Source organism: Rhinopithecus roxellana, chromosome 11 (genome assembly GCF_007565055.1).
Source record: "Rhinopithecus roxellana isolate Shanxi Qingling chromosome 11, ASM756505v1, whole genome shotgun sequence".
Lineage (NCBI taxonomy): Eukaryota > Metazoa > Chordata > Mammalia > Primates > Cercopithecidae > Rhinopithecus > Rhinopithecus roxellana.
Window position 1 is genome coordinate 104,843,528 of NC_044559.1, and position 62,816 is coordinate 104,906,343.

A 62,816-nucleotide genomic window follows, 5' to 3' on the forward strand; every position below is an offset into this window, starting at 1 on the left:
AAAAATGATGAGGAGCCCGGATCACGGGGTCAGGAGATCGAGACCATCCTGGCTAACACAGTGAAACCCCATCTCTACTAAAATTACAAAAATTAGCCAGGTGTGGTGGTGGGCGCTTGTCGTCCCAGCTACTCGGGAGGCTGAGGCAGGAGAATGGCATGAACCTGGGAGGCGGAGCTTGCAGTAAGCCGAGATGGCACCACTGCACTCCAGCCTGGGCAACAGAGCAAGACTCCATCTCAAAAAAAAAAAAAAAAATAGCTGAGCATGATGGCAGGCTACGCTGTAGCCTGTAATCCCAGCTACGCTGGAGGCTGAAGCAAGAGAATTGCTTCAGCCAGGAGGCAGAGGTTGCAGTGAACAGAGATCACGCCACTGCACTCCAGCCTGGGTGACAGAAAGAAAAGAAAATCAAGATTACTCAGGTATGCACACTACATAAAGACTTCTTGAAAATTGTTAAAACTGTCCAGGCATGGTGCCTCATGCCTGTAATTCCAACACTTTGGGAGACTGAGGCAGGAGGATCACTTGAGGCCAGAAGTCCAAGACCAGCCTGGGCAATACAGCAAGACCCCATCTCTACCAAAAAAATAAATAAATAAACAAAATAATTATCCAGTGTGGTGGGGTGTACATCTACATAGTCCTAGCTACTCAGGAAGCTGAGGCAGGAGGATTGCTTGAGCCCAGGAGTTCGAGGCTACAGTGAGCTGTGATTGCACCACTGCACTCCAGCCTGGGCGATAGAGCCGGACCCTGTCTCCACACACAAAAAAGAAAAAACTTGTTAAAACTTTCTTCCGGCCGGGCGCGGTGGCTCAAGCCTGTAATCCCAGCACTTTGGGAGGCCGAGACGGGCAGATCATGAGGTCAGGAGATCGAGACCATCCTGGCTAACACGGTGAAACCCTGTCTCTACTAAAAATACAAAAAAAAAAACTAGCCAGGTGAGGTGGTCTGCGCCTGTAGTCCCAGCTACTCGGGAGGCTGAGGCAGGAGAATGGCCTAAACCCGAGAGGCGGAGCTTGCAGTGAGCTGAGATCCGGCCACTGTACTCCAGCCTGGGCGCAGAGTGAGACTCCGTCTCAAAAAAAAAAAAAAAAAAAAAAAAAACTTTCTTCCAATACCCTGCCCAGGGCACCTTTTAATGTGTTGAAATAACCAATCCAGAATTATTTTTCCCTCCCTCTCTCCCTCTTGCTCTCTCTCATACATTTCATTTAAGCAAAACTTGGAAAAGGTAAACGTTGACCTTTGATACGCTCGTTATTCTGAAGTAACTTGAAGTCTTAATTTTCTTATTCTACCATTTTATCAGTGTCTGACAAGTTCCATTAAGCTGCTTACTTTAGTTCTGAAATATCAAATATTCACTGCTCAGTGAGAAGCTGAATGTCTCTGGGCTGGCTGATTATTTTGGAAATAGAACTCTGCTCTTCCATGAATTCAATCAAGGAGAAAATTCCCCCTGACTTGCGCTCATTGACTGTTTTCTGAAAGGAAATTCTTTTAAGATAGTGTTATGGATAAAGTGAATGAGCTGTCAAAGCATGGTTTTGAAAGACGTTGTTTGAGTCTTGTTTTGTGAGTAAGACACTGTCAGGATATAATTACAGTGTCTGAGTGCTGCTGAGGATTTAGAAATACAATTTACATGGAGTTTGACATTTTGCGACTTTACAAACTATATGCTGATGCTAGTCACTGAAATTGCACCAGGGATCTCCTGTTCTTAGTGAGGAATTAAAAATCAAGACTATTGAAAGAGTAAATTCAATACATCATTTTTTTCCGCTTATAGGTAATTCTATATGTTTCCAAGGGAAAAATTACTTACTTTAAAAAAAAAAAAAGTATTTCAGAATGGTTCACTAATACAAACCACAAAAAAGAATCACAATCGATTGATTTCTGCTTCTTTTGGTCTCGAGGGTGGTTTGTAAGGAAATAGGCAACAAGAAGTAAGTGAAAGGATGAGATTGTGTTTTTTCCCACATCTTTCATCCCCAGTAAAAGGGGGGGAAAGTTAGTTGACAGTAGTCTCTCCTTATCTCTAGAGTAAGTAGGTCATGAAAGAGGAGAATAAAAATTTGTTTCTCAGGCAGGCACAGTGGCTCACACGTGTAATCCCAGCACTTTGGGAGGCCGAGATGGGGAGATCACTTGAGGTCAGAAGCTGGAGACCAGCCTGGCCAACATGATGAAACTCCATCTCTATTAAAAATACAAAAATTAGCCAGGCCTGGTGGTGTGCACCTGTAGTCCCAGCTACTCGGGAGACTGAGGTAGGAGAATCATCTGAACCCGGGAGGCAGAGGTTGCAGTGAGCCGAGATCGCACCACTGTACTCCAGCCTAAGCGACAGAACGAGACACTGTCACAAAAAAAAATTGTTCCTCATAGATTCCAGAATGTTCCAGAATGACACATAACACGTGAAATCTTCCCTCAAGGAGTCAAACCTGGAGAGAAGAGGAGAAATTTCTTCTGATCCCCCAAACTGCATCCCAGAAATAACTACACCAAGAATTCCTTCCCAGTTCCATAGGTAGAATGGGGTGTGTCTCGGCAGATATAGTGCAATCGAGGCAGGGCACGGTAGCTCACGCCTGTAATCCCAGCACTTTGGGAGGCCGAGACGGGGACAGATCACCTGAGGCTGGGAGTTCAAGATTAGCCTGACCAACGTGGAGAAACCCCATCTCTACTAAAGACATAAAAAATCAGCCAGGCGTTATGGCACATGCCTGTAATCCCAGCTACTCAGGAGGCTGAGGCAGGAGAATTGCTTAAACCCGGGAGGCAGAGGTTGCAGTGAGCCGAGATCACGCCATTGCACTCCAGCCTGGGCAACAAGAGCGAAACTCCATCTAAAAAAAAAAAGAAGAAGAAGAAATAGTGTGATTGGGGGTTTAGCATGACTTTGCCTCCTGAAAAGCAGAGAAGACCCTGTATGAGACAAAGTGTCATTGTATGGTTTCCATTCGGATATAAAACCTTGAAAATTTAATATTATTGTTCTCACACGTTTTCAGTATCCTTTGCGGTGAATGTGTCTCAGTGATTTAATCCCGGCAAGAAATCCCAGGTCTGAGTCCCTGTTCACAGCATGTCCTTGAGTGAGTCACTTTGCCAGTGTTTTCCAACTAGGAGGCAGGGAGAACACCCAAATTTGCAATATTTTTGCACCATTTAAGTATTAAACATTTAGGCCAATAAGAAACACAATTATCTGGCCAGACACAGTGGCTCACACCTGCAATCTCAGCACTTTGGGAGGCCAAGGCAGGAAGATCACTTGAGGCCAAGGATTCAAGACCAGCCTGGCCAACAAGGTGAAATTCCATCTCTATTAAAATAATAACAAAAATAAATAAAAAGAAGCATAAATATTCCTTCTTGCTGTTTCTTTTGTTTATTTATTTTGGGTTTGTTTTCGTTTTTCAGAGACAGGGTCTTGCCTTGTTAGTCAGGCTGGAGTGCAGTGGCGCCATCACGACCCATTGCAGCCCTGAATTCCTGGGCTCCAGTGATCCTCCCACCTCAGCCTCCCAAGTAGCTGGGACCACAGGCACACACCACCATGTCTGACTAATTTTTTATTTTTTGTAGAGACAGAGTCTCACGATTTTGCCCAGGCTGGTCTTGAACTCCTGGGCTCAAGCCATCCATCTGCCTTGGCCTCCCAAAGTGCTGGAACTACAGACATGAGCCACCACGTCAAGTCCTTTGTGATGTTTCTAACTAAGACACAGGGTACTCATCTTAACATTTCAACTTATTGTAGAAAAATTTCAAAAACAAAGGGCAGTTTCATTGCTGTGTAATATTCCTCTTAAGTAGGAAGAAAAACACAAGGTTATTTTTAAACTTATTTTTAAGCAGGATTGTCTCTAAGGTTCTTTGTTTTCAGGGTTTTTGGTTGAACTTTGTTTTGTTTCATTTCATCTTTATTCCGGAGACTGAAAAAAATTAATGTGTTTGTTTTAAGCTGTATACAATAATGTTGCCACTGCTTTTGTTAATTACAACGTTTGGACTTGTCTTTCTCTCCCTTCATTCTTTAGCTCTAAGTCTGAGGCTTATTGTAAAGTAAATTCAGTTACGAACAATGTTCCAAATAGGTAGTGGTTTTATTGGTTGAAAAAGGAAAGATGGCCTCAAGCATGTAACTGTGTATATGCCATTTTCCATCTTCTTAAAGCAAACTTTATTGGTTATAAACATGAGAGAAAGCAGACACGATTCAAACCTGTATTTACAAAGGAATGAGAACGAAAAGTATGAAAGAAATAACAATATATAAATACATGAGAAAAAGCTTATCTTTATTTCAAAATAGCATTTTAATAATAATTCCCATTTTATAATGCCTTCCCCAAGGAGATCAAAGGGACTTCAGGGCACTGTAGAATTTTCATAACACGCATTTGAGGTTGAAGGAAAGCATTGTGATCCTCTAACTCTCACTTTACAAACGAAGAAGATGAAACTGAAAGATGACTTGGTTCACTAAATCTCACTACTCAGTATAGAATCTTAGGATAAATTGCTTTTTAAAAAAATTAGCCGGGTGTGGTGGCATGTGCCTGTGGTCCCAGCTACTCAGGAGGCTGAGGCAGGAGGATGGATTGAGCCTGGGAAGTCAAGGCCGTAGTGAGCTGTGATGGTGTCATTGCACTCCAGCCTGGGTGACAGAGAGATCCTGTTTCAAAAACAGCAATAACAATTTATTTTTTTTAAAAGAAAGAGGACGAGTGTGGTGGCTCACGTCTGTAATCTCAGCACGTTGGGAGGCCGAAGTGGGCAGATCACTTGAGGTCAGGAGTTCAAGACCAACCTGGCCAACATGGTGAAACTCCATCTCTACTGAAATACAAAAATTAGCCGAGTGTGGTGGCATGCACCTGTAATCCCAGCTACTAGGGAGCATGAGGCAGGAGAACTGCTGAACCTGGGAAGTGGAGGTTACAGTGAGCTGAGATGGTACCACTGCACTTCAGCCTGGGCAACAGAGCAAGACTCTGTCTCAAAAAATAATAATAACAATAAATAACAGAAAGAGAAGAAAGACATGAAGTCAGAGCAAAAGGAAGCAGAGTAAGCCAGAGGTGGAACCCCAGAGACGGCCTGAGCTATGGAGACTTGCAGATGGGCAGGAAATATCAAGTCAACAGGCAGAGTTGAGGGTAAAACATTATCATCAGCAACAAAGGTCATTTCGAGGGAGCAGAAGCAATGGGGTTAAGAGCAAAACCCAGGATGGAAGGAAAGGTTCACAAGCTGGTCTACTAATGCGAAATGTGCTGGAACTGTCTTCTGGGTCTCACGCTGCAAGTGCATGCAGGAAGGGGCTGGTGGCTCCTTAAAGGTGCTGGACAGATGTGGGACACACAGATCAATTCCTGGACGTGGGGAAGCCCCATGGATTTGTCAATATCTTAAGTAACATACACATTAGCCTGATACATGAACACTAAATCACAGAAGCATTTATGTCCCAGCAATTTTTTTTTTTTTTTTTTTTTTTGAGCGTCTTGCTTTGTCACCCAGGCTGGAGTGCAGTGGCACAATCATAGCTCACTGCAGCCTCAAACTCCTGGGCTCAAGCAATCCTCCTGTCTCAGCCTCCTGAGTAACTGAAATTACAGGTACATGCTGCCACACCTGGCTAATTTTTTAATTTTTGTTTTTTGTAGGGACAGGGTCTTACTATGTTGCCCAGGCTGATCTTAAACTCCCAGCTTCAAGTGATCCTCCTGCCTCGGCCTCCCAAAGTGTTGGGATTATAGGTGTGAACCACTGTGCCCAGCTCCAGCATTTCTTAGTAAGGAACAATAAATGACTAGGTGTTGGGTTTATGATTTATACTACGATTGTTAAAGCTGTATTGTGGTTTTAGTCCAGCAATTTTTTTTTTTTTTTTTTTTGAGACAGCATCTTGCTCTGTTGCCCAGGCTGGAGTGCAGTGGCACGGTCTTGGCTCAATGCAGACTCCACCTCCCGGGTTCAAGCAATTATCCCACCTCAGCCTCCCAAGTAGCTAGGATTATAGGCACATGCCACAACACCCAGCTAATTTCTATACTTTTTACTAGAGACAGGATTTCACCATGTTGGCCAGGCTGGTCTCAAACTCCTGACCTCAGGTGATCCACCTGCCTCAGCCTCCCAAAGTGCTAGGATTACAGGCATGAGCCACCATGCCCGGCTAGTCCGGCAAGTTTCTTACAAGCCCAGATTCTCATGAAAACAGACCTCACTCGGTTTATGAATTACAAGCATGCTCTAGAAAAACAACAACAACAACAAATTTAAGACAAGATCTCGCTCTGTTGCTCAGGAGGGAGAGCAGTGGCACCATCATATCTCACTGCAGCCTCCATCTCTCAGGTCCAAGCAATCCTCCTACCTCAGCCTCCTGAGCAACTGAGACCACAGGCATGCACCACCATGCCTAGCTAATTTTTAATTTTTTTTTGTATAGATGGGGTTTCACCATGTTGCCTAGGCTGGTCTCCAACTCCTGGGCTCAAGCAATCCACTTGCCTCAGCCTCCCAAAGTGCTGGGATTACAGGCGTGAGCCACCACTCCCGGCCTGGGACAAAATTTTAATTTGCCTCTTTCCTCCCTGTGAGACAAACTTTGCCAGCCCTTCACCTGGACCCCCAAGCAGAAAGACAGTGGCAATGCCAGGAGCGCATACCACCTGTGCTCCAGGCACAGCTGTCGCTTGGAACCGTGACTTGGCCCCATCAGCAGAGCAAACAAGCACACTCAACAGCTGTGTATTCATTAATAGGATGTGCAAAAACAGGTATCTGTTGTAACATGGAGCAGATAGCATGTCCTTCCTGAAGAGTGTTAAACTGTTCTGTGCTGATACCGCACGTCGTAACTGTTCCTAATACGTAACATTTTCCTGCAAGGGATATGGTAGTTTCAATATGTTTAAATAAAAATTAAGTACTTTCCTACTGTCTTCAGCAAAATATAATTGTGGAAAGTTGAAGTGAATTCAAGACACTCACATTCACAAATGAAAAAGCTTAAACATCACTGGATCTTTTTTTTTTTTTTTTTTTTTGAGACAGAATCTCGCTCTGTCGCCCAGGCTACAGTGCAGTGGCATTATCTCGGCTCACTGCAACCTCCACCTCTCCAGTTCAAGCGATTCTCCAGCCTCAGCCTCCCAAGTAGCTGGGATTACAGGCACGTGTCACCACGCCTAGCTAATCTTTTTGTTGTGCTTAGTAGAGACGGGGTTTCACCATGTTGGCCAGGCTGGTCTCGAACTCCTGACCTCAGGTGATCCACCCACCTCGGCCTCCCAAAAATGCTGAGATGACAGGTGAGCCATTGCGCCCGGCCTGGATCTTTGGGTCTACCTGAAGTCCAGCTCTTCCATTTGTAGAGTCAGCGTGGTGACCTCTATCATCTGTGTGTGTTTCCTAGGCATTGTGAGGGCTCGTGAAGGAATGACACTTAATAGGAATGGCTAACTTTCATAGTGTTTTTAGGAACTGTGCTAAATCTTTATTTGTATTATATCATTTAATCCTCACAACAACCCAAAACACTAATAAAGCCCAGGGTGGTGGCACAAACCTGCAGTTCCAGCTACTTGGGAGGCTGTGGTGGGAGGATCAATTGAGCCGGGAGTTCGAGGCTGTAGTGAGCCATGATTGCACTAGTGCACTCCAGCCTGGGCAACAGAGCAAGACTCTTTCTCTAAAAATAAATAAATAAAAACTTTAAAAAATAAAGTGCTGATAGTATTATTACCTTCATTATGTAAGTGAGGAAGTTGAGAGGTTAATTAGCCCAAGATCACACCACTAGTAACAGGCTAAGTCTGAACTTGAACCCAGGTCTCTCAGAGGCCGGAACCATGCATATCCATAGCAGCTTGTTTTAGTTCATTCTCACACTGCTGTAAAGAACTACTTGAGACTGGGGATTTATGAAGAAAAGAGGTTTAATTGACTCAGTTCCACAGGCTTAAAAGGAAGCATGGCTTGGAGGCCTCAGGAAACTTATGTAAAATCAAGGCAGACAGTGAAGGGGAAGCAAGCACTTTCTTCTCATGGTGGCGAGAGAGAGAGAGAGAGACAGAGAGAGAGAAAGAGAGAGAGACAGAGACAGAGAGAAAGAGAGAGAGACAGAGACAGAGAGAAAGAGAGAGAGACAGAGACAGAGAGAAAGAGAGAGAGAGAGACACAGAGACAGAGACAGAGACAGAGGGAGGGAGAGAGGGAGGGAGAGGGAGAGAGGGGGTGGAGAGAGAGGAGGATGGAGAGGGGGAGAGAGGGGAAGAGGGAAAGAGAGAGGGAGGGGGAGGAAGGGAGAGAGGGAGGGAGAGAGAGGTGCCACACACTTTTAGATAGGGAATGGGAGGGAGGAGGAGGTAGGGAGAGGGAGAGAGAGGGAGGGAGAGAGAGGGAGAGGTGCCACACACTTTTAAATAACCAGATCTCGTGAGAACTCACTCACTATCATGAGAACAGCAAGGGGGAAATCCACCCCCATGATACAATCACCTTCTACCAGGTCCCTCGCTGACAGGTGGGGATTACAATTTGACATGAGAAATGGGTGGGGACATAGAGCCAAACCATATCACAGCTATGAAGGCTTATAAAAACATCAGGATGTGGGCTAGGTGTGGTAGCACACACCTATAATCCCAGCACATTGGGAGGCCAAGGTGGAAGGATCACTTGAGCCCAGGAATTTGAGATCAACCTGGGCAACATAGTGAGACTCCCCATCTCTACAAAAAATTGTTTAAAATTAGCTGAGTGTGGTGGTGCACACCTGTAGTCCCAGCTACTCATAAGAGTGAGGTGTGAGGATGGCTTCAGCCTAGAAGGTTGAGGCTGCAGTGAGCCAAGATCGCATCACTGCACTCCAGCCTGGGCAATAGAGGGAGATCCTGTCTCAAAAAGAAAAAAATAAGAAAGAAATTAGGATAAGCACTTTCAGAAAAAGCTTCAGAAAAAAGGGCAGGTTCTTCTTTAGGCCAGGTGCAAAGGTGTGACTTTCCAGAAGAAACGGGAAGACCAAAAAAAATGATCAATGTATTTTTCTCCAGATGAGGTATTTGTGTATGAATATTCTGAAGAAAGGGTTTTCTTTTTCCCCCTGTCACATGCTCAGGACTAGCCAGCAGAGCCCTAGAGGAACTGCAGGACGTGGTGAGTGGCTTCGCAATCGGTCACCACTGTCTGTGTCAGTCCAGGGAACCAGCAGAGCTCTTCTGCTTCTGAAGCCTACTTGAGTTAATGAAAATCCTGGCGACCCTGTTGAACCCAATTCATTGCTGAGAGCCATGAAAAATAGCTCCATAAATCTGCCTCTGAAGAAAAGGTCAGACTTCCCAGGTTGGGATAAACAAATTGAGATTTCAAAGCAACCTGTTAGTTACTCATGCCAATTTGCATACAAATGCCAACAAACAACCTCCCATTGTTAAAGGAGATGGTGAAGGATGTTCGGGTTTTATTGTCCAACTATGGTGATTGTCACAACCCAGTGCCTTGAAAGAACTACCTCACAACCTGCTTCACAATCAAGTGTCAGGACAGGGAAATGACCCTTGACATTTACCAAGCCCAGATGGACAGACGATCCTGATCACCCCCGCAGGCCGCCTCCTAAACCAGCCGCACCTTCTTGCTCTGTCCAGGCTGTGAAATTGGTGACCAGATGCCTCCACTTCAAGCGTGATAAATGCTACACCAGGTTTAGCAGAGAGAATGAGATTTCTGACTTCCAGCCAAAACGTTTGCATTTTAAAATGTCCACAACAGTGTTGCTTTTAAAGAGGGAGATTTTCTCTTTCCCACATTTATTCAATTTTTAGTAAGCACCACTGGAGAGGGATGAAGAGAGCTTGATTAGTAGGTACCAATAGATAGTTTGATAAAAAAAAAAAATAAGATTTAGTGTTTGACAGATCAGTGGGGTGACTATAGTTTACAGTAATCTATTATATATTTCAAAATAACTAGAAGAGAATAATTCAGATGTTTCTAGTATACAACAAAGACAAATATTTAAAGTGATAGATACCCAATTATACTGCTTTGATCTGTATAAATTATATGAATGTATTATCACATATGCTCCCCAAAATATGTACATCTATTGTGTATCAATTTTTTAAAATCTACAACGTTAAAAAAAAAGCAGGAAGCAGGTTGATACCGGTTTGAGCCAGGACTCAGAAAATATAAAGATATGTATAATATTTTTAAATAAATAAATAAATGGAACACAGGAAACTAGAAAAAATACTGTAAAAGGATTTTGAAGTCAAGAATGACCTTCCCTTCCCTCCCGCTCCTGCCACCCCTGCCCAACATATACATTCTTTTTTCAAAATTTATCTTTGCACTTTGGGAGGCTATGGAGGGAGGTTCACTTGAGGCCAGGAGTTTGAGACCAGGGCGGACATCAGAGTGAGAGCCTCATCTCTACAAAAAATTGTTTTAATTAGCTGCGCATGGTGGTGCACAGCTGTACTCCCAGTTGCTCAGGAAGCTGAGGCGGGAGGATTGCTGGAGCCCAGGAGTTTGAGACCAACCTGGAGACTCCACTTCTACCAAAAAAATGACAAAAGGCCAGGCGTAGTGGCATATGCCTGTAGTCCCAGCTACTTGGAGGCTGAAGCAGGAGGATCACTGAGTCCAGGAGTTCAAGGCTACAGTGAGCTATGATCCCACCAGTGCACTACAGCCTGACCTACAGGCTGGGCTTACGAAAATAAGTAATTTTTGTAAAAGAACACTGTATAATAATGTGATAAAATAAATATAGGCTGGATGTGGTGGTTCATGCCTGTAATCTCAGCGCTTTGAGAGGCCGAGGCGGGGGGATCACCTGAGATCAGGAGTTCGGGACCAGCCTGACCAACATGGAGAAACCCTGTCTCTACTAACAATATAAAATTAGCCGGGCGTGGTGGCACATGCCTGTCATCCCAGCTCCTCGGGAGTTTGAGGCAGGATAATCGCTCAAACCTGGGAGGCGGAGGTTGCGGTGAGCCGAGATCGTGCCATTGCATTCCAGCCTGGGCAACAAGAATGAAACTCTGTCTCAAAAAAAAAAAAAAGAAACATATAAAAGCCTAAATTATGAAACCGCAATGGATTCACAAGAGCTATTTGGATTTTGAAGTTAAAGGTAAACTCTTCATGAAGATGCTAAGTGTTTGTGAAGGGAAGGGAATCCATAACTTGGTGTGTCCTTGAATGAAAGACACAGCGAGCTATTTTTTGCTTTTATTACAGCCTCTGGGCAGAGGTTCATTTCCATGAGAAGAAAAGAGAATTTGCTAGAGTTGCCCTGGTGTAGCAGGGCCTATCAAGCCACTGAGGATGAAATACTAAATCAGGTAGCGCATTCCAGGTTCTCAACCTTTTTGAGCAACAAAACTCTCAGTGGCTTGTTCTTAACTCCTTGGAGAGACAATGGTGAAAACTTGGGCTTATCTTTAAATACTAAAATGAAAGTACAACTCTTAGTTCAAAAGAGAATAGTGATAAAATTCTGGGTGAGAATTAGTGTCCTTAAATGAGCTTAGAGCCTGCACCAAATATAAAAAGTAGACTCAGATATTTGACCTTAGCAATGTTTCGTTAATGTTTAGGCCCGTGCCGGGCGCGGTGGCTCAAGCCTGTAATCCCAGCACTTTGGGAGGCCGAGACTGGCGGATCACGAGGTCAGGAGATCGAGACCATCCTGACTAATACGGTGAAACCCCGTCTCTACTAAAAAATACAAAAAACTAGCCAGGCGAGGTGGTGGGCGCCTGTAGTCCCAACTACTCGGGAGGCTGAGGCAGGAGAATGGCATAAACCCGGGAGGCAGAGCTTGCAGTGAGCTGAGATCCGGCCACTGCACTCCAGCCTGGGCGGCAGAGCGAGACTCCGTCTCCAAAAAAAAAAAATGTTCAGGCCCATTGGAATTTTTTCTCAACTTCCTTCACTAGCAATTTGTTTTCATTTAGGCTTTCCGTACAAAAATTATAAATCTGTAAAACAATCAGTTAGGATAGAGAAATAAAAGAGAAAGACAACATTTATTTACTAAAAACCAGAAACAGGTGCCTGAAAACAAAAGGCCTTAATCTGTCCTTCATCTAATTCTCTCCCTTGGATTTTGGATATGTCCAAAGGTTATTGATCACGGCTCCTTCCCACGGGTAGTTCACAGTTTCATCCCTAAACTTAGGTGAGAAATGCCCTCATTTGCCAAGGCAACCGTGAATTAAAGCAATGGTATCAAAACCACATCCACTAAATTTAGGGGGAAAAAAACACTCTGCCGTGAACTTGTAACACTTAAAAAGTAAGAAACTTGCTTTGAGAAGTGTGGTGTTTTTCCACTGTCCTCATCAGCTCCCTAGGGAAATTCCAAGGGGAAGAAAGCAGGGATAAAGAGCTTTTTGTATTTCTCTTGGTTTTAACTGCTAAAACAATTTTTGTTCCATTAGGTTTGTAATGCGAGATCTTTCAGAGTGAATTGACACAACAGCCTCTGAGTTTATTAATTCATCACAACTAACTTAGTCTTCACGTGTCTAAAAACAAATTGCTGACTTCTCGCAAGTTCCAAACTACTTATGCAACGCCTTGAAAACTGTTAAATGTAAAATTATTCCAGGATTACGAAGTCTATTCAATTAACATGGCATACAAACACACACGCGCATACACACACACACACACACACACACACACACACACAGCATGCATAGTTTTCAGCTGATCTTTCCTGAGTTCTATTCAGACTTAGTCCAACATCAATCTAATCTGCAAGATACCGGGAGCTAAACACCATTTGAAATTGCCCGGGAGAGGTCAGCTGGCCATTAGCTCCTAGATAGAAGGAATGTCCTAAAAGTCTTGAGGAATGACAAATGCCTTGAGATACTATCTCACTGCTTACCCAAGGTATCTCCCCAGATTGCTTATCAATGCCTTTCCTGTTACCCTTTTCATATTCAAAGAATGGGAAAAGTTTGCAGAAGTTTGGCTGGTAGACCTTCCCTAGCAATAAATACTTTGAAACTCTAAACAAGCACATCCCTTGGAAAATTGCTGCCTTGCTGGAAGGAGTAAACCCCAACTGGTTCATCTCAGCTCTGCCACCTTCTTGATTCTATCCTCAAATTCCTGGAATGGCAGACAAATGAATTACACCACCACGCTGCAAAACGATGCAATGTTAGCAGATTGACAAGGACATGTCCCGAGTGTAAACCGTACTCCAAATAAAGAGTGCCAAAATTTGAGAGTTGAATTTTGTCATTCTATGGGATCTCTAACTCCCAAAAAAAAAAGCAATAATCTGCTTTTTTAAGGTAGCAGATAGTCATATTGACAGAATGAATTGGGTAGAGGGAAGGGGAGTCCGTTGGTATCTGGAGCAGTCAATTTTTCTGTTATAAATGTTGGTATCTGGAGCATTTAATTTTTTTATTATAACTGTGACCCACAGAGTAACTAAATTAATTTCATCCAGGGTAATTAAATGATTTTTAACTAGCTCCTCCAGTTCCAAATTCACAAAGTTCTAAAAACTAGTTCTGGAAGTATTTGTATTTTGTTGGGAGCACCCGTGGGGTAGGTTGTAATAGATTGTGGCATTGAGAATCAATTATTGAGAATGTACCAATTTCGACATAAGCCACGCAAACAATATGGACACATTATCTGCTACCTATCAAATCGATTGATTTTCTCAATGGATTGACCATTCAGAGCAGCTGAAACTCCAAGGGAACTTCATTCTATCAACCAGCCTAGAAGTTGAAGTAAGTTTATATGATTAAAACATTCTCATCAGTAGCCATCTGTATTATTCCAGAAGGAAACAATTACAAATGAACCTATTTAATAGACATGAGAGGCCGAAAATAATACACTGAAAATGAATATTTAAAATGCTAAATCCTGTCTGCAGCTGACTGGCAGGTCTGCAAGTCTCAAGTATGCAAAGATCTTAAACATTAAAAAGTAATTTTAATGTACAATACAAATAATGGGCACAAGTTCTCAGATTTTAAGGAATATTATGTGGGGGCAGTTAATACAAGACTGTTGTGTATATTAATGAAAATAGCTACAATGTCTCTTCACGATAATCCTACAAGGCTTTACTATGGGCCCCATTCCACAGGCAACAAAACTGAATATTCAAAGAGCTGACATAATTTGCCCAAGTTCCCACAGCTGTGGAGGTTTAAAGACATTTGGGCTGAGAGGCAGAGAAGAGGACCAATTAGAGGTTGTAAGGGAATAAAAAGCTATCCTGGCCCCAAAAAAGCCAGTTCCCGAGTCATGATACTAGATGCCACTGCTTTCAAGCTTTTAGCCTATAATCAACCCATATTGAAACCAGATTTATGAGCCCTTCAGAGGAAAGCTTTGTGATTTTCTAAAGCAGACATGTTTGGTATTTTATAAGGTCAAACCCCCAATGGTGTAGTGTTTCTAATAAAATCAGTTCAGCAGAAATTAGAGACACACCAGTCCATTTCTAGGAAGCCTCTAAGCCATTCAAAATAAAAGGAAAAAAAAATAACATAAAAGACACAACCATGCACAGATCAATTTTTTCAATAGTGGTAGAATGTAAGGAGTTGTCGATACAAAATCATGTTGGCAAATTTGGTCCCACGTCTCTAGTTTGGGCAAATTTCCACTCAGAAAGGAAGATTCGTTTTGGGGGGAGTTCTATGACAATATTAAGCAAGGGTTGTTCCTGGTTAGCCTGGCCTTGTGACACCTCAAAGTGACAGTAAACATCTCGAAGACGGAAAAACAAACCAGTCACCACCACCATTTCTGACATCACTGAATCAGGTAGACTCTGGACCTTATCTTAGTCCTTATCTCTGGCTCCCGGCAACTTCCACACTCTCACAGGGAAGCAAAAGTGAAATCTATAGGTAGTTTTTAGTTACATCCAAAGTTGAGGTGCTGGCAATATTTTCATAAGAAGGCGGATCTGACTTTATGTGCGGGCCTGACTTTAAGATTGGCAGTGAGGACATGTGTAAAAACTAAATGAGGATCAAAACGGAGAGGATTTTTTTTAGGAAACGGGGCAGGGCTGGCCTATTATGTGGCTAAAAGCTGAGCCCCAGAAAACTCTGAGAGGCCATGGGCACAGTGCCACCTCCCCACAGTACAGGGAGCTGCAAACAGCCTCGTGAATATACAATAGGAAGAACAAAGGCACAAGATCAAGTGGAGAGGCTGTGCATGCATCGTTCATGAAGTTTGTGGTAACATCAGCCCAGACACAGGCCTCTCTGGGAGGAAGGGGTTCACTGATTTCAAAGTGTTTCAAAGCACATGACTTTAAATCCTTCATTGTTTTATCTCCTAAAGAATTGCGGAGTTCCTAGTTAACCTGTACTTACAAGAAATGAGGTGAACAGACCCTCATCAGGGCAAGCAGAGAAAAGAAATTTCGACTACACATAACAGATACAAAAACGGGCCACTTGAAGAATTGCAGAGCTTGCATAATGGCATACGTGAAATGAGAAAGTACAAGGAGCAAGAAGTCCTTTAATCTCCAAACTACAAACTACTATAATGTGATCAAGAGCCAGAGTGGGGCTGGGCAGAGTGGCTCACACCTTAATCCCAGCACTTTAGGAGGCTGAGGCAGGAGGATCACTTGAGGTCAGGAGTTTGAGACCAGCCTGGCCAACATGGTGAAAACCCTGTCTCTACTAAAAATACAAAAATTAGCTGGGCATGGTGGTGGGTGCCTATAATCCCAGCTACTTCAGAGGCTGAGGCAGGAGAACTGCTGGAACATTGTAGGGGGGTGGGGCGGTGGAGGAGGGGCACGGTGGGTGTGGGGAAAGGGGTGGAGGTTGTCGTGATATGGATGGCGCCACCAGACTCCAGCCTGGGTGACAGTGAGACTCAAAAAAAAAAAAAAAAAAAAAAAAAAAACAAGAGCCAGAGGTGGAGGTGAGGGTGGAAATTTCACCAACGAACAACTTTGATCAATTCTCTTGACAGGTTTGAAGGGTTGGGTTCAACAATTCTTCGGGTTCCTCAAAAACTGACATACATAAAGCTTAATAACATCTTTTATAAAACATAAGGCATGCATGCAAGAGCTGTTCATCTTAAAAGGGACAGTATGAATGCTTTTATTAAAATGTTTATTCCACAGCCTAGTTTTGTAGGGCAGGTGGTCAATTAATATTAATAAAAGAAAACCCCCATACTCAAATATGCAGGCTGTAGGTTGTTTCTTTTTTTTTTTTTTTTTTTGAGACAGAGTCTAGCACTGTTGCCCAGACTGGAGTGCAGTAGCACAATCTCAGCTCACCACAACCTCCACCTCCCAGGTTCAAGCAATTCTCCTGCCTAAGCCTCCTGAGTAGCTGGGACTACAGATGCACGCCACCATGCCCAGCTAATTTTTGTATTTTTAGTAGAAACGGGGTTTCACTATATTGGCCAGGCTGGTCTCTAACTCCTTACCTTGTGATCCACCTGCCTCGGCCTCCCAAAGTGCTAGGATTACAGGTGTGAGCCACCACAACTGGCCTACATGTTAACTTTTAAGCAAAAATTTCAAATATACAAAGGAATTGAGAAGATACTCTCCATGGCATATTATTCTCACATTTAAAATAAGAAAGATCCACTGGGGGCAGGGGAAGTACACAAGTAAGTCATACGTTTAAATTCAGGCTGGGCAATGTTACCAGGACCGAAAGTCTCATAGGAGGAAACGTTTCCTAGCTGTGTTACTGGCAAAAGCCAATGTTCTATTTGGTTACCTAAAGGATCATTTGGGAGGAGGAAACCTAGTAGCAGTTATTTAAATTAACTGGTATATCATGTTCACTACAGAAAACCTTTCTAAGGAGGAAGTTAAAAAAAAAAAAAGCATCACACTGTTGAAGCGCAAGGTTTAAAATTAAGAGTGTTGTACAGTAGGGTTCGGCTAACTGGGGAGCCAAAATACTAAATTTGGCTTAGGACAAAATAAACTGGCCAATTAATCAACAGTAAAAGGAGACAGTGACTAACTTGAACAAAAAAAAGTTTTGTTTAGTTGGGTTTTTTTTCTTTTTTGGGTGGAGGTAGACACACTGGAAAAGGTATTCCAGAACACCTGGATCAAAATGACCTTTGCTAAGTCAACTCTAGAAATTCATCAATCATATCTGACCTGGTACAAACAAATTTCAGATCTCCTTCTTAGATGAAAGCAGACTTATCCTATAACCAGAAATGTGGGTAAGACACTAAAAGATGGTCAGTATACATTTAGAAACTCCACACTGTAAGATTACACAGGCACGTGGAAGAATAAGCAAGATCTTGGTCTTGTTTAAAAAAAGAAAAGAGAAAAAAAAAACCATCAAGCCACATCCTGGAGTTGAGAACAAGTGAGGAACAGCAAATGGCCATTAGTATAATTAACATGTACTGTCTCACGCTTCCCAGTTAAATTTATGGAAGACACTATTAACTTTCAGACAAAATATATATATTTCTTTTAAATCTTTACAATAAATCAAGATGTAGAAGCTTACATAGGGCACATTTTTGTTTATTTAGGTACTCAATTCCATCTCCCTCGGATGCAAATAACCCTGGTGACAGTGTGTACAAAGTCTTCTCTTTGCTTTCTATAATTTTAAAGCAAATAACACATTTGACTGTATTTAAGTCTGTGCAAATAATCCTTCAGAAGAAATATCCAAGATTCTGTTTGCAGAGGTCATTTTGTCTCTCAAAGATGATTAAATGAGTTTGTTTTCAGATAAAGTGCTCCTGTCCAGCAGAACTCAAAAGGCCTTCAAGCGTTCAAGAAGTGTAGTTCAGATAAGACTGGGTCATACGAATTCCAGCTTCCCGTGCCCACTGTACATGCCCCAGTGAACGAGCGAGAGGATCTTATCATTGCTGAGGTCTGCTTGTCTCATTTTATCACAGGTCAGACAGCAGTTCTCGTGCCCACTGACCGGCACCATGCATTCCAAGTCTAACTTTGCAACCTGCCCCTTCTTGGAATGGTGTCCGTGAAAGCTGTAGTGCAAACGGGAGAGCATCTGTTGCCGCTGATCCTGCAGCCTCTTGTTTTCACTTCTAAGCATCCTCAGGGCCAACATAACAAGCAACACTAAAATCAGCCCTCCAGCAATGGGCACAGCAATGACTGCGGCCCGGAACCACAACTCTTTGGAAGAAGTCAGCTCCTGCACCTTGGTGATAAGGTTTCTGCTACCATCATGCTGATACCTGTTTCCTTGTCCTAAAGGAGTACAAAGAAAATGATCAAACTCCATGTTAACTCCTCCTAGGGATATTCATAATCATCAATTCATTTTATCCAGGAATTCCATTAAAAAGAAGCTTACAATTAAATCAACGATATTTAGAAAATACTGCAAAACTATCTAAAGAAGCTTACAAACGCATTTGTTTACAGACTGTCATTACTGAGATGTAATGGCCTTTTAATGTCTTCAAAATGTTGAAAAAACAGGCAAAACCTATTATGTAGACAGACATCTAATGCTCAAGCAGACATAAAAGCCACTCAATCAAGACTGCATCTTTGTATCCAGCCAGGCTTCTCCCTCTGGTGTCTCTAATTACATTAACAACAAAATCAATAGCAGACACACGAAGTCGTGGCTGTCACAAGTCTCTAGATCAGGCAGGGATTCTGGTTAGAAACGGCTTCTACCTACCTGAGGCCTCACCCTTGGGAGGAGAGAGAACATCGTGCAGTCCTCTGTAATTGCACATGTCTTCATGACAGCATTCCAATGTGGGCATGGTGGTGCCAGAGTGGTTTCGGGCCTGTTTGGCTTGGCAGATGTCTGCCGTGCTTGCAAGAGAGTCCAGGCAGCCATGGGTGAGTGGGGAATTTGAGTTCTGAGGATCAAGAAGTCTAGAGAAGCAGGCGCTGAGCTCAGATTTACACATATAACCAGTGGCTACACAGTGGGCAGCATCACAGTAGCATCGAATTTCACCTGAAAACAATGAGAAATCACGTCAAACTCTGCTCCAGAAACCAGATAAAGCAACTATTTAGGCAGCTGCTAAATCCCATATTCAAAGGCACGAACTTTTACATCATCCAAGCTCAGGGCTCCAGTCCATGGAGCCTGGAGAAGCCCTTCCCTGCAGCCAGTAGGTAAGTTTCAATCCAGTTAAATGTAATTTTGGCAATGTAGTAATCCCAATAGCAGGTTTCTGAGGAGTTTAGAGAGTCATTTTTAAAAAACTTGCTTTTTGAAGGAAATAGTAATGAGTATAATTTCTCCTACCATAATGTAAATCACGTTATTTATGCATTTTAATCCTACATGACCATACAACATAAAATGCTAGGCTTTTTGATTTTGTCAGTATAAATATTTGATCGGAACTACTGAATTGTTTACTATCCCACAGGACTGTGCCAAGAGTTAAGAGCTTTAGCTAACACCTTATAAAGTTATTAACTAGAAACACAACAATCTAGAAATTGCCCAGGTCAGGAGGTTTTAAAACTATGAAACTAGGCAGCTATTTGCAACCTCTCTAGAAAAGGCAAACTTTTTGCCTATAAAGATCTTTTCATGCAGAGGAGCTTTTAGTCAGTATATTGTAAAACAGGAACTAGGCAGTTTACAATTAGTGGTTTGCTTGCCAAAGTCAATTTCTTTCAGCCCAAATGGAAAGTCATAAAAGGTGGGGTGAGTATAAAACTGCAAGGCTAACTTCTCCTCCTCTTCCTCACAAGTTTTACATGTAATTTGACATGTGATCTACAAGGGGAAACATTGAAACTGAAAATCCTCTGCTGGTTGAATGAAAAATCCTTAAGGAAACCTCAAATTTTCTACAGGAAGTGATTAAAAGTTTCCTTTATAAAAACTTATTTTGTGAGTTGCATGGCTCGGTTCACATTTTGTCACAGGGCAAGACTGGAGGCTTTAATATCAGTTTCTAGTTGAAATAATCTGGGTCTTAAAGTTATCACTAATACGATATCCACCTAGTGGACCCTGGTGACTGTCACATGCCACAGCAAGTAAACTGAACTAATGCACAAGCCTCTTCCAGTCTCCCGTCTGAAGATCCGAAACCTCCACTCTGAAATTAAACGCCAGGATCTGCTGTTTTACAAACCTCTTCCCACCCTTCCCTTTCTTCTTCCCCCTCTCTCTGAATGCCGAGTAAGGTGTCTCATTTAATTATCTGTCCAAATTCCAGACCACGGTATGGCGGTAAGGTATGCTCTGCTTTCACCAGACACTGCCAATGCTTCCGTTCTAAGAAAAACCAGCCCACTAAACACAGATCTTTAGCAACCCCTAACAGTCCAAAGCTGGGGTTCTCGCTCCTAAATCTGCACTCCCCATCCTGCGGTTGGGCCCAAGTTTCTTCTCTGCTTCAAGTAAGAACCTCGCTTTGCAGAATCACTTCTCTGCTCTTTCTCCTCCTCGCTCCAAGCTCACTTTATTTTCCACATAAAGCTCACCAGCCTTCTGGGGTGATGACTACATATTCCTAGTTTGACAAATTCCATATACAGATTTAAAGTATAAATAAAACAGATTAAAAGCCCATTTTGACCCTATTAGTTTCAGACCTTCTACAGAAAAGGAAGACTGAATACAAGTAAAATGCTGCTTAAATGTTTATGAGAGCCTATTTAAAATACTGTATTTTCAATGACCTAAAAACAGCCTAATAAAATTTTGACAGGTAACTGGGAAAGTTCTAACTACTTTTTTTTTTAATTAGAGCCACATTTTAAGCAAGCAGAATGGACTTTTGTACCACTGTATTAAAACTATATTTCTGTCGTTCATAAAGTTTCTTCCTGTGGCATGCAAAAGGCCAGAAAGGGGACTGGTATTTTGAAACCGTGGAACAATGCCCTTCTGTTTCTGCCCCCTTCTCGTTACTGTATGTAGTGATTAAACAAAAATGTCTGCTTTAGTCAAGATGGCTACAGGAGAGACTGCTGGCTTCTTTTAAAGCTTTTGAAGTCCGCAGCCGTCAGAAATCTCTGATCCCCTAATTATATCATTATCAGGCACATAGTTTCGGTATCTGTGACTTCATGTCAGCCTCAGTCCCTCCCTTTTCTGCCCGCCTTTGATAGGGCCAGGAGGCTCCCCTCTGCAAGCTACAAGGGCTGTTATTTAGGGTTAATTACACCCTTCCTTCCAAAATAAATAAATACTGTAGCACATCATCCTTGCTGGGCTAGCTTATGCTTTAACCTCATGCCTGCTACATAGCAATTAGAGAGAAGTAGGGGGGTGCAAAGGCTAAACAGTGCTTCCTACTTAAAAAAAAAAAAATTATCTGTTCACAGAACAGTAGGTAGATTTCATAGCAGGGAGGTGAGGGGAACCTTGAAATTCAGAGGAAGTTCGGATTATTTCTATCTAAAAGGTGAAAGCCTGCAGAGGAAAGAAGGAACTGACCCGCTGCCTTTGCCTTTTTTTTTTTTTTTTTTTTTTTTTTTGGTCCTGTTTGTAAAATATGAGGTGAGTAGGAAATGAGACGCTGACAGAGCCTACTCCTCCCGGCTACTGAAAAGCAACACAACACACACTCCTGCACACCTCTGACACCTTAACTCCCAGGGAAACCCGAACACTCGCTCGCACACACTCAGAGAGATGTACGCAGAGACACACACAGAGAGTCACATACACATTCAGAGACACAAAGACACTTAGAGACAGACATAGAAATGCATTCAGAAAGACACTCAGAGTCACAGAGATACATTGAGAAATACAGAGACTCAGACACATTCAGAGACACAAAGACTCAGAGAAAGAGACACAGAAATGCATTCAGAGATAAATTCAGAGACATACTCAGAGATACACTGAGTGATACAAAGGTTCAGACACACATTCAGTGACACAACACTCAGAGAGACACAAATGCATTCACTCTGAGGGTCAGAGACACACGCACAGAAATACATCCTGAGGCACTCACACAGACACACTGCGAGCACGCGGCAGCTACGGGCCGGGGTCTGCGATTCCTCCCGGTCGCCTGGACCCCCAGGGTGAGGAGGCGGCGGCGTCGAGCCGAGACTCCGGCCTCGCTCCCCGCTGGGCTGCAAACGCGCCACTCCCCGCAGGCAGAGCCAGGAGGACCCTCTGATCACCGACTGCCCTGAGATCGCAGTCTGCATCCACGCGCCAGGCCACCGCCGCGACTTCTAAGAACACAGTAACTTGTCGCGACCTGCGGCTTCGGCGCGGGAGGGAGCCTCGCCCACCGCTAACAAAGCCTCTGCAGCCCGCTCCAAAACCCCGCGGCGGGTACGGGACCCCGGGCCCCTTGAGCCCCCAGCACCCACCTTTGGTGAGCAGCACGGCCATGGCGCAGAGCTCCAGCTGCAGCCAGATGAAGATGTAGCTGGAGTGGCGATCCATTGACGCCCCGCACAGCCGCGGCGCCCCCGCCGGCTCCCGGAGCCCCGGCTCGGCGGCAGCCTACTACCCCCGGAGCGCGCAGGGCATGGGCCCTGCCCGGAGCGGAGGGCGCCGTCAGCGGCGGGTCTGGGGTTCGGACCGCGGCCGGAGCATGGAGCGCGGCTACAGAGCGCGCCTAGGAGCCCAGAAAAGTTTCCCGGTCCCGCCTCGGCGGCCACCGGCTCCCTTGCCCCACTCGACTCTAGGGCCGCACGCTAGCCCCGGGCACCGACGCGGGCCAGGGTGGGCTCCCGGCCTTCAGTCCCCGCTAGCAGCCACTCTCCGCGAAGAGGGCAGGGGTTCCCCAGCGCGCTAACGCAGCCACCTCAGCTCCCGCCTGCGCCAGCCCAGGTCCCGCCGGCTCCGCGCCGTAAATAGCGCCCTGCGAGGGGACCCAGCCCGCGCGGCCCCGCCCCGCGGCGTCCGATTGGCCACCGGGCTCCTGTCAATCCACCCCGCAGCTGGGGGCGGGCCTAGACGCGAGCGCGGAGGGACCTGCCCGGCGGCTCCGAGCGGCGCCGGCGTCTGGGGCGCCCGGCTGGGGCGCTGCCGTCTCCCGCGCTCCCCCTTGCGGAGGCCTGCGCGTCCATGACCTTCGCGAGGCTCCGGGGGAGCCCAGCCCCGGGACCCGCTCTGGAACCCGCCTCCCAGACCCTGACGGCTCAGTCTCCGGCGGTCAGCGTCCCCCAGCCCGGGGCTTCTTTTGGGTGCCCCCAAAACACGCAGGGCGTCTGCGTGGTGGTCCTCCCCGGCAGCACTGCGTTTTCTGGAGCCCCCAGGGGCGAGTGACGACGCTCCGGCCTGTGCAGGTGGCGGAAGAGGGTTCGGGTGGGAACCTGGACGAGGCGGCCCAGCGCTGAGGTCTGCGTTCAGCCCTCGCCCCCCACACCCCTCAGCGTGTCCGCCTCGAGCTGCCCGCCAGGGGATCAATAAAGCCCAGACAGACCGACTGTTGAACAGTTAGGAGCCGCTAGGTTCTCCCGGGTACACGGGACGAGTAGCCGGCTAGAGACACTTAACGAAAATTAGCAAATCCAAAAGCACCCGGCGCCAGCGAGACGACACTGGCCGAGACTGACACTCAATTAACCACCCCCCCCCAAACAATCGCTGGCAAACACGCCGGCTGACCCTGATCAATATCAGCCCCGCAGTGATCTCCTCCTTGAGATGCTAATTCATTTATTAGGGATCGCGGGGCTGCCCTTCCCAAGGTACTCAAGGTGGTCTTGCTGTAGTTTTTTCTTCCCTCGGGTCTGGAAGGAATTAAGCTTAAAACTCATTATCTGAGGGAATGTTCTTTTATCCTCTCCCTCCAAAACCTGAGATGAACAAAAGTCAACCATTTGCAAAATTCTTCTTGAGAATCTGCCAGAGCTTCCCTACCCGACAAGTCAAAGGGCGGGGGGAGTGGGGAAAGAAAGAAAGAAGCATATTTCATGCTAAGGTGAGAATTATAAAGTCAAATCCTTTAGGACTGGAGTGCAGACATGAGCTTTAAGACTAAGAAAAATGTATATATGTCTTGAGGACTGAAAGTCAAGGCGAACATATCTCAAACGCCTAACCTTTTAAAGCTGTTGAAAGTCTGCAGAGCTGCAGGATGTAGGTAATGAAATTGCCTTTGAAAAATAATGTTTATGTGCAGAAAAATAAAATAATTTCATAAACTGATGCTCAGACCATTACTTGTCTAGATCAAAATTGCATCTAAAAGGAGAGAAGGAGAAGCCCAGCCGAACTTTTAAAAGAAAATTAAACTGGTTAGGGCACCAGGTAAACAGCAGGTTTCTCAGACAAATTTCTTAAGGGGTGTGCTGACAAGTCAGTCCTGGGGCCGAGTTTGATTAGAACTTCCTGGCTACTAGAACCTTGACAAGTTAACAATTGTAAGGTTTTTATGCAGGCAATAATTTTTTTTCCGAGACGGAGTCTGGCTCTGTCGCCCAGGCCAGAGTGCAGTGGCACTATCTTGGCCCACTGCAACCTTCCACCTTCCCGGTTCAAGCGATTCTCCTGCATCAGCCTCCTGAGTAGCTGGGATTACAGGCGCGTGCCACCACGCCCGGCTAATTTTTGTATTTTTAGTAGAGACGAGGTTTCACCATGTTGGTCAGGCTGGTCTGGAACTGCTGACCTCGTGATCTGCCTGCCTCAGCCTTCCAAAGTGCTGAGATTACAGGCGTGAGCCACCGGGCGCCGAAGGACAATACTTTTTATGTAATGATACACTTTCTTTTAGAGAGTCAATTATTAGCTAAAAGGAAACTTTCAGGGTATATTCGTTCAACCTGGCCTCCCACGGTAGGCCAGGCTTGCAATGTCTGGGGTTATAAAGATGTCAGAAACTAGATAGTAAATCTCAAAACAATGGAGCTGGACAATGATAGAGATTTATGTGCATAATGTTACCATGCCTAAAAGAAAGAGGTTAACTAGCCTGGGAAGGTAAAGAAAGCCAGTAAAGTCTCCTAGAAGCAGTGATATTAAGGATTAGAAGACCATTACAAGCACAGAGGACCACAGGAATTTAGGAAAGAAAGTATTTGATTGTGTAGGGTAGTAGGGGTGGTAAGTAGCGAACAGGTATTTGGGATGACAAGCAAGTCTTTGTGATTGCAGCATAAATGTGAAGAAGTGAACAGAGACGTATCAGAAATGAACTATATTTCCCTTTGATGCAGATAAGTACTTGTTTAATGGAAGAGGTCTGGGGAATGTGTTGGTGAAAGTTGCATTCTAATAGACACTTTCTGAGTGTCTCCCAGCCCAATTCAGAGAATGTCCCTTTTCTCTGGAGTGGGCCTTGCAACCTGATTAAGAGACTCTGACCCTCTTGCCATAACTAGTCACATGACCCAGGTTAGGTCAGTTAGAGTCTCTCTTCTGTGTCTTTGAACAGACATGCTGCTCAGTCCCTCAAGGTCATTTCACGGGAGACATAAAAATTTTGCTTTGGACTACAGCTGTAGTCCACCTGTCTGCAAAGAAAGAAAAATGATGAAGATATGCAAAGTGGCAAAGACTTAAATCCAAATGGATTTCCAGTCACTCGGCCTCACTTCTTGTCCTTAGGTTAACTCAGTAACCTTAATAAAGTCCCCTTTTTACTTAAGGTTCTTTTCCTTGCAACCCAAACAAACCAAACTAAGATATTTGTATTTTATTGAATTAATGTTGACTTTGAGCACTCCAGGTTGTATATATCTTTTTGTTCCAAGTCCAATTCTGAATAAGAACTTGGGATCCATTTTTTAGACAATGATTTCAACTATTTTGTTTTTATTATTAATGGGCAAACTTTCTTGCTTTTTTTTTTTTTTTTTTTTTTTTTGAGACGGAGTCTTGCTCTGCCGCCCAGGCTGGAGTGCAGTGGCCGGATCTCAGCTCACTGCAAGCTCCGCCTCCCGGGTTGACGCCATTCTCCTGTCTCAGCCTCCCGAGTAGCTGGGACTACAGGCGCCCGCCTCGTCGCCCGGCTGGTTTTTTGTATTTTTTAGTAGAGACGGGGTTTCACCGTGTTAGCCAGGATGGTCTCGATCTCCTGACCTCGTGATCCGCCCGTCTCGGCCTCCCAAAGTGCTGGGATTACAGGCTTGAGCCACCGCGCCCGGCCCCAAACTTTCTAAATGACCAGAAATTAAAGAGAAACAAGTCTGCACTTTATCTAATGGTTCTGGGGAAGACACGGACTTTTCAACTAAATAAATCAGAGTGTTTGAATCAATGTAGAATATCAAAATCATTTTAGGGATAATGTGTCAATTATGAGGCCATATCAATAGTTGAGAGAATAGGCAACAATTTTAATTCAATTTAAGACTCTTAAGGAAAATTGCTTCTCTAGAGAATTTTACTTATGCTTTGCACATAATTCAGTTATTACTTTCCTACATGTAGGTTGATAAGTAGAGGGAAAAAAATAGTACAATCTACTGTCCTTTTGAAGTTTAAAGCAAGAAATGAAATCAATGACCAAAATTCTGTTTACACCTACAAAAGGATTCTGAAAATACCTGGGAACAAGCTATCTATACCCAAGAACAGAAAACTGATTCTACACCTAACTGAAACATTTAAACAGTATAATAGTTTTTTATTACCTTCAAACAGCATTCAAGATATAATTTATCCATGGGATATATATATACACACACACACACACATATGCGTGTATATATATATATATATATACACACACACATATATATATTATATATATATATATATATATTTTTTTTTTTTTTTTTTTTTGAGATGGAGTCTCACTCTGTCACCCAGGCTGGAGTGCAGTGGCATGATCTCAGCTCATTGCAATCTCTGTCTCCTGGGTTCAAGCAATTCTCCTGCCTCAGCCTCCCGAGGTGCCCACCACCATGCCCAGCTAATTTTTGTGTTTTTAGTAGAGACGGGGTTTCGCCATGTTGGCCAGGAATCTGGAACTCCTGACCTCAGGTGATCCGCCCACCTTGGCCTCCCAAAGTGGTGGGATTACAGGTGTGAGCCTCTGCGTTCAGCCAGTGATACATTTTTATAGTTGGTCTCCACCACAAAACCCATTCTGTTAACAAAGCTGCAAATGCTCTACCAATCTCTGCTTACCCAAATAATGCCATTGTTTCCCAAAGTTGTAGATGACCCCCTTTTCAGCACTACTTCTGTCTTCACAATGACAATAAAAAAAATTGCTCTGAGTACATTTTGTTCATAGAGAAGGCAGTTGTGTTCAGGTTCCTGGCTAGCTTACAAACAACTATTGCAGTCTATTGATAGGATCTAACATTTCTGCCTCTTATACAAATCTACCAACTAACAATCCACAGAGGTTAGGTAACACTTTGAATTTCCAGTAGCAGCTTTTGTTTCTTTCTAAAAAGTCATTTGTTTTCCGTAGAAGTTGGGAGTTCAGATCTAAAACTTACTTTCATTGGAATAGGCCAAAGATAAGGGATTAGCCCATCCCAAAGGAATGCCTGTCTAGTTGGGGGGTTTTTTGGTTTGGTTTTCTTTTGTTTGTTTGTTTTTGGTTTTCCTCTAAAATGGAGAAGGAGATAAAGATTGACTGTAGCACCTGGAAGGTAGGGTGATAGGACTTGAAAAGGAAGAACAAGACTAAAGCTCACATTCCAAAATGCCCATCTTCCCACAGATGAGCCAAAATGCTCTGGGGTCATTCAGATAAACCATAATAGTTGTTGAGTTGAGGCTGTCTTAAGAATTTGTAGGCCAGTGGCTGGGCATGGTGGCTCACACATGTAATCTCAGCAGTTTGGGAGGCTGAGGTGGAAGGATCACTTGAGCCTAGGAGTTCGAGACCAGCCTGGCCAACATGGTGAAACCCCGTCTCTACTAAGCACAACAAAAAGATTAGCTGGGCATGGTGGTGCACGCCTGTGACCCCAGTTACTCGAGAGGCTGAGGCACAAGAGTCTCTTGAACCCAGGAGGCGGACGTTGCACTGAGTTCCGAGATCGCACCACTGCACTCCAGCCTGGGTGACAGAGTGAGACCCTGTCTCAAAAAAAGAAAAAAAAAAAAAATTGTAGGCCGGGCACGGTGGCTCACACCTGTAATCCTAGCAGTTTGGGAGGCTAAGGAGGGCAGATCACTTGAGGTCAGGAGTTCGAGACCAGCCTGGCCAACATGGTGAAACCCCATCTCTACTACAAGTTACAAAATTAACCGGGGGTGGTGGTGGGTGCCTGTAGTTCCACTTACTCTGGAAGTTGAGGCAGGAAAATCACTTGAACAGGGAGGTGGAGGTTGCAGTGAGCTGAGATCACACCACTGCACTCCAGCCTGGGCAACAGAGTGAGACTCTGTCTCAAAAAAATAAAAAGAAGTTTGTAAAGCTACAAATTTGGAATACAGTAAGAGTCTTCCCTAGTTAAAGATCATTACTTTAGGAACTTGACAATGGCATTATTTATAAGCAGATAGTAACAGATACGTTCTGTGTCATCCTTGGCTTCTGCATAAGTCTTTGTTCTATTAAGTTGTGTAATATAACCCCCAATTAGGCCAGCAGAACTTTAAAAAATTACTCAGTAGCTGCTAGTTTTGCCTAGCTGATGCCAAATTACCAGTTTGATTCCCTTCGTTTTGCTTTGTTTTAATTAAAATGATGAATTAATCTTTTAAAGTTGACAAAGTATCTTAAGCAAATTTCTGCCTAACAGAATGCTATTCAGGAATGCAATGCAAAAGTATTTTTTAGTTTTTTCCCCTTAGCTGATAAGACTTCACTTAATTTTTTAGAATAAAAAAAAAAAATGTTCAGCCAGTCATGGTAGTTAGAGCCTGTAATCCCTGCACTTTGGGAGTCTGAGGTGGAAGGATTGCTAGGGTTCAAGATCAGCCTGAGCAACATAGTAATACCTAATATATTAAAAAAAAAAAATTTAATTATTCATGTACAAACCATTGAAATCCAGAAGCTTTGATATTTTTATTAGACAACCAAATATTTAGACCTTTCCTTGAAATGGGATGAAATCTTTCATCCTTCCTCAGCACCCACCCATGCTTCTCCCGCTCCCTACTCTCCCTGCCTTTGATGGTCCAGTAATGGCTCCTATTATCCTATCCTGTCCTTTAGAATCTCAAACTCAAATCTCAGTGACCCAATTGAATAAGGTATTTTGCAGTGGAACTTCAGTATTCTATTTGCTATTATGTTCTGGCCACTGTCATTGTTTTTACTTCATAATAATTCCTGAGAAAATAACTATATAGTATTTGTTTTATCATTTACAAAGTATCAAGACACACATTATATTTGATGTGTGAGTTCAAGCCATGAAATAAAATGCCAGCCAAATGTGCATATCTTCAAATATTTAATGCATTTCAACGAGATTTATGGGCAGAGGTTATAAAGAGAGTACACCCTAAGTGAGGTCATCAATGAACAGAATTCTTGTTCTTATCCTTGGTATTAAGGGAAGAACTTCTTATGCATTTTTCTCAGATTGAATAATCTTCCTTTGTTCTATCTGTTCACCTAACAAATGAGCTCCTATTCTGCTATGAATCCCTTAAACACAAAGAACTCTCTGATAAGGTAGGCCGGCTCACACCTGTAATCCCAGCTACTTGGGAGGCTAAGCTGGGAGGGTCACTCGAAGCTAGGAATTTGGGAACAGCCTGGGTAACATAAGGAGACTCTGTCTCAACAAAAAGTGTAGAAATTAGCCCCATGTAGTGGGGAGCACCTATGGTCTTAGCTACTTGGGAGGCTGGGGCCAGTGGTTCAAGGCTACAGTGAGCTATGATTGCAGCGCTGTACTCCAGCCTGAGTAACAGAGTGAGACCCTCGTCTCTAAAAAAGCAAAAGCAAAACCAAGTAACTCTCTACTGTCCCATTCACAATTTAGTGCCATTTAGTTACATGTTTAGCCTATACTTTCAAAGACATCATTTAAAATCCTTTAAAACATCTATGTGGCTGGCATGATGGGTCACACCTGTAATCCCAGCACTTTGGGAGGCTCAGGCAGGAGGATTGCTTGAGCCCAGGAATTTTGAGACCAGCCTAGGTCACATAGGGAGACCCCTATCTCTACAAGAAAATTAAAAAATTAGTCAGGCATGGTGGCTCACATCTGCAGTCCCAGCTACTTGGGAGGCTGAGCTGGGAGGATCTCTTGAGCCAGGGAGGTAGAGGTTGTAGTGAGCCATGATTGCACCACTGCACTCCAACCTAGGCAACAGAGTGAGACCCTGTCTGAAATAAATAAATAAGTAAAAATAAAACATTTATAGTACAACGTTAGTCAACTCGTTTAATTAAAAGGAAGAAAGAGGCACCAAAGATTAATTTAGGAGGGGTTTGTGGTGTGGACACAATAGGCTTACGGTATGGTTACTACTAACTGGTGATTGACAAGCACTGCTTATCACCTCAGGGAGCCAACCTTCCTGGAGCTGGAAGCCAGAGACTTGGGCCTCTTTCTCTCAGGGTTGTCTTTGCTTCTCACCTCTCTGCCATTGGGCTGTCATTCTCTCCTTATTTGTAGGTTTTACTCTCATAATTTCTGCTTGTTTTTGTCCAATCATAAGTCCCCTATACAGAGAGATACTGCCCAAGAGATGGTTTCACCTTCTATCACTACTGCAAACTATCACAGTCGTTTGTTCAGCTTACGGAGACACCATCCCCAAATACTCAGTCTGTGACCTCTTTAGCTTAGGTAGGGTTCTGGCTGATATGAAACCTGGGTACTGCTCTCAGCAAGGGTGTGAGCCAGAAAGAACACACGGAAAGAGGTATGGGCAGGCTGGCACCATAAAGCATGCCATTTTTTTTTTTTTTTTTTTTTTTTTTTTGAGACGGAGTCTTGCTCTGTCACCCAGGCTGGAGTGCAGTGGCTGGATCTCAGCTCACTGCAAGCTCCGCCTCCTGGGTTCACGTCATTCTCCTGCCTCAGCTTCCCGAGTAGCTGGGACTACATGCGCCCGCCACGTCGCCCGGCTAGTTTTTTGTATTTTTTAGTAGAGACGGGGGTTTCACCGTGTTAGCCAGGATGGTCTCGATCTCCTGACCTCCTGATCCACCCGTCTCGGCCTCCCAAAGTGCTGGGATTACAGGCTTGAGCCACCACGCCCAGCCCAAGCATGCCATATTATATAAAGTTAATTCACCTATAAAGAAAAATAAAGTAGGCCAGGCTCAGAGGCTCACACCTGTAATTCCAGTACTTTGAGAGGCTGAGGTGGGAGGATCACATGAGTTCAGGAGTTCGAGACCAGCAGGCCCAGTAGCAGATGCCTGTAGTCTCAGCTACTTGGCAGCCTAAAGTAGGATTACTTGAGCCCAGGAGTTCCAGGCTGCAGTGAGCTATGATCACACCACCACACTTCAGTCTGGGCAAGAGAGAGAGACCGTCTCAAAATAAAAGAAAAATGTTAGTGAGTGAATTTTGACCTTCGCCAAAAGGCTGAGAAGTAATTAGTGAGTGGAATTAAGATCAGTCCTCCAAGTCAGGCGCGGTGGCTCATGCCTGTAATCTTAGCACTTTGGGAAGCCGAGGCAGGTGGATCACTTGAGGTCAGGAGTTTGAGAACAACCTGGTGAATATGGTGAAACCCCATCTCTACTAAAAATATAAAAATTAGCCAGGCATCATGGTGCACGCCTGTAATCCCAGCTATTGGGGAGGCTGAAGCAGGAGAATCTCCAGGAGGCAGAGGTTGCTGTGAGCCGAGATAGCGCCACTGCACTCCAGCCTGGGCAACAAAGTGAGACTCTGTCTCAAAAAAAAAAAAAAAAAAAATCATTCCTTCAAATTATTACTTCTGTGTGACTTTATCACTTGAGTGTTTGCTATCATCTAAAATAATGTAGCCATTTGAAGACAGCCCATTTTAAACAGACTGAAGACTCAGAACCTTGCACAGACCATTTTGAACTCCTGGATCATTTTTAATATACAACAAACTTGAACGGCTCGTCTTCTTAGTGGGGCCATGGCAACGAGCAGAGTTTTTATTAGCTTCTTGAGAAAGATGAGTATTTGGAGTGAATAGTCAACCTGGCATTTTCCACATATAGTGGAGGGGGAAGGAGCAGGAAAGATGCCTGTGATGCAATGTCTATGAGCAATGACATTGCTTGCCAGTCTGTATGGAATACATGAGCAAAATCCATCAACATTACAGCCAAAGAGTCAAAGTAGTCACTTGTTTCCTTGGAGGTCCATCCACTCGGCTCCACCCCGTACCACTTAGTTGTTCCTCATTAAATCATAGGAGTATATAAAAAGAGTTCTCTGGGCCTGGCATGGTGGCTTGTGCCTATAAACCCAGCACTTTGCGAGGCCAAGGAGGGTGGATCACTTGAATCCAGGAGCTCAAGACCATCCGGGGCAACATGGTGAAACCCCATCTCTACTAAAAATACAAAAATTAGCTGGGTGTGGTGGTGCATGCCTGTAATACTAGCCAATCAGGAGGCTGAGGCTGGAGGATCGCTTGAGCCAGAGATGGGAAGGCTGCAGTGAGCCGAGATTGCACCACTGCACTCCAGCCTGGGTAACAGAGCAAGGAAGAAGTAACACGAAAGTAAGAAACTGAAGTCCTGCATTTGTATCCACACTCTACTACTCAATATTTTGTTTATTTGTTTGTTTGTTTTTTGAGACAGGGTCTCGCTCTGTCACCCAGGTTGGAGTGCAGTGGCACAATCTCAGCTCACTGCAGCCTCCACCACCATGGCTCAAGTGATCCTCCCACCTCAGACTCCCAAGTAGCTAGGACTACAGGTGCATGCCACCACACCCCGCTAATTTTTAAGTATTTTGTAGAGACAGGGTCTTACCATGTTGCCCAAGCTGGTTGTTTATTTTATTATTATTATTATTATTATTATTGAGATGGAGTCTCACTCCATTGCTCAGGCTGAAGTGCAGTGGAGCAAGCTCACTGCAGCCTCTGCCTCCCGAGTTCAAGCAATTCTTGTGCCTCACCCTCTCGAGTGGCTAGGATTACAGATGTTTGCCACCATGCCTGGCTAAATTTTGTATTTTTGATAGAGGCAGGGTTTCAACATTTTGGCCAGGCTGGTCTCAAACTCCTGGCTTCAAGTGATTCACCTGCCTCAGCCTCCCAAAGTACTGGGATCACAGACATGCCCAGTATACTCAATGAGTTTTTATGAGCCAATCAATTGGCCCCTTGGTACTCAGTTTTCTTGCCCATAAAATGAGAACAAGAGTGTTTGGTAGCCTGCCTGCTCCAGAGATTGCTACTAGTGCAACTTGAGGTCTTCGTGTAAGTTTTGTTAACTGTGAATCTCTATAGAAATGGTGACCAATTTTCCTTAGAAATTGGTCTAAGGAAAAGTTTGTAATATTTGAATGTATTTATGATGACTTCCCAGGTGGTTTCAGGATTTTCTCCTCCCTGGAGCTGAAGATTTGAAGTGCAAATAATGTTAATGCCAAGTCAGCCTGTGGCCTGGGCAGGGTGATGGTATCTCTCTGAAAACGCAGGAATCTTGCCAACAAAGGTTTGCTCCCATGACTGGTGATAGTCCAAGAATCAGCCGAGGCAAATTGGTTGGCTAACTTATCATTACACAAGAAACTTAGCTGCTCTCATGGAACCATAACTCATGCCTCTAGTCTGCTGGAAAACACAAGAAGTATCTTCCACCCTGCAGCATGACACCTTTAGATAACCCATCTCCAGTCCGATGGCATTTTTCGAAGAAGTCTGATGTTGCTTACTCACTTTCAAACGGAAGCATTTCCTAAGAAAATCCTGATTAATTATGGATACACTTGCCATGAACTGTACTCATGAGCTGTCCTTTTTTTTAGGGATAATCAGATTTCTGAAATGGCTCCTGCCCTCAAAATGCTTCTAATCCACCTGCCTTTTTTTTTTTTTTTTTCTTTTTCAGGTGACTGCTTAATTTTAACAGAGGTCTGTAGGAATGATGGGAAGGGGCACTGGTACTTCTCTCTTTCCTAATCCTTCAAGTCATCCCTGAAGATCCGCAGTTTTCGTGGAGACAGGTGAGGTCCCGCCCCTGAAAGAGGCAGACAGTGCAGAGAGAAGAGCCTATGTTTTTGCATTTTTGTCAGAGGTGATGTATCAAGGTACAATCAAAGCCTTTTCACATCTGAAATCTTTTCATTCCCATCAGCCAGTACGACTCCAGCGAAGAGAGAGGGAAGAGGGAGACGGGCGTGTCCAGGAAGATTCACCTTCCTATTGACAGATCGGGAAGTTTCGGGAAAATGTACTCCAGGCTCCACACATCGTTACTGATTCCCGGTTCGTTGGAATACGTGTAGAAAAGTACTTAGAGAAATCAGTTTAAGTATAAGATAAATGCTGATCCCCGGGTCCCTCTAAGTTTCTATTGACAATAGCAAAACAGCAGCCGCAGCGCCATTTCGGTTCAATCGAAGAGATATTAGCATCCGTTTTAGGCAGGGAGAACATCCAAAAAGATCGATACCGAGGGGAGGGCGAGGCTGGGAAAGCGATCGGGAGCCGAGAGCGAGTGAGCGAGAGAGGGCGAGGAGAAGGAACGGGAACCTGCGAGAGATCCCTCGGGGGAAATGCAAAGGCTGGAGAGAGGCACCAATTATGATAATTGAAGGTAATGGTGCTGAGGCGCCAAGGAGCTCCGCGCTGTTTTACATCATCCAGCTCCAACCCAGACGCGCCCGAGCCCGCCCCTCCCCGGCCGGGTCCACGCCCTCCCGGGCTCTCTGGGGCCCCTGCCCCGGGCCGGCCGCGCGCAATTCGGGTGCCCCACGCAGACCAGCCGCTGTCTGTCTCCCCTACCGCCTCCTCTGTGCTGACTTATGGAGCGACCCCGACTTGTCGCAAAATAAAACAGGGCACAGACACTTGTGGTCTGGACAGACTTCCCCCAGGCTAGAGTCTGTAGGGACTGGAAACATCCCTGTCCCGATCCCGGTACCAATGCGCCCCTGTTTGCGCTGTGGTTCTCAGTCTCGCTCCCACCGTAACCTCCTTCCCCCTTTCCCCTGTAACTTGGGAAATTTAAACCAGCGTCTTAAAAATAAGCCGCGTGGGAGCCCGGGAGTTCGTGAATGTGGCGGACAGGATTGGAAAAGATTTTATTGTTGTTCAGCTTCTGACCAAAATGGGATCTTTGAGTCACTGAATTTTAAGGAGTCAGGAGAGATGGAACAGCAGTTTCCCCGACCTAGAGGTTCAGAGAAGAGACCCAGGGACTTTAGGGGCTGGCCTCGGTATGAGTGAGGTGTGTTTTTCAAAGCTACCGGGTTTTGTATGTTTGACTGATTTCCTTCCTTCCTTCCTCCCTTTCCTCCCTCCCTCCCTCCCTTCCTCCCTCCCTTCCTTCCTTTCTCTCTCTCTCTCTTTCTTTTTCTTTCTTTTCTTTCTTTCTCTCTTTTCTTTCAATATGTTTCCTTTTATTTTGAAATTGAAACAGCAAAATGAAGTGGTTTGTAGCTGAAACAAACTTCACCGGAAAGAAAACTGGAGTGTTCCCTCATCCATCAAAGAACAAACGCCAAGGTCTGAGCCAGCTGCCCCACCTCCCCCAGACAGAGCAATGAACAGATTAAAGGATGGGAGGAAGGATACAATCCAAATCAGGTGGTCATGGCTGGCAGATAAAAATATGGAACGCTTCACGACTTTGCGTGTCATTCTTGTGCAGGGGCCTTGCTAATCTTCTGTGTATCGTTCCAATTTTAGTATATGTGCTGCTGAAGCGAGCACCCTTTTTTTTTTTTTTTTTTTTTTTTGAGACGGAGTCTCGCTCTGTTGCCCAGGCTGGAGTGCAGTGGCCGGATCTCAGCTCACTGCAAGCTCCGCCTCCCGGGTTCACGCCATTCTCCTGCCTCAGCCTCCCAAGTAGCTGGGACTACAGGCGCCTGCCACCGCGCCCGGCTAATTTTTTGTATTTTTAGTAGAGACGGGGTTTCACCGTGTTCGCCAGGATGGTCTCAATCTCCTCACCTCGTGATCCACCCGCCTCGGCCTCCCAAAGTGCTGGGATTACAGGCGTGAGCCACCAAACCCGGCCTTTTTTTTTTTTTTTTTTAATAGAGACAGGGTCTCGCTATTATGCCCCGCCTGGTCTCACACTGATGGCTTCAAGTGATCCTCCTGCCTAAGCCTCCCAAAGCCCTGGAATTACAGGCTTGAGCCACCATATCTGGCCAATTGATTGCTTGCTTGCTTTTTAAAAAATTTTTATTTTTGAGATGGTGCCTCACTCTGTTGCCCAGGATGGAGTGCAGTAGTGCAATCTCAGCTCACTGCAACCTCTGCCTGGGTTCAAGCGATTCTTCTGCCTCAGTATCCTGAGAAGCAGGGATGACAGGCATAGGCCACCACACCCAGCTAAGTTTTGTATTTTTAGTAGAGACAGGTTTTTGCTGTGTCGGTCAGGCTGGTCTCAAACTCCCAACCTCAAATAGTCTGCCAGCCTGGCACTCCCAAAGTGCTGGAATTACAGGCGTGAGCCACCTTGTCCGGCCCAACTGATTGTTTTCTGATTGTAAAAGTAATGGATCACTGTAGAAAACTTGGAAAATACAAAAAAGAATTATGAAAACGTCTGTGGCTGCAGCAGGTGGCAGGGAGTCTGTTTCTAGGCCAGTTCCTGAGGCAGAACCAGACACAAGGAAGCAGTGGTGAGGTGGGCTCCTGCACCTGGGGTCCAGCATTAGCTTGGGGCTCAGTCACTTACCAGTGTGTGGCTTCCGGCAAACATTGTTAAACCTCTCTAGACCTCATTTTGTCATCTGTAAAATATGACTAATAAAATGACCTCTAAGATTCCTTCTCAGCTCTGTGAAAGGCAGCCTCAGAAATAAACTCTGAGGCCAAAACAAGTGTCATTAGCTTCTCCAAATAAAGTGGAATTACTATTTTTTAGAAATGCTTTAAGAAAGCCCTTGAAAAGCAGATCTATGACTCCATCTGTCTTTCAGGAGCACTGTCTCTTAAAAACAGATTTGAATAATAATACAAATATTTGGCAGGTGCCAATACATGTTAAAAGTCCAGCTCAAGGTGATGACCGTTCTGATCAGACCATTCTAGAATGGTCAACCCAGTGGAAAGTGTGGCATCTTTCAAAGTTCTGTGATGAAACAGAGTGATCAAGTTGGTAAAAGCACTTAATACCACATTCAAACAGGGGATGTGAAGGAGGGACTTACACGATACGAAAGAAGACTTGCTTTGTGTAATTGCAGAGGTCACAACAAGGACTAGTGGGTGCCAGGGAAAAGGCGCCACATAGGTTTAAGATAAGGAAGAACTTCCAGGAATTAATTCTGTCTGAAGACAGCACAGGCTGTGGTTCCCAAGCAGCAGGAGAAGTCCAGCAAGGGATGCATGGACTAGTTGTTGAACCAAGTGACCATATAAAATCTCAGTGTCAAGATGTTGTCATAACAGCGACAACTTCTGGTTACCATTTCCTTTAATATTAGAGATGACAATGCTGTATGATTTTTCACAACTAGGGAAAATGCTGCACACTGGATCTCATCTAAGGAGTAAGAACCTGAGTGTCAACTCGGACTTTCCTGAGCTGTTCAACACCAAAGATGCCCAAATAGAGAAAAATAAGGGCAGGTGCGCAACTCACTTCAGAACAGGCTGAGCACCAGGGCTGGCTGCGACTGCTTAAGAGAAACAAAAAAAAGCATGGGATGGGGCCATCACATTCCTATGACCCAGCCCTCCCTAACCTAGCAGGCCTGCTCATGAGTGAGTAATTACAGAAAGGGCTGCAGAGGGCAGAGGGGCCACAGAAGACAGCTGTAAGCAGGATCTTTTTTTTTTTTTTTTTTTTTTTGAGACAGAGTTTCGCTCTTGTTGCCCAGGCTGGAGTGCAGTGGTGTAATCTCAGCTCACTGCAACCTCCAACTCCCTGGTTCAAGCGATTCTCCTGCCTCAGCCTCCCGAGTAGCTGGGATTACAGGCATGCACCATTATGCCCAGCTAATTTTTGTATTTTTAGTAGAGACGGGATTTCACCATGTTGGCCAGGATGGTCTTGATCTCCTGACCTCATGATCTACCCACTTTGGCCTCCCAAAGTGTTGGCATTACAGGCATGAGCCACGGCACCCAGTCCATAAGCAGGATCTTGATTCACATTTAGGATCCATTTTAAACCAATAGGGAGTCTCCCAAACCTGTATTCTGTATGACTGAAAGGCACTTTCTATCTCCCTTTTCTGACCAGTCTCTAAACAATGCCTCATGTCCATTTTGTTTTGGTCAACAACTGGACAGATTTAACTTTTGGTGGGATTAAAGGTAAATCGTGTTTGGCAGGCTCTACCAACCTTCCTCGTAAGTCATTTCATATCATGGCCAGGCGCAGTGGCTCACCCCTGTAATCCCAGCACTTTGGGAGGCCGAGGCAGATGGATCACCTGAGGTCAGGAGTTCAAGACCAACCTGGCCAACATGGTGAAACCCTGTTTCTACTAAAAATACAAAAATTAACCGGGCATGGTGGTGGGCACCTATAATCCCAGCTACTCAAGAGACTGAGGCAGGAGAATTGCTTGAACATGGGAGGCAGAGGTTCTAGTGAGGGGAGATCGCGCCACTGCTCTCAAGCCTGAGCAATAAGAGCGAATCTTCATCTAAAAAAAAAAAGTCATTTCATATCATATCATAATTCCAGACAAAAAAAGGCAAAGGAAAGAGGTGGGAGAGAGAGGAAGGAAAACCCAAGCAGATCTGATATCTTTCTTTAAGGAGCAGTCATAGTTTATTTTCCCAGCTTTTGCTAATACTGTTCCTTGGTAAGTACCTCTTGAGGTGTGCCCACTGGAGGTGTACTGGACCCTCCATTACCAGGAATAGAATCTCTCATATCTATATCTCAGCCTCTTGGCTTTTCTTCTCTTGAAAACACCATCCTCCCCAGTCCCCTCCCAAGTTTTCTACACATCACATAGGCTGGTAGCAAGAGAAGCAACTTATGCTCCAAACCATCAAACCCTCCTTTTTTTTCTTTTTTGAGACAGAGTCTCACTCTGTTGCCCAAGCTAGAATGCAGTGGCACAATCTCGGTTCACTGCAACCTCCGCCTCCCAGGTTCAAGCGATTCTCCTGCCTCAGCCTCCCCAGTAGCAGGGACTACAGGCACGCACCACCATGCCCAGCTAATTTCTTTTGTATTTTTAGTAGAGACAGGATTTCACCATGTTGGCCAGGCTGGTCTCGAACTCCTGACCTCATGATCCACCCGCCTTGGCCTCCCAAAATGCTGGGATTATAGGTGTGAACCATTTTGCCCGGCCTCAAACCCTCTTTTATCAAATGTTTGGATTCTTACACGTACATCATTCAAGTTACTTAATGTGTTCAGGCCAGGCCTGGTGATTCACGCCTGTATTCCCAGAGCTTTGGGAGGTTGGGCTGGGGAACTGCTTGAGGCCAAGAGTTAAAGACCAGACTGGGCAACATAGCAAGACCCCATCTCTGCAAAAAATATAAAACTTACCCAGGCATAATGGTGCATTCCTGTAACCCCTCAGTTAGGAGGCTGAGGCAGAAAGATTGTTTGAGCCCAGGAGTTCAAGGCTGCAGTGAGTTATGCTCAAACCACTGCCTTTCAGCCTGGGCAACACAGTGAGGCCCTGTCTCTAAATAATAATAATAATAAATAATAATACTGTGTTCATTCTCTAGAGAATAATTATGTTCCAAGCTCTAAAAGATTGGGGTGGGGGGAAGCAAGCAAACAAACAAAAAGCCCATCAGGGTAGCCACTGTTCCTTAAGCCAACACTGGAATTTTGGCATCTCTTATTACTTTTATTTTCCAGAGCATAAAATGCTTCTTTTTTTTTTTTTTTGAGACGGAGTCTCGCTCTGTTGCCCGGGCTGGAGTGCAGTGGCGCGATCTCGGCTCACTGCAAGCTCCGCCTCCCGAGTTCACGCCATTCTCCTGCCTCAGCCTCCCGAGTAGCTGGGACTACAGGTCCCCGCTACCATACCCAGCTAATTTTTTTGTACTTTTAATAGAGACCGGGTTTCACCATGTTAGCCAGGATGGTCTCGATTTCCTGACCTCGTGATCCGCCCTCCTCGACCTCCCAAAGTGCTGGGACTACAGGCGTGAGCCACCGCCCCCTGACTAAAATGTCTTCTTAAGGGCAGCCCAGAGCTTTCTCTTCCATCCTCCCGCAGAGAGGGAGAGGTCCTGTCGCGGGTCTTTCTCGCCCTCTTGTGGTGAGAGGGAAGCAGCGCTCAGCTGAGAAGACAGCAGCTGCTGTTTGCTGTTGATGCAAGAAGCAAGGTCGTTCTAGGGAATATTTAGACTCGATATTTTAATGATTCTGTCTCCATGTCATGCAATGATCTCAGTAAAAGAGGACTGTGAGCCCTGTTCCCAGAGTCTTTTTAAGGCTTCAGACAATAATAAACCAGATTCCCTTTGTACATAAGACTGAGAGGAAGTGGTGGTACCTCCAGCGGGTCCATATATGCCGTGAATTGCAGCAGTGACCATTGTTTTAAACAAATCACATTTGCCTGAGAGTGTGTGTCACCCACCAGAAAGGAGAGTTTCTATTCTGGGCCATCCGAGTTCCTTTCTGGGTCTTAATATTTTTGAATGGAAATGTGCTAACTGAACAGGACAAGGCATCACTCCTAATCTCTATGATCTAAACATGGGCTTTTTTTTTTCTTTTTTCTACAAATTTACAAACCTTTTTGTTTGCTTGCTTTGAGATGAAATTTCACTCTTGTCGCCCAGGCTGGAGTGCAGTGCAGAGATGTGATCTCGGCTCACTGAAACCTCTGCCTCCCGGGTTCAAGTGATTCTCCTGCCTTAGCCTCCCAAGTAGTTGGAATTACAGCCTCCCAAGTAGCTGGGATTAGCCACCACGCCCAGCTAATGTTTGTGTTTTTGGTAGAGATGGGATTTCACCATGTTGGCCAGGCTGGTCTTGATAACAAACTCTTTTGACTGACTCTGACTTTATTTTATTTATTTATTTATTTATTTATTTATTTTTATTTTCTTTTTTTAGACAGTCTCACTCTGTCACCCAGGGTGGAGTGCAGTGGCTCAATTTTGGCTCACTGCAACCTCTGCCTCCCGGGTTCAAGTGATTCTCCTGCCTCAGCCTCCTGAGTAGCTGGGATTACAGGCATGCGGCACCACGCCTGGCTAATTTTTCTATATTTAGTAGAGATGGGTTTCAACATGTTGGTCAGGCTGGTCTCAAACTCCTGACCTCATGATCCACCCACCTCAGCCTCCCAAAGTGCTGGGATTACAGGCGTGAGTCACCGCACCCGGCCGACTCTGACTTTAAAAAGCAAACATACAAGAAGCCCCCAAACAGATGAATTAAGAAATAATCCCCTCCTTTCCTCATCTATATAACACCACATGATGGGTGACTGAATTTTTGTCCCGAACCGAACCTGACAGCATTGTATTGGCATGAACTCTTATCCAGCTGGAGACCAAAACCAAGAGACTAACAGGAAAAATCAGCCTCCAACTCTACATTAATCACCAGTCTATACTAGTCATATTAATCAAATAGTTCATGTGGATGCTAAGAGCTATGTGAGACCACATAAGCCACTCTTTAAATTAAATAATGGGGGCTGGATGCGGTGGCTCACACCTGTAATCTTAGCACTTTGGGAGGCCGAGGCATGTGGATCACTTGAGCCCAGGAGTTTGAGATCAGCCTGGGCAACATGGTGAAACACTGTCTCTACAAAAAATACAAAAATTAGCCAGGAATGGTGGCATGTGCCTATGGTCCCAAATCCCTGGGAGGCTGAGGTGGGAGGATCACTTGAGCCATGGAGATTGAGGCTGCATTGAGCCATAATCATGCCACTATACTCCAGACTGGGCAACAGAGTGAGACCCTCTCTCAAAAAACAAACAAACAAAAATTAATTAATTAATTAATTAATTAATTAATAAAAATGAAGCTGGGCATGGTGGTTTACACCTGTAGTCCCAGCACTTTGGGAGGCTGAGGCAGGTGGATCACTTGAGGTCAGGAGTTCGAGACCAGCCTGGCCAACATGGTGAAACTCTGTCTCTACTAAAAATACAAAAAGTTACCCAGGCGTGGTGGTGGGAGCCTGTAATCCCAGCTACTCAGGAGACTGAGGCAGGAGAATAGTTTGAACCCAGGAGGTGGAGGTTGCAGTGAGCAGAGATTGCGCCTTTGCACTCCAGTCTAGGTGACAGAGTGAGACTCCATCTCAGAAAAAAGAAAGATCAAATCTGTCTCTGATTTTACAATTGAGGGAACCAAGACTAGGTGAAATGGCTTCCTCAAGGTCACACCAACTGCACTGAAGCTCTGAGTTCAGGACACCACCCTCCATCTCAAAGGCTGGGAAGCTGTGAAAGGCTTGTCACTGGCAAAGAGTGGTTTGTTTCTCCTTGAACAGGATGTGGCAAGAAATTGTTAAGAGAGGGAGGAGAAGGGAAGGAGAGGAAGGGGAGAGCCTTTTTAGCTGAAAATATGGGCTGTTTTTGAGTTGATTAAATAACTACCACTCCCAAACTTCTCTCAGTTTCTGTGAGCCTAAAGTAAGCAATTCTGGGAATGAGTTTTAGGTCATTCTTGGATTTCAGCTTTCAGTTACAAGAAGCAACCTGTTTAGGGAACTGTCAGTGGCTGCTTTCTCCAATGCTTCATTTTATTTGTAAGGTCCTTCTGTTGAGAGTTTGGCCTTCTCCTATGGAAAAATGTTCTATGGGAAGTTCCTGACCCTCACACCAGTCAGGGAAACAGCTTCCATGGAAGGCATACCCCAGAGCCCCTGGGGTCCACACCTGGTTCCATTTCAAGGACCATACATGGGAGACCCACCAATCACTAAGGACGTGGAGATGATTTTATCTTCCAGGCTGAAACTGCCTTAGAAAGATGACGACAGTGAGGGAAGTCCAGCATGGCTGACTCCATCTTGCTTCCAGCCTCACAGGCTGACTGTCTTTGCTCACACCTTGGCATAGGCCAAGTTAACCATGGGAGGAATTCAGTTTATAGTTTAAGTTGGAAGCAAGAATGATAATAGTCCCTCCCTCAAAGTAACCCCTTCCTTGTTCAGGGACCAAAAACTAATGAAAGGCAACGAGATTAAAATTATGGGAGGGTCCTGAACTCTGCTAAAATGTAGGAATAGTTTCTATAATCCCTTACTGCTCAGGAGTCCTGTGGCCAGAAGCCACAAGATTTGTGACTTCCCCAATTGCTCCTATAGATAACACCACTGGTGTAGTACCTCAGATTGGTCTTTTGATATTTGCATTCTGGCAACCAACTGACACCAAACAGGATCGTGACTCATGACTCAACCAGTCCTGTGGCCATCAACCAGAGGCAGACTCAGTGAACAAGAACCATTTTTCCACACGCTATGATTTCATCACCAACCAGTTAGCAGCACCCATTCCCTAGTCCCCAGCCTGCCATACTATCCTTGAAAAACCCTAACCCCAAGTCTTCTGGGAGATGGATTTGAGTGACAGCTCCAGTTCTTTCATGTGGCCAGCCTCAAGTCAGTTCAACTCTTGCTTTTGCTCTGTCGCCAAGGCTGGAGTACGGTGGCGTGATTTTGGCTCACTGCAACTTCTGCCTTCTGGGTTCAAGCAATTCTCCTTCCTCAGCCTGTCTAGTAACTAGATTACAGGTGCAAGCCACTACCCCTGGCTAATTTTTGTATTTTTAGTAGAGACAGAGTTTTGTCATGTTGGCCAGGCTGGTCTCAAACTCCTGACCTCAATTGATCTGCCCACCTCTCAGCCTCCCAAAGTGTTGGGATTACAGGCATGAGCCACCGCACACGGCTTAAACTCTTTCTTTACTGCAGATACTACAGTCTTAGTGAACTGGTTTTGTCTGTAGCAGGCAGGAAGAACCCATCAGGCAATTTACAAGCCCAAGGACAAGGAAGGTAGCTGTGACTTCCCCTGGGGCCCTGCCCTCTGGGCTAGAACTAAGTGGGTCTATCATAACCCAGCTTCTCCACCCGACCTTGCTCCTTCAACCTCTACTGCTTTCAAATCACAACTGCATGGTGCTTTTGCTCTGGATACAAGAGAGGAAGTGGACACACAGGAAGGGCCCTGGGCTGAGAGTCGCCTTGACTTCAGCTATTGGCCTGGCTCTGGGTCAGATTTCACTTAGCCCCGTGGGTTGCCAACTCCTCAGCTACAAGACAAACTGACCTTTGCAATGGCTTCTCAAGTCCCTCCTGGCTCTAGGATTTGAAGCCTGTTTTGTGCAGCTTGCTCACACTGTGCAAGATAATGAAAAGGCTGTTATAGTGCAGTCCTTGTTCTTGGTTCTTGCAGAGGCTCCAGAGACCTAGGTCAGTGATTCTCCAACTTCGGCATGCTTTAGAATCATCTGGAGTGCTTGGAAAAACAGATTCATGGGCCCTATCCCACAGTGTATGATTTAGTAGGGTTGAGGTAGGGCCTGAGAGTTTGCATTTCTTCTTTTTTAAAAGTGTTTGCAATTTTTATTCCAGTTACATAAAAATAAAATATATTTGAATAGAAGTAGAAGACTAGAAGGCACTAACAAATAATAGTAACAGTGGTTATCTTTTAAAATAATAAAGGAGGTGGGGCCAAGGCATGGTGGCTCATGCCTGTAATCCTAGTGCTTTAGGAGGCTGAGGTAGGAGCATCGCTTGAGGTCAGGAGTTTGAGACCAGTCTGGGCAACATAGCGAGATGCCGTCACTACAAAAAATAAATAAATAAAAATAAAATAACATTTTAATAAGCAACGGAAAATAAATTTGTTTTGTTTTTGAGATAGAGGCTTACTCTGTCGCCCAGGCTGGAATGCAGTGGCACGATCTGGGCTCACTGCAACCTCTTCCTCCCGGGTTCAAGCAATTCTCTCAAGTAGCTGCGCTTACAGATGCGCCACCACTACACCTAGCTAATTTTTTGTATTTTTATAGAGATGGGGTTTCACCATGTTGCCCAGACTGGTCTTGAATGCCTGAGTTCAGTTGATCTGCCCACCTTGGTCTCCCAAAGTGCTGGGATTACAGGTCCAGTGTTTTCTTTAATGCTGAAAATTTCTGCTAATAATTCTTTTCACAAAACGTCCTTTGTTGACATTCTACAAATACCATCCCACAATGTTCCCAATATTTTCTTCTTGTGGAGGGAATTTATGTTTCTTTTTGACTTTTGTGATATTTATTATTTCAGGAAGATTTTTCAGAGAAACCTGCTGGCCTTCTACTTGAGGTATTAGATATCCTTGATTTATTTGTTTTGCTCCCTTGTTAGTATAAACAATTAGAATTAATGGGTCATTGGCTGAGATACCACATTTTTTCAATGCCTCTGAAATATTGCTATTTGGGGAAAGGTTGAAAATAATTTCAGTAGATAGAGCTCCTGACTTCATTTCTCCCAGTTTGTAGAAGCAAACTGCTTTCTTTGCGGCTGCAAATATCTCAAATGGATTGACAGTCACTGCAGGATGTATCAGTGAGCCATCAATGATACCTTCCATGGCTTTCTTTCTCAAGTTCCCCGCATTTTTTACATCTTTAAACAATATCAATAGAAGAGTCGGCCGGGCACGGTGACTCACTCCTGTAATCCCAGCAATTTGGGAGGCTGAGGTGGGTGGATCAACTGAGGTCAGGAGTTCGAGACCAACGCTGCCAACATGGTGAAACCCCAGCTCTATTGAAAATACAAAAATTAGCCAGGCGTGGTGACACATGCCTGTGATCCCAGCTACTTGGGAGGCTGAGGCACGAGACTCACTTGAACCCGGGAGGCAGAGGTTGCAGTGAGCCAAGATCAGGCCACTGCATTCCAGCCTGGGTGACAGAGCGAGACTCTGTCTTAAAAAAAAAAAAAAAAAAAACCCGCTGAGCACAGTGGCTCACGCCTGTAATCCCAGCACTTTGGGAGGTTGAGGCAGGTGGATCACCTGGGGTCAGGAGCTCGAGACCAGCCTGGCCAACATAGTGAAACCCCATTTCTACTAAAAATACAAAAACTAGCTGGGCATGGTGGCATGTGCCTGTTGTCCCAGCTACTCAAAAGGCTGAGGCAGGAAAATTGCTTGAATCCAGGAGGCAGAGGTTGCAGTGAGCCGAGATGGTGCCACTGCACTCCAGCCTGGTGACAGAGTGAGACTCCACCTCAAAAAAATAAAAGAAAAGAACGGTCACCCATCCAGTCTCTGCTGCATCTCCTGCATGTCTTGTAAGTTCCCAGGTGATGCTGATGCTGCCAACTGGGGACCACCCTTTGAGAACCTTTGGCCTACAACTAGAGGCACCAAGTATTCTCCAGTTCTTACAAGACATGGCAAGAGATTGGAACCCTACTCTGCCAGCAATAAGAAGGCTCCCACAGGCAGACACCTAACCCTATACCTGACGACAGATTCCAACATAACCTGTTTCCTAGGGTCGGTCTCATGGAGACCATTCAATGATAACCAATATTCACAGAGTGTGTTACAGTTTTCAGAGAGCTTCACTTTACTTCATTTGTTTCTGCTCACAATTCTATGATATGGATACCGTATCTTCATTTTTGGAGAAAAAAAAGTCAAGTCAAGTCAAGTCTTTGATGAATGTCGTGGTCAAGACTTTGATGAGTGTCATGCAGCTACAAAGAGGTGGAGTGGGGACCCAGGACTCACCCAGGTCTTTTGAGTCTTCCGTGATCTCTGTACTTTACCAAGCTGCACTTCCATCTACTCTTCTGGTTTATTGGAGCACTGGGTTTTTTGTTGTTGTTGTGTTGTTTTGTTTTGAGTGAGATGGAGTCTTGCTCTGTCACCCAGGCTGGAGTGCAGTGTCACCATCTCAGCTCACTGCAACCTCCACCTCCAGGTTCAAGTGATTCTCCTGCCTCAGCCTCCCAAGTAGCTGGGCTCACAGGTGTGTGCCACCACACCCAGCTAATTTTTTTATATTTTTAGTAGAGACGGGGTTTTACCATGTTGGCCAGGTTGGTCTTGAACTCCTGGACTCGAGTGATCTGCCCGCCTCAGCCTCCCAAAGTGCTGGGATTACAGACATGAACCACTGTGCCCAGGCTGTGGCACTGTTTCTTTTCTTTTCTTTCTGTTTTTTTTGTTTTGTTTTGTTTTGTGAGACAGAGTTTCTTTCTTGTTGCTCAGGCTGGAGTGAAATGGCACAATCTCAGCTCACTGCAACCTCTACCTCCTAGGTTCAAGCAATTCTCCTGCCTCAGCCTCCCAAGTAGCTGGGATTACAGGCATGCGCCACCACGTCTGGCTAATTTTTGTATTTTTAGTAGAGACAGGTTTCACCATGTTGGCCAGGCTGGTCTCAGACTCCTAACCTCAGGTGATCCACCCCACCTCTGCCTCCCAAAGTGCTGAGATTATAGGCGTGAGCCACCGCACCCAGCCCTGGGGCACTGTTTCCAACTAGAAAATTCCTTCTGGAGGTGCTAATTAGGGATCATTTTAACACATGCAAAACTGTGTTATTCAGATTGCCATTTTTTCCTGGTTCCCTTGCAAAACCCAGTAGAAACCTGAGTTGGAAGCCCTTACTCCTGCATTAGAACATGGCATGGAAATGATCTGGTGAAATAGTGAATTAATTTTCATTGTGTTTCAGTCATTGTCGTCAGTGGTATCAGTTTTCCTGTACTGTCCAGTGTGCTGGAGAAGGACTCTCTGGATAGGATTGTCCAAAGATAAATTTTGATACTTAGTTCTCAGTTTTGATTTTTCAAATCTCTGATCACTTTCTTTTTTCTTTTGTTCTTTTTTTTATTTTTTGAGACAGAGTTTCGTTCTTATTGTCCAGCCTGGAATGTAATGGCGCAATCTCAGTTCACCTCAACCTCCGCCTCCCAGCTTCAAGCGATTCTGCTGCCTCAGCATCCCAAGTAGCTGGGATTTTAGGCATGCGCCACCACACCCAGCGAATTTTGTATTTTTAGTTGAGACGGGATTTCTTCATGTTGGTCAGGCTGACCCCGAACTCCTGACCTCAGGTGATCCACCTGCCTCGGCCTCCCGAAGTGCTGGGATTATAAGCTTTTTATTTTTTTTAGAGATGGGGTCTCGCCCTGTTGCCCAGGCTGGTCTTGAACTCCTGGGATCCAGTGACCCACCCACTTTGGCCTCCTGAAGTGCTGGGATTACAGACATAAGTCACTGCATCTGGCTCTGATTACTTTCTTAATTCCTTTCTGTCCGCAGCAAACATAATGAACAGCGAGTCCTTAGAAATATTTGGCAGAGAGTTAACATAAAGTGATGACTGCAAGCAGAATAAGGTCATTCTCCTCTGTAGGTAACTCTTCTGCATTGACTATTAGGAACTTCCTAAATAATGTTAGTTAAGTGATGTGTCGGGCTCGTTCTCGATCAGTCCTTCGGGGAATGCCAGCTGTGGAGACGATGCTGTTGCTGTCTTTCATGATGAATGACCCAGTGCAGTTAAAGGGAATTCAGGCCTATTTAGTAGGATGGACACACACACGCACTCACACAAACACACTCACAATTACCTGTCACCTTAAATGTTTCTACTTTAGGACAAATGGGCTATCTTACAATGACTTGACTATGCTTGTCCTATGGTGAAACATTGACTCTTGACATAGGTTTTTTGTTTGTTTGTTTGTTTTTCTTTTGGAGACAGAGTTTTGCTCTGTTGCCCAGGCTGGAGTGCAGTGGTGGAATCTTGGTTCACTGTAACCTCCGCCTCCTGGGTTCAAGCAATTCTCCTGCCTCAGCCTCCTGAGTAGCTCGGATTACAGGCACCTGCCACCATACCTGACTAATCGCCCGGCTAATTTTTTTGTATTTTTAGTAGAGACGGGGTTTCACCATGTTGGCCAGGCTGGTCTCAAACTCCTGACTCAGGTGATCTACCTGCCTCAGCCTCCCAAAGTGTTGGAGTTACAGGCGTGAGCCACTATGCCTGGCCAACATTGGCCTTTGGAATGAGAAATTATAAACCATGTTCATTCATCCTGAGATTGTCCCCCCATCACAGGGTCCCACATTCCTCATCAGTGATGCTGAGAGATGAGTGGGGCATAGGGTGTCAGTTCTGACCAGTGGGAGTCTCCCAAGCCACAAGGGATGGAGACAATTGGGCTTTCTGGTCTTACAGTCAAAACCCTATCCTCCCAAGCCTATGTCCCTGAGACCAGACTCTAAGGAGAGAGGAAAGGGGAAATGCTGTGGCCTCAAGCCCTCTGGACGATGTAAAGGTTGGACAGTTGGTCTTGAGCAGCAGCTAGACAGAGATGAGCTCAGAACGACAGTAGTGGCTGAGCAGAGGGAGGGGGAATGGACAAAGGCCGCCCTGATGCATGACAAGGGCATGGACAGGGGCACCAGGGCCAGGGGCAGGAACCAAACTTTCCCAAAGTCCTCAGTGAGTTGACAGAATACATTTTTTAGTAAACTGGTTGAGAGTCATCCAGAGCAGGATGATTCTCCCTTGGTATCTTCCTCGCTTGAATTTTTTTTTTTTTTTGAGATGGAGTCTCACTGTGTCACCCAGGCTGGAGTGCAGTGGTGTGATCTCAGCTCACTGTAACCTCCACCTCCCGGGTTCAAGTGACTCTCCTGCCTCAGCCTCCTGAGTAGCTGAGATTACAAGTGCTCACCACCACGAGTGGCTAATTTTTTTGTGTTTTTTAGTACAGAGACGGGGTTTCACCATGTTGGCCAGGCTGGTCTCGAACTCCGGACTTCAGGTGATCTACCCACCTCGGCCTCCCAAAGTGCTGGGAATACAGGCATGAACCAACACACCTGGCCCCATTCTTGGATTTTATGCACTCAATCAACTACCTTCTCACCTAAATTTGGTTGCATAGCTTTGGTGAAAGGCTTCTCCTTCAGTGAAAAAATAATTTTAATACCTAATTCTTCATCTTACATAGTAGCACAAAAAAATGCACCACATTCTGAAGAAATTTCAGAATTATGGGAATAAGAGTGAGGAAAATTCAGATGGACTACAATATCCATTACCTTAAACTCCAAAGACAGGTTGATATTTACATATTTGTGTCTGAGCATAGTGACTCACATCACAACTGTAATCCCTAGCGCTTTGGGAGGCTGAGGCAGGAGAATTGCTTGAGGCCAGGAGTTCGAGACCAGCTTGGGCAACATAGCGAGATCTCATCTCTACAAAAAAATTTAAAAATTAGCCAAATGTGATGACGTGCACCTGTGGCCCCAGCTACTTGGGAGGCTGACGTGAAAGGATCACTTGAGCACAGGAATTCAAGGATACGGTGAGCTATGATTGTAACATTGCCCTCCAGCCTGGGTGACAGAGGGAGGCACTGTCTCTAAAAATTAATTAATTAATTTAATTGATTTAAAAAACCATTTGGAGTCTGGGCGCAGTGGCTACACCTGTAATCTCAGCACTTTGGGAGGCCGAGGTGGGCAGATCACCTGAGGTCAGGAGTTCAAGACCAGCCTGGCCAACATGGTGAAACCCTGCCTCTACTAAAAATACAAAAAATTAGCCAGGCATGGTGCCGGGCACCTGTAGTCCCAGCTACTCAGGAGGCTGAGACAGGAGAATTGCTGAACCTGGGAGGCGGAGGTTGCAGTGAGCCGAGATCACGCCACTGCACTCCAGCGTGGGTGACAGAGCAAGACTGTCTCAAAAACAAAACAAAAACCATTTGGCAAGCTGTGAAGATCCATTACTGGTATTCTATGGGACGGGTATCCTAGAAGGGACCGTGAATGGGAGAATGAGCTCAAAGGAAGAACAAGGGGAAGATGCTGAACACAGACTTCTCCTGCTCACAGTCGTGCCTAAAGCCTGCCATAGCTGTCTTTGGAATATCCAGCTCCTCAAATACAGTTCTATTGCTGGTGTTTGGTGTGTTCTATAGGCAGCATTTCAGTATGACTTACTCTAAACTGAAATGTTTCAGACTCCCTGCTCATGTTCCCTGGGTTGCTGACAAACAACCTACAGATAATCCCAGATGCTACCAGCACTTGGGATGAGAGGCCACTAGGTTACCGGGCCCCGGCCCGTGCTAGGGAGCCGTCTTTCCCCACCCCCAGCTCATCAGCACTGGAGAGAGGAGGCAGGGGAAGGAATTGCCCCTAATACACTGCTTTTGGTTTTTTCTTTTTTCAAAAGTTGCACGAAGATAAAGCAAAGCTGTAGCTGATGCAGGCGTGTTGTGTAGACGCTTGCAGTTCCACCCTCGCCATGCGCTCATTGGATAATAACGCAACCCCAAGTAAAGGACGGTGGTTGCCGCTAACGTACTTCCATTCCACCGGGGTGAGGCCCACCAAGCAAATGGTCTATTTGGAAAAAATATAAGGACATTTGCTCTCCTACCCAGACATGACCTTTGAACTGAGAAGAAAATGAAAACACATAAAAAGAAAAAAAAAGTAAATGAATAAACATAACAGAGTTAGATTATTGCATAGTGAGGTTCATTTTCTTCTAAAGTAACAAGAGTCACAACATGCATGCTGAAGTCTGATACACTCTCGATTCCTCCTTCCTGCTACAGGTTCCCTACTAATAACTTTATGAGCTCAGGCTGAAATGTCAACTTGAACTTTAGCGCTTGTGGCACAATCAACTATAACTCAGTTTAAGCATACTTATTTTATTTGATTGAGTGTTTCAATTTACTCTGCACTTCCTGAGGTTCTTGGGTTAAAACAACATGATCTAATGCAATAAAAACTAGCAAAAATATATATTTATTCTTTATTTCCAGGAGCACAAGGCCAATTGAATCTACCCAAAGCATACCTAAACAGCATTAATAAGCCTGCACGCTAAATGATTTTCTCTCCTTTCTTGGTGCCCACACATTCAATTAAGAAGCCCTTTGGTTTTGCAATGGCATATCAACCTACACAATTTCAGGACTAACCAAGCATGTCTGCAAGCTAAAAGGTGGTGTTAACAGTGAGTGCATAAGGAGGTTTCTGAATAGTTTTGAGGCAGATTAGGCCAAGGAGAAACAACGTTTATTCTTCAATGATTAATATTAATTTTGTAACTCCTGCCAGGAGCGTGGAGCATAAGAACTTTACAATTTTTTCTTTTTTTGAGATGGAGTTTCACTCTTGTTGTCCAGTCTGGAGGGCAGTAGAGCAATCTTGGCTCACTGCAAACTTCGCCTCCCAGTTTCAAGCGATTCTCTTGCCTCAGCTTCCCGAGTAGCTGGGATTACAGACATGAGCCACCAGGTCCAGCTAATTTTTGTATTTTTAGTAGAGGGAGGGTTTCACCATGTTGGCCAAGCTGGTCTCGAACTCCTGACCTCAGGTAACCCACCTGCCTGTGCCTCCCAAAGTGCTGGGATTACAGGCGTGAGCCAGTGTGCCCAGCCTGAACTTTACAATATTCTTGAAGACATAAAACCAGGAAAGGGGCCAGAGAGAAGCTGGTACTTGACTTGGACCTTAAAGCAGGAACAGAAGATTTAAAAAGAGAGAGAGTGAAGGCAGGACAGCACAAGTGAGAGTGCCATGCATGCACTCAACAAATATTAATAGTGCATGAAGTGGCCAGGTGTGGTGGCTCACGCCTGTAATCCCAGCATTTTGGGAGGCTAAGGTGGGTGGATCACTTGAGGCTGGGAGTTGGAGATCAGCCTGACCAACATGGAGAAACCCCGTCTCTACTAAAAATAACAAAAAAATTAGCTGGACCTAGGGGCGCACATCTGTGATCCCAGCTACTTGGGAGGCTGAAGCAGGAGAATTGCTTGAAGCCAGGAGGCAGAGGTTGCAGTGAGCTGAAATCACACCATTGCACTCCAGCCTGGGAAACAAGAGTGAAACTCTGTCTCCAAAAAAAAAAAAGAGAGAGAGAAAAGAAAAAGAAAAGTAGTGCATGAACCATGTGCCAGGACTTGGACCAGATGCTAGGATACATCCATGAATACAAATATCTCCTGAAACTTACATTGTCACGGAGGGAGACACACAATGGATGAGCAACATGTAGAGGTTACAGATGGTAATAGGTCCAATAGAGAATAGAGCTAGGAAGGGGGATGGGGGTCCCGAGTGAGTTAAAACAGAGTGACCCGGTGATGCCTCTCTGATAAAGTGACCATTTTAGTAAGACCACAAGGAATTAAGAGAGTGGGTTGTCCAGCTATAAGGAGGAAGTGTTCTGCAGAGGGTACAGTGAGTGTAAACGCCCTGTGGTAGAACTATGCTCAAACAGAGAAAGCATGCATTCTCAACAGGGCAGACAACATCCCGAGGGAGTGAAAATTCATTCTTGGAAGATGAAGAAAAACTTACTCTTTTTTTTTTTTTTTTTTTTTTTTTGAGACGGAGTCTTGTTCTGTCGCCCAGGCTGGAGTGCAGTGGCGCGATCTTGGCTCACTGCAAGCTCTGCCTCCCGGGTTCAAGTGATTCTCCTGCCTCAACCTCCCTAGCAGCTGGGATTACAGACACATGCCATCACACCCAACTAATTTTTTGTATTTTGAGTAGAGATGGGGTTTCACCGTGTTAGCCAGGATGGTCTCTATCTCCTGACCTTGTGATTCTCCCACCTTGGCCTCCCAAAATGCTGGGATTATAGGCATGAGCCATCACGCCAGGCCTTTTTTTTTTTTTTTTTTTGGACAGTATCTCACTCTGTTACCCAGGCTGGAGTGCAGTGGCGTCATATCGGCTCACTGCAACCTCTGCCTCCCGGTTCAAGTGATTCTTGTACCTTGGCCACCTGAGTAGCTGGGACCACAAGCACACGCCACCACACCCGGCTACTTTTTGCATTTTTGGTAGAGATGGGTTTCACCATGTTGGCCAGACTGGTCTCCAACTCCTGACCTCAAGTGATCCACCTGCCTCAGCCTCCTAAAGTGCTGGGATTACAGGCATGAGACACTGCATCCTACCAAAACTTGCTCTTTTAATGTATATAGCACAGATATAGATTCAGTAGATAACCAAACATCATATATTCATGGTATTAAAATTGCTTGCCCCTGACAGGAGTGATAATTTTAAAAGATTGGAAAACACTGAGTTAGGGAAATAATTAGGAAGCCAAAGTGGCCACAATGAAGTGAGCAAGGGAAAGTACAGAAGAGGGCAAAAAAATATTGGGAAGTGGCTTTTATTCTGAGTAACACTGGGGATGATTGCAAGATTTTTAACAGAGCAGGGATGTGACTTAATTGAGATTTTAATACCATCCCTCTGGCTGCTATGCTGAGCATAGACTGTAAAGAGACCAGTAGGAGGTGATTGCTGTATCCCAGGTGGAAGATGATGAAGCTTGGTCTGCAGTGGTAGAGGTGGAGGTGGTGAGAGGTGGTGGGCTCCATATATATTTTGAAGATAACGCTGATGGGATATGCATGTATTGAATCTGGGGAATAAAAGAAAGAGAAGAGTTGAGTATGACTCCAAGTTTGGCCAGAAGAACTAGAAGGATGGAGCCATCATTGACTTAGATGGAGACCATTGGGAGAAGAGTAGGGAGAGGACTGTCGGCAGTTCAAGTTTGGTGCGTTAAGTTTGAGGTGCCTAGTACATATCCAAACACAGAAGCTGAGTAAGCAATTGAATGCAGGAGTCTGGAGTTCAGGGGAGAGACTCAGGCTGGAGATACAAATCTGGGTGTTATGCATGAGACATTAAATCTGTAAATTGCTTTAGGTAGTATTGTCATTTTAACAATATTAATTCTTTCCATCCGTGAGCATTGGGTGTTTTTCCATTTGTTTGTATCCTCGGCAATTTATGACACCAGTGTTTCGTAGTTTCCTTGCAGGGGTCTTTCACCTCCTTGGTTAAATTTATTCCTAGACACTTTCCTGTAGCTGTTGAAAATAGAATTGCCTTCTTGATTTTCTCCTTCAGCTAGTTCATTGTGTATAGAAATGCCGCTGATTTTTGTAAAAAAATATTGTATCCTGCAATTTTCCTGAATTTATCAATTCAAATAGTTTTTTGGTAGAACATTTAGGTTTTTCTATATATAAGATCATGTCATCTGCAAAAAGGGACAATTTTACTTCCTACTTTCCTATTTGGATGCCCTTTATTCCTTTCTCTTGCTTAGTTGCTATGGCTAGAACTTCTATTAATAATACTATATTGAATAAGAGTGATGAGAGTGGGTAAAACATTAAAAGGAGGGGGGCAGGAAAAGAGGAATAGAGGAAAAAAAGAGAAAACTAATCAAATGAATGATCCAAACCCAGACATACCAATAATTACATTAAAGATGAATTAACTAAACACTACAATTAAAAGGCAGAGATTATCAGAATGGAAACTTACTCTATTTTTTTCTAAAAGAAATGCAGTTTAAATATAGAAACACATACATAGGCTAAAAGCAAATGGAAAAAGATGTACCATGCAAACAGTAAGCATAACAGGGCTTGAGTGGCTGTATTAAGGCCAGATAAAATAGACTTCAAGAAAGAAATATTTCTAGAGATGAAGAGGGACATTTAATTATAATTAAAATTATTCCACAGCTAATATTTTATTGAATGGGGAAAAACTGAAAGCTTTGCCTCTAAAAACTGGAACAAGACAAGTATACCCACTCTCATCACTCTTATTCAATATAGTATTTTTTTTTAATTATTTTTTTTTTTTTGAGACGGAGTCTTGCTCTGTTGCCCAGGCTGGAGTGCAGTGGCCGGATCTCAGCTCACTGCAAGCTCCGCCTCCCGGGTTCACGCCATTCTCCTGTCTCAGCCTCCCAAGTAGCTGGGACTACAGGCGCCTGCCACCTCGCCCGGCTAGTTTTTTTTGTATTTTTTAGTAGAGACGGGGTTTCACTGTGTTAGCTAGGATGGTCTCGATCTCCTGACCTCGTGATCCGCCCGTCTCGGCCTCCCAAAGTGCTGGGACTACAGGCTTGAGCCACCGCGCCCGGCCCAATATAGTATTATTAATGGAAGTTCTAGCCATAGCAACTAAGCAAGAGAAAGGAATAAAGGGCATCCAAATAGGAAAGTAGGAAGTAAAATTGTCCCTTTTTGCAGATGACATGATCTTATATATAGAAAAACCTAAATGCTCTACCAAAAAACTATTTGAATTGATAAATTCAGGAAAATTGCAGGATACAAAATTTTTTTTACAAAAATCAGCGGCATTTCTGTACACAAACAATGAACTAGCCGAAGGAGAAAATCAAGAAGGCAATTCTATTTTCAATAGCTACAGGAAAGTGTCTAGGAATAAATTTAACCAAGGAGGTGAAAGACCCCTACAAGGAAAACTACAAAATACTAATGACATAAATTGCCGAGGATACAAACTAATGGAAAAATACCCCATGTTCATGGATGGAAAGAATTAATATTGTTAAAATGATAATACTACCTAAAGCAATTTACAGCTTTAATGCAATCTCTATCAAAATACCAATGACATTCTTCACAGAAATAGGGAGAAAAAAATCCTATTATTTGTGTGGAACCACAAAAGACCCTGAAGCAATCCTAGCAAAAAGAACAAAACTGGAGTCAGAACACTGCCAGACCCCAAAATATACTACAAAGCTGTAGTAACCCAAACAGCATGGTACAGGCATAAAAACAGACACATAGACCAATATAACAAAATAGAGAACTCAGAAATTAATGTGTATATCTACAGGCAACTAATTTTTGGCAAAAGTGCCAAGAACACTCATTGGGGAAAGGACAGTCTGTTCAATGAATGGTGCTGAGAAAACTGAATATTTATATTCAGAAGAATAAAACCAGACCACCACCTCTCAGCCTATATAAAAGTCAACTCAAAATGGATCAAAGCAGGTGGAAGGGGTGCATAAAAACATACAAATAAAAATAATGGATCAGAGACCTAAGTATAAGACCTGAAACAATAAAATACTAGAAGAAAGCATAGGGAAAATCCTCCAGGACACTGATTAGGAAAAGATTTTATGAATAAGACCTCCAAAAACACAGGCAACAAAAACAAAAATAAACAAATGGGATATATCAAACTAGAAAGCTTCTGCACAGCAAGGGAAGCAATCAACAGAGTGAAAAAGCAGCCTACAGAATGGGAAAAATATTTTCAAACACCTTATCCAACAGGTGATTAATATCCAGAATATACAAGGAATTCTAACATCTCAACAGCAAAAAATAATCTGAGGTCGGGTGTGGGGGCTCACGCCTGTAATCCCAGCACTTTGGGAGGCTGAGGCAGGTGCATCACCTGAGATTAGGAGTTTGAGACCAGCCCGGGCAACATGGTGAAACCCCGTCTCTACTAAAAATACAAAATTAGCCGAGCATGGTGGCACACACCTGCAATCACAGCTACTGGGGCGGCTGAGGCAGGAGAATCACTTGAACCCAGGAGGCAGAGGTTGCAGTGAGCCAAGCTTGCACCATTGTTTTCCAGCCTGGGCAACAGAGTGAGATACCATCTCTAAAAAAAAAAAACTGATTAAAAAATGGGCAAATTATCTGAACAGACATTTCTCAAAAGAAGACATACGAATGGTCAAGAAAGATATGAAAAAAATGCTCAGCATCACTAACCATCAGGGAAATGCAAATCAAAACCACCGTAAGATACCGTCTCACCCCAGTTAGGAGGACTATTACCAAAATGACAAAAAGTAACAAATGCTGGCTAGGATGTAGAGAAAGGGGAACTCTTTACATATTGTTGGTGGGAAAGCAAACTAGTACACCCACTATGGCGAATGGTGTGAAGGTCCTTCAGAAAGCTACAAATGGAACTACCATATGATCCAGCAATCCTACTACTGGAAATTTATCCAAAGTCAAGGAAATCATTAGATCGAAGAGACACCCGTAATCCATGTTTATTGCAGTACTATTCACAACAGTCAAGATATGGAATCAACCTAAATGTCCAACACCAGATAAATGGATAAAGAAACTGTGATATTTATACACCATAGAATACAATTCGGCCGTAAAAAAAATGAAATGTTGTCATTTGAGGCAACATGGAAAGAACTAGAAGACATTATGCTAAGTGAAATCATCCAGGAACAGAAAGTTAAACACTGCATGTTCTCACTCACAGGTAGAAGCTAATAAAAGTTGATTACATCGAAGTAAAAAGTAGAACAGAGCCTACTAGAAGCTGGAAAGGGTAGGGGAAAGAGAGGGATACGGAGATTTGTTAAAGGATACAAAATTACACTAGGAAGGAGGAATAAATTCTAGTGTTCTATAGCACTATAGGATGACTAGAGTTAACAATAATATATTAATATTACATAGTTTCAAATAGCTAGATGGAAAATATTTAATGTTCCTACCACAAAGAAATGATAAATGTTTGCAAAAATGGATATGCTAATTGCCCTGATCTGATCACTATAAATTGTATGTACCAAAATATCACCATGTACCCCATAGGTACGTGCAATTATTATTTGCCAATTTAAAAAATAAACTAAATTTTAAAATTGTTCATTCATCAGGAAGACATAACCATATGTGTGTATATATCTAATAATAGGTGTTTGAAACACATGAAGCAAATATTGATATAGTTAAAGAGAAGACAGGCATTTTCACAATTATAGTTAGAGGTTTTAATATCTCTCAGCAATTAACAGAACAACTAAGTAAAAAATAGGAAATACACAGAAAGACCACGCATGGTGGCTCATGCCTGTAATCTCAGCTACACAGGAGGATTGCTTGAAGCCAGCAGTTTGAAACCAGCCTGGGCAACTTAGCAAGATCCCATCTTTATAAAGAAATAAATAATACTTAGAAGTTCTGAACACCATTGACTACCTTCCTATAACACTATATCTAACAAGAACAGAATACAGATTATTTTCAAGTATGTGTGATACTTACCAGGATAGACTATATATATATATATATACTGGGTTATAAAAAAAAAAAGACCTCAATAAACTTTAAAATTTTGAAAGTATGTAAAGTATATTCTCTGACTATAATGGAATTAAATCAGAAATTAGTAACAGTAAAATAATTAGGAAAGCCACAAATATTTGAAAATTAAACACAGGCTGGGTGTGGTGGTTCACGCCTGTAATCCCAGCACTCTGGGGGGACGAGGCGTGCAGATCACCTGAGGTCGGGAGTTCAAGACCAGCCTGACCAACATGGAGAAACCCCCATTTCTACTAAAAATACAAAATTAGCCAGGCATGGTTGCACACGCCTGTAATCCCAGCTACTCGGGAGGCTGAGGCAGGAGAATCACTTGAACCCGGGAGACGGAGGTTATGGTGAGCTGAGATCACACCATTGCACTCCAGCCTGGGCAACAAGAGCTTGACTCCATCTCAACAACAACAACAACAAACAAACAAAAACAAAACAACAACAACAACAAAAACCAAAAAACACGCTTCTGAAAAATCTATGGGTCAAAAGAAAAAATTATCAGAGAAATTAGAAAAGATTTCCCACTAAATGATAATCAAAATAAGCCAGACAGAGTGTTTCACGTCTGTAATCCCAGCAATTTGGGAGGTTGAGGTCAGAGGACTTCTTGAAGCCAGGAGTTCCAAGACTAGTCTGGGCAACATAGTGAGATACTGTCTCTACAAAAAAATAAGAAAAAAAAAATTAGCCAAGTGTGCCTGTAGTCTCAGCTACTCGGGAGGCTGAGTGGGGAGGCTCACTTGAGCCCAGGAGTTTGAGGCTGTAGTGAGTTATTATTGCACCACTGTGCTTCAGCCTGGGTGATAGAGCAAGATCCTAACTCTAAAAAAAAAAAATAAAAAATAAAAATAAAAAAAGTGAAATGCAGCTGAAGCCATGCTTAGAATCTAGATGCCCAGCATAGCTCACCCTAGTCTATATTTTGAATATTCCTGACCTTTTAATCCTGCCTCAACCAGGGAGAAGGTCTCACTGAATGCCTGGAGCTCTGCGAAGCCAAAGCTTCTTCAGGTACACACCCTCTTTTACAGGAGGCCTTGGAGCGGAAGGAGAAAGGAGCAGGCTGGCTGTGGTACAGATTTACAAAGATCCATGATCAAAGGCCATAAAAGACAGCAGGTTTCTGCCAAGTCCAAGCACTTTAAACATCACCATTCTGAATAAACTACATGAGGAGATGCCCCAACAAGGTTCTGAAAACTGGAAAGATAATTTTTCCCCACTCCTGTGTAGATACGTCACAGTCTTCTGCTTTTCAGTCCAACTCTGATTCAGTTTTCTAGATAAATAAACCCTCCCAAGACCTGATTCTGTAGCTTCGCCCGAGTGGACGTCATTCGACGTCAATGGAAGGTCTGCCAGTGTAAAAACTTCTTGACTGAGGCCTGAGCTGGTATTTGCTCAGGTACCTCCAAGCCTCTGTCATGGTACCTCCAAGCCTTTTTTTTTTTTTTTTTTTTTTGCTAAAAAAAGGCGGTTGGGGGGCTCAACAAGAGTTTTACTTAAGTGTCACCAGTAAAAGTCATTTGCCAAGGCATGAATAGTTTATAATCACAGTAGCATGGCAAGAGAAGTATCTCTCACGTCTCTCTTGATTGACAGGTGTCAGTGTTGAAACTCATTTTGCCACCTCACACACCTGAACTCTCATTTCGCAGCTGCCTGTTGGTCTCCATGTTCTTCTGTTCCCTGAACCCATTTCTTGGTTAACTCAGATCACAGACACTCCCCTCCCCCAGGCTAGAGAGAAGCTCCTCCCTTCAACAGTCCACACTCAAACCAGGACCAGTCTTGAGGCTGTGTCAAGAAGGCCCCACTTTCCTCTGTGTGCCTTTGGGCTTAGTGACCCCCACTATCTGGGAAGTGTTCCCTTTGTCAAACCCATACAATTTGCAAAGTTTTAAAATTTCATTTCCCATCCGGACACAGTGGCTCACACCTGTAATCCTAGTACTCTGGGAGGATGAGGCGGGCAGATCACTTGAGGCCATGAGTTCGAGACCAGCCTGGGCAACATATAGAAACCCTGTCTCTACAAAAAATGCAAAAATTAGCCGGACATGGTGGTGCACTCCTGTAATCCCAGTTACTTGGGAGGCTGAGGCAGGAGAATTGCTTGAACCTGGGAGGTGGAGGTTGCCATGAGCCAAGATCGCACCACTGCACTCCAGCCTGGGAGATGGAGCAACACTCTGTCTCAACAACAACAACAAAAAATTCCCGTTGGATCAGCCTTAGCTGAGACAAAGACAGTTGACTCCCATTCCTCCCATGATATTCCTTTGTGTATTTTTTTTTCAAGATGGGGGTCTTCTTCTGTCCCCCAGGCTGGAGGGCATTGTGTCACAACCATGGCTCACTGCACCCTCTACCTCCCAGGCTCAAGTGATCCTCCCACTTCAGCCTCCCTAGTAGCTGGGACTACAGATGTGCACCACCACATCCAGCTAATTTTTATTTTGTTTTTTGGTCGAGATGGAGTCTTTCTATGTTTCCCAAGCTGGTCTTGAACACCTGGCCTTGAGCAATCCTCCTGCCTTGGCCTCTCAAAGCCCTGGGATTACAGGCATGAGCCAGTGCACCCAGCCAATCCTTCACGTATTTGAGGACCCTTGTATGATGACATGGACTAGCCCTATTAATGACATTAGTCACTCAAGTTCCTTTCCCAAGATTAGTCACCAATGTAGCTGTCCCATGGCCTCTCTTCCATCTCTGGGTACCGCTCCCTTTTTGCCAAGGTCAGCCCTGAATGCTCAGTCTGGTAAGGGCCTGACCAAGACAGCACACTGGCAGCAATCAGCTCACTCCTCCGTTCCCTAGCAGTTCTGAGCCTAGACTGTGTGCTGCTGTTCCTTCCTCCATGCCACCTCCCTTGGATGCTCTGCTTTCGCAGAGCATTAAGAAGCAGAACTTGGCCGGGCGCGGTGGCTCAAGCCTGTAATCCCAGCACTTTGGGAGGCCGAGACGGGCGGATCACGAGGTCAGGAGATCGAGACCATCCTGGCTAACACGGTGAAACCCCGTCTCTACTAAAAATACAAAAAAAAACTAGCCGGGCGACGTGGCGGGCGCCTGTAGTCCCAGCTGCTCCGGAGGCTGAGGCAGGAGAATGGCATAAACCCGGGAGGCAGAGCTTGCAGTGAGCTGAGATCCGGCCACTGCACTCCAGCCCGGGCGACAGAGCAAGACTCCGTCTCAAAAAAAAAAAAAAAAAGAAGCAGAACTTGTGGCAGGGCTTGAAAGGCGGGGACCCTACATGTGGCAAACAGCACTGATCGCATCTGTGTCACTCCTTGGCACGCTGGATGGGGCAAGACGGCTTCAGTAGCTGCCTCTGCCTCCTCTGCCAAGAATAAATGTCCAGACCTTACCTTTTGTTTTTTTGTTTTGTTTTGTTTTGTTTTGTTTTTGTTTTGAGACGGAGTCTCGCTCTGTCGCCCAGGCTGGAGTACAGTGGCGCCATCTCGGCTCACTACAAGCTCCGCCTCCCGGGTTCACGCCACTCTCCTGCCTCAGCCTCCCGAGCAGCTGGCATCACAGGCGCCCGCCACCGCGCCCGGCCAATTTTTTGTATTATTTAGCAGAGATGGGGTTTCACCGTGTTAGCCACCATGGTCTCCATCTCTTGACCTCGTGATCCCCCCACCTCGGCCTCCCAAAGTGCTGGGATTACAGGCGTGAGCCACCGCGCCCGGCCCCAGACCTTAACTTTTGTGAGAAGAACTTCCTGCACCATGTTCATCTCAGAGTGTGCCTCTTCTACTCACAAGACAGGGCTCTTCCCCAGCTGCAGCAGCAGCCTCAGGGCCACCGCCTCGGGTTCAATGTGGAAACTCCAGACGCACAAGGCAGGGCCTGGAAGGGGCTCCAGGAGACAAGGCAGGAGGGATGG

General features: G+C 44.6%; 1 protein-coding gene, 2 non-coding genes and 1 pseudogene across 3 annotated transcripts; all 4 read right to left on the bottom strand.

Annotated features, from left to right (window-relative positions):
• Window positions 1–17,528: 17,528 nt before the first annotated feature.
• On the bottom strand, window positions 17,529–22,880 carry BAMBI (BMP and activin membrane bound inhibitor). The gene is made up of 3 exons (XM_010381402.2): window positions 22,397–22,880; window positions 18,756–19,043; window positions 17,529–18,313 (listed from the first exon to the last, which is right to left on the bottom strand). The coding sequence occupies exons 1-3, from the start codon at window positions 22,470–22,472 to the stop codon at window positions 17,895–17,897; spliced, it is 783 nt and encodes a 260-aa protein (XP_010379704.1). The 5' UTR covers window positions 22,473–22,880; the 3' UTR covers window positions 17,529–17,894.
• A 12,754-nt stretch (window positions 22,881–35,634) lies between these two features.
• Window positions 35,635–35,741, bottom strand: LOC115900651. The gene has a single exon (XR_004060304.1). It is a non-coding gene; the product is annotated as a U6 spliceosomal RNA (small nuclear RNA).
• Window positions 35,742–45,112: 9,371 nt separating this feature from the next.
• LOC104676591 lies at window positions 45,113–60,597 on the bottom strand (annotated as a pseudogene).
• On the bottom strand, window positions 51,161–51,286 carry LOC115900596. Its single transcript, XR_004060267.1, has one exon. It is a non-coding gene; the product is annotated as a U4atac minor spliceosomal RNA (small nuclear RNA).
• Window positions 60,598–62,816: the final 2,219 nt, after the last annotated feature.

Coding starts and splice junctions, on each gene's coding strand:
- BAMBI (XM_010381402.2), bottom strand. CDS start 22,472: ATGGATCGCCACTCCAGCTACATCTTCATCTGGCTGCAGCTGGAGCTC. Junction 19,044..22,396: donor GGCCGTGCTGCTCACCAAAG/GTGGGTGCTGGG, acceptor CATTGTTTTCAG/GTGAAATTCGATGCTACTGT. Junction 18,314..18,755: donor TCCCAAGGGTGAGGCCTCAG/GTAGGTAGAAGC, acceptor GTACTCCTTTAG/GACAAGGAAACAGGTATCAG.